We start from the raw sequence: 72,089 nt of genomic DNA on the forward strand, positions 1-72,089 counted from the left end.
TTAGATCTTTGCCTTTCCCTGTTTCTGGTAGACTGTTTGCAGCTGTGCTGCTCCCTCAGCTTTATAGTGGTGCTGGGATCACATGTCTCATCACTGGGTGATGTCAAATCCAGTCGGGTTGCTAAGTGTCACCAGAAGAAACATTTCAACACAGCACTTGCATGTAAACCTGATCTTATACGTGTATTCCTCAGTGATATTATGTGGGGGTGGAAATCAGTGACTGGTATATTATTATTATTATTATTATTATTATTATTATTATTATTATTTGTTTACTTTGCAGACGCCTTTATCCAAGGCGACTTACAGACACTAGGGTGTGTGAACTATGCATCAGCTGCAGAGTGTTATTAAGTGGGTTTGACTGTATTCTCATCAGAGTTCACTCTAGGAGTTGGTCATGACGGGAAGCCCTGCAGAAGTGAATATGTATGAATGTAGTACAATAAACTTTGTCTCCTCTCTTTTTCTCTCATGCAGCTAAAGGAAATCTCAAAGGAGAGAAATCTCATCGCTGCACAGTGTGTAGGAAGATATTCAGTCGTTTATCACACCTTAAAAAACACCAGCACAGTCACAGAGGAGAGAAACCTCATCAGTGTTCTGAGTGTGGGAAGAGTTTCAGTCGTTTATCACACCTTAAAAAACACCAGCACAGTCACAGAGGAGAGAAACCTCATCAGTGTTCTGAGTGTGGGAAGAGTTTCACAAAGTTAGGAAATCTTCAGTCACACCAGCGCATTCACACAGGAGAGAAACCTTATCAGTGTACTGAGTGTGGGAGGAGATTCACGCAGTTACAAAATCTTAAAAGACACCAGCGCATTCACACAGGAGAGAAACCTCATCACTGCACTGAGTGTGGGAAGAGATTCACAAATTTAGGAAATCTTCAGTCACACCAGCGCATTCACACAGGAGAGAAACCTTATCACTGTACTGAGTGTGGGAAGAGCTTCAGACGGATAGATAGCTTGAAAGAGCACCAGCGAACTCCCAGTCACTTATCACACCTTAAGACACCATAAAATGCACAATAGAGTGAAGCCCTATCCCAGCATTGAATGTGGGAAGTTGAGTCAGTTGCTGGGTCTTGAAGGATACAAGAGAATCCACAGAATTTCAGCCACTTGAGGACACCTAAACACCAGGAGTAAATGTGAATAAAATATAGAAATATTTACTGCAAACAAAAGAATAAACTTACTTGATAAATAGGTTTATTCCTAATCACTTCAGATCAAAAACCTACACTCACGGATGGGACATGAGAACTACAACGTCTTGGACGGACCATTCATCATGTTGTTGACCATTCTGATTTTGTTACGTCAGATTAGTAATCTATGAAATAGATTGTAATTGCATCTGCTTTGTAAATTGCATTTTACAAAGAAGAATGGGCAAAAATTGCAGTGTCCTGATGTGCAAAGCAGGTAGAGACTTATCCAAATAGACTCATGGCTGTAATTGCTGCCAAAGGTGCCTCTACCAAATATTGACTCAAGGGGGTGAATACTTATGCAATCAATTATTTTCTGTTTTATATTTGTAATTAATTTAGAACAATTTGTAGATTTTATTTTTCACTTTGACATTATGGACTTTTTTGTGTTGATCAGTGGCAAAAACTCCTACTTAAATCCATTTTGATTCCATGTTGTAACACAATAAAATGTGGAAAAGTCCAAGGGGGGGGGGGTGAATACTTTTGAGAGCCACTGTACACCAAGCCCTGTCTGCACATTTTGCAATGGTCAACTAGTAGGCGGGAATATTTTATAATAAAATTGTTATTGTTGTCAATGTGATGTTAACTACATTACCAACATTGTGTGGAGGTGTATTGTTTTGTATACAGTAGTGGACTGTAGTGGAATTTAAATAGAAACAAGTACAAATAGCCAGAACAAAACACTTTTATTACAAGTAACTTTAAAATTGGCAATGTTGCATTTAACAAACAATCAAGCTAACTATTTAAATATAGTGCCACGTTGTGTTTGTAGTTAGAGGGATTTTAGTTCTTAGCCAGGTTTTGCCCCAGTGATGTTGCCAGACTGGACAAAACCCCTCTCAACAATGTGGCGTTGTGCCGCTTCGCTTCTCTGTCTTTGTGTTTCTCTTGCATTCCTGCGCCGATCCCTTGCTAATTCCAAATCTTCCTCTTGCAATTTGAAATATCTCTCATGTGTCTCTCGGAGGTAGCTGGTCAACTCGCTTTCCACAACAGCCTTCCTTTTCCTTCCTGTTTTAATAAAATAAGTTTTTACATATTTCCCTATTGACTTCAGAACCAAAGAGCCATTGCAAGTTAAAATCTCTATGGTTCATAAATGTAGAGTTATAGGGATTGAGAAGCAGCCTTCTTTGCAATGTGCTGCAAGAAAAGGACTGGGTTTATTAATCTCATACACTGTATATCAGTGGACAGTAGATATCTAACAAAGGGAGAACATCCACATGACATGTAGTGTGGTGATGCATTGTAATGACTCTACCTCTGTGGGATGCCGTTGGTCTTCCACACAGCCATGAGGAGGAGCTGCCAACACCCTCGTGCGGACCCTGGCACCGGGGAGAGCTGGCACACATCTGTGGGTGTTCTGGAGAGGGGGAGTGTCTGCAGTTATCCAGCTCTGTCCATTGCAGGTCTTCTAAAGAATTAAAACACATTTCTGAAGATCACTGAACACATTGAGTGTAAAAAAAAAAACCATAACTAGTACTAAAATAAAATAAATGCACAGCTTCCAAACCTGCTACTGAAGCTTTATGAAAAAGAACTGGCCATGTTCTTTAAGTGTGGAGTAGTGGTGAGGGCTCTGGACTCTTGACCTGGGGTTGTGGGTTCAATCACAGCTGCTGTACCCTTGAGCAAGGTAGTTTACCTAGATTGCTCCAGTAAAAACCCAACTGTGTAAATGGGTAATTGTATGTAAAAATAATGTGTAAAAAATAATGTAATTGTATGGAAAAATAAAGTGATATCTTGTAACATTTGTAAGTCGCCCTGTATAAGGGCGTCTGCTAAGAAATAAATAATACAATAATAATGTTAAAAACAATAGATAAATCTAGCACCACGAGCATGGAACGCATCTTTAAGCATGCAGGATTTCTCAGCAGGTAATATTCGTGCTTTTATCTATGCCAGAAACAAACATGTTTAACATCGGATCAATGCAAATAAAATATTTCAGAAGGGGGCAGACAGCAGCTAAAGCAAACAGATGAGGTTTATCAACATGTTCAGCACAGACGCATTCCTCTAACAGGAATCAAGTCTTCTGGAAACCCAAGGTGAAAGAATGGTAAATAAAAAATGATAGTAAGGTTTTAAAAACGTAATCTGGACATGTGTGATCGTTCAAATTACAACATTTATATTATGAAAATTCCAGAAACCTGTCAGACCCTGTCAATACTTGGTGGGCAAACTGGCTGCACATGTTCCAAAATCCAGAACAAGTGAAGTATATAAAATAAGTTTACATTAGGGGGGTGCTGTAATTCTTTCTGTATCCCTTTGCCAACTTCCCATCTTTTAAGAAAAATGATTAATAGAAAATGAATGTCGCTGCCCAGCCTGTTGTTAAACAATACAGCATCTCTAAGAAAAGTAAGTCTTTAAATGTGTTATTTGATGTTTGTTTAGGTACGATTCTGCAAGGTCTGGTAAAGTGTCCAACTAAACCAGACTGGTGGATGTAAGCAGAAAATAGCCCATCGATTTCAATAGTTTAATCTCAAAAAATGCTGTTAAACTCAGAGACTTTCACTTTAACTAAGTAAGATAAAAAGAAATAAATAAATAAAGAAAACAAACATTCCAATCCGTTAATAAATCAAACCAAATAGAAAAGATTACACACAGACACATACACACACACACACACACACACACACACACACACACACACACACACACACACGCAGCATTTGGACTGCAAAGCTCACTGAGCAAACGCAACACGAAACAACTGGCGCCATTTGGGATCCCCATTAAAAACATTGCATAGGAAAACATAACGCAGTAGGAAGCATGTGGTGATCTCTGGGATCCAGTTTCAGGTCTTCTCCTCGCGATCCCGCCCCTCCTTGGACAGGGAGATCAGCCAATCAGTCTCGCAACATGGATTAGAGCGATTCTGCGGCCAATAGTACGCGACGGTTCCAATCAGACACGCCTACTACTAGTGACGCGTTCATTCTGTTGCAGGAAATTGAAACGTTGTTTTGTTTTGTGAGGTTGAGAGAGAGAGAGAGGAGAGCAGCAGCTGTTGGTTTTACAGTATTTTATTACCTGCTGTTTAAAGTATTAGGTTGGGTGAAATGTTTCTTAGTGATTTATATTATATTTGTTCGTTTATTACCTGCATTGAGTTGTGAAACAAAGAGTTCCCTTTCTGTTTTATTTCTATAACTCAGACACAGTGGAGCGTGTCAGCTGAACACAAACGCGCTTGAAGTTCAAGCTGTACATGATGCTGAAAGACCAAAGTTACTCCTTGCAAAGTAAGACGAGTCTATTTGTTTTCTTTCTTGTGGCAGAAGATGTGCTGATTTTATATGAATGTTAATTCTCCATTTTAAAAAATAAATAAATAGAAATCAAAGAGGATTCTGCTACTCGAGTCTCAAGCTAACAGTCAGTGAAGATGGACGTCAGCGTCTCCGTGTCGTTCTTTCAAGACGAGCTCGCCTCTACCATCGAGCACGCAGTGAAAGCGGCTGTAGACACCGTCTTGTGCCAAATCACAAAAGTTGTCGGCGGCAAATTCACTGAATTCCAAATGGAAATGGCTGGAAAGGAGAAAGAGAATGAAAGTCTGAAGCTGAGATTGGAAATATCAGAGAGCGAGTTGAAAGCAGTGCGGGAATGCATGAACGCTGCAGATGCAGACATTAAACAACCTCTCAGAAACATGAACCCCGACTGCAATGAACAAGACTTTCAGAGGAACCAGAACCAGGGATTATTTCAAGGTAAGGATAGAATGCAAATACTTGTTTCCGACAAGATTCCCAAATTCTCAAATGCTGTCAAAATAAAAGTAAGGAATTACTGTTTGATATTCTATCATTAACTAGCAGTTTGTCAGTCCCAAACCGTTGTGACATGTATATTAAATAAATGGGGAAAATGATCATCTGTTAATCAGATTATTCTGCCTTTAGTTTTATTGGAACTGTGGTACCATTCAGTAGAGCGAAAATTATAAAGGGGTGCTTGAGCTGAAACCTCCAGACAGAAGGGGTACAGTTAAAAAAAAAAAAACACGTTTGAAAACTGCTAATTTAAACTATCAGCATTTTACCTATTTGTTGAGGCATTCTGGGAAATGAAGTCTTTTCACAGACCTTTAAAATGGTAGGACTACATTTCCCAATTGTGTTATCACAGTATTTAAGCCATGGGGCCCAATGTATTTCCCCTCTATAACCTTTCCATATACTTTACCACAGCGGTTACGTGGCTACTGGATTAGGTTTTGTTTTAGATACATACCCTAAACATGTGTTATCCATTTAGCCATGGATATTTTAGAATATATATTTTTTTCTAATGAAAAGTAGAAGGGTCATTTGTATAGAAAATGCTTTTAAAATTCCAGTCTAACGCATACAAATAATTTTAGAGGTATTTATAATCCCCAACAAGGCGAATGACACAGAGGTTGATAGGAGTTGTAATAAATGTTTTATTTGATAACACAAAAAACGTGGAAATGTGGATGGGTTGAAATCTTGTTTTTTTTTAATTTCAAAAATTAATTTCAGCTTCAATTTGAGGCATTGATCACCCCTCTACCACAGATACTTTAGAAGCAATGTTGGATCCAGCCTCATTCCCAGCTCCCCATCCTGTAGTGTCTGGAGGCTGTGTAGTCCAGTGGTTAAAGAAAAGGGCTTGTAACCAGGAGGTCCCCGGTTCACATCCCACCTCAGCCACTGACTCGTCTGCTAAATAAACAAATAATAAAAACTAGAAGTCTCTAGAGGATATCATTCAAGATGTTTCTCAATTGTCCAGGTGCCCAGTGAGCTCAAGCAGACACCTGCAGGGCTGGCCTTTGTCTTCCTGGTAGCTCGCTGTCCACTTCCACTGTCAAGCACTACATTTTATAAGACTGGTTTTTCGACGGTCTCAAATAATAAACAATAATGTCGGACGGCTTTCGTCCTTCCGCACACAAACATCAACATCATCATCATCATCATCATCATACTACAATACAAATAGAAATACACACATGAATAAATTAATATCCACAAGGGGTGTGCACCCCATCACAGTGCATTATATCCATTTAAAAGAAATACAATTAAAATGAAAAAAAAAACACCCTCATAAATTGTTCCACCAGAATGATCCAATCACATCTCTCAGTAGAATTCTGTCAAGGGGCTGGCTTTGTAGAAGAACCTGGGTGGTAAGTAAGAGTTATAATTTTGTATAATTCTTTCACACAGATCCCAAAGAGAGCCATGCTATACTTAAATCTGAAGCACAGGAGGGGCCAAGGATAGAAGCAGTTTATACACTAGAGGCGTCCTTTGACCAGGAGTGCTGTTCAAGTCTAAAGCAGGTTACAGAGCTGACATGTGTTAAAGATGAAGAGGTCCCTCGACTGGAATGTGTTCCTATTAAAGAGGAATTCATAGAACAGGAATGTGTCCCCATCGCAGAGGAAGTTCCTACTGAAAATAATGTCTGTACACTTGAGGAGAACAACCAGCTGGGATCCAGCCTGTGTGATGATTGTCCACCTGAATGTGAACTGGGATTTAGAGGTAATTGTACAAAACAAGAAACATTGAGCTGCCTGTTAACCGTGCAGAAATTAGTTACTAAGCTGTAGGAGTGTGCTGAAGATTTACATTGTTTGTAATTCCAGCTCAATTTAACCTGACCACTATGTCAATGGCTTGCAAGTTGCAACATAACTTTCCTTGCTACTGTTGCATCTGCTAGATGTGCACCCACTGTCATGTCTGTTTTGAGTGCTGTTGGATCTTTGCCTTTCCCTGTTTCTGGTAGACTGTTTGCAGTTGTGCTGCTCCCACAGCTTTATAGTGGTGCTGGGATCACATGTCTCATCATTGGGTGATGCCAAATCCAGTCGGGTTGCTAAGTGTCACCAGAACAAACATTTCAATACAGCACTTGCATATAAACCTGATCTTATACGTGTATTCCTCAGTGATATTATGTGGGGGTGGAAATTTGTGACTGGTGTATTATTATTATTATTATTTGTTTGTGTAGCATTCGCCTTTATCCAAGGCGACTTACAGAGACTAGGGTGTGTGAACTATGCATCAGCTGCAGAGTCACTTACAACTACGTCTCACCCTAAAGACGGAGCACAAGGAGGTAAAGTGACTTGCTCAGGGTCACACAATGACTGAGTGGGTGAGGTGGGATTTGAACCGGGGACCTCCTGGTTACAAGGCCTTTTCTTTAACCACTGAACCACACAGCCTCCTTGTGTGGTAATAATAATCAGTGTGTAAATAATCAAACTGATTATTCTGAAGCATTTGTACTTATTGACACCCACTGTATTCACCCTGGCTGGTATTAACAGGAGTGATATTAAGTGGGTTTGACTGTATTCTCATCAGAGTTCACTCTAGGAGTTGGTCATGAGGGGAAGCCCTGCAGAAGTGAATGTGTATGAATGTAGTACAATAAACTTTGTCTCCTCTCTTTTTCTCTCATGCAGCTAAAGGAAATCTCAAAGGAGAGAAATCTCATCGCTGCACAGTGTGTAGGAAGATATTCAGTCGTTTATCACACCTTAAAAAACACCAGCACAGTCACAGAGGAGAGAAACCTCATCAGTGTTCTGAGTGTGGGAAGAGTTTCAGTCGTTTATCACACCTTAAAAAACACCAGCACAGTCACAGAGGAGAGAAACCTCATCAGTGTTCTGAGTGTGGGAAGAGTTTCAGTCGTTTATCACACCTTAAAATCCACCAGCGCATTCACACAGGAGAGAAACCTTATCACTGCTCTGAGTGTGGGAAGAGATTCACAAAGTTAGGAAATCTTCAATCACACCAGCGCATTCACACAGGAGAGAAACCTCATCACTGCACTGAGTGTGGGAAGAGATTCACAAAGTTAGGAAATCTTAAAGTCCACCAGCGCATTCACACAGGAGAGAAACCTTATCACTGTACTGAGTGTGGGAGGAGCTTCAGACGGATAGATAGCTTGAAATCGCACCAGCGAACTCGCAGTCACTTATCACACCTTAAGACACCATAAAATGCACAATAGAGTGAAGCCCTATCCCAGCATTGAATGTGGGAAGTTGAGTCAGTTGCTGGGTCTTGAAGGATACAAGAGAATCCACAGAATTTCAGCCACTTGAGGACACCTAAACACCAGGAGTAAATGTGAATAAAATATAGAAATATTTACTGCAAACAAAAGAATAAACTTACTTGATAAATAGGTTTATTCCTAATCACTTCAGATCAAAAACCTACACTCACGGATGGGACATGAGAACTACATGGGGGTGAATACTTAAGCAATCAATTATTTTCTGTTTTATATTTGTAATTAATTTAGAACAATTTGTAGATTTTATTTTTCACTTTGACATTATGGACTTTTTTGTGTTGATCAGTGGCAAAAACTCCTAATTAAATCCATTTTGATTCCATGATGTAACACAATAAAATGTGGAAAAGTCCAAGGGGGGTGAATACTTTTGAGAGCCACTGTACACCAAGCCCTGTCTGCACATTTTGCAATGGTCAACTAGTAGGCAGGAATATTTTATAATAAAATTGTTATTGTTGTCAATGTGATGTTAACTACATTACCAACACTGTGTGGAGGTGTATTGTTTTGTATACAGTAGTGGACTGTAGTGGAATTTAAATAGAAACAAGTACAAATAGCCAGAACAAAACACTTTTATTACAAGTAACTTTAAAATTGGCAATGTTGCATTTAACAAACAATCAAGCTAACTATTTAAATATAGTGCCACGTTGTGTTTGTAGTTAGAGGGATTTTAGTTCTTAGCCAGGTTTTGCCCCAGTGATGTTGCCAGACTGGACAAAACCCCTCTCAACAATGTGGCGTTGTGCCGATTCACTTCTCTGTCTTTGTGTTTCTCTTGCATTCCTGCGCCGATCCCTTGCTAATTCCAAATCTTCCTCTTGCAATTTGAAATATCTCTCATCTGTCTCTCGGAGGTAGCTGGTCAACTCGCTTTCCACAACAGCCTTCCTTTTCCTTCCTGTTTTAATAAAATAAGTTTTACATATTTCCCTATTGACTTCAGAACCAAAGAGCCATTGCAAGTTAAAATCTCTATGGTTCATAAATGTAGAGTTATAGGGATTGAGAAGCAGCCTTCTTTGCAATGTGCTGCAAGAAAAGGACTGGGTTTATTAATCTCATACACTGTATGGCAGTGGACAGTAGATATCTAACAAAGGGAGAACATCCACATGACATGTAGTGTGGTGATGCACTGTAATGACTCTACCTCTGTGGGATGCCGTTGGTCTTCCACACAGCCATGAGGAGGAGCTGCCAGCACCCTCGTGCGGACCCTGGCGCCGGGGAGAGCTGGCACACATCTGTGGGTGTTCTGGAGAGGGGGAGTGTCTGCAGTTATCCAGCTCTGTCCATTGCAGGTCTTCTAAAGAATTAAAACACATTTCTTAAGATCACTGAACACATTGAGTGTAAAAAAAAAAAAAACATAACTATTACTAAAATAAAATAAATGCACAGCTTCCAAACCTGCTACTGAAGCTTTATGAAAAAGAACTGGCCATGTTCTTTAAGTGTGGAGTAGTGGTTAGGGCTCTGGACTCTTGACCGGGGGGTTGTGGGTTCAATCCCAGGTGGGGGACACTGCTGCTGTACGCTTGAGCAAGGTACTTTACCTAGATTGCTCCAGTAAAAACACAACTGTGTAAATGGGTAATTGTATGGAAAAATAATGTGATATCTTGTAACAATTGTAAGTCGCCCTGCATAAGGGCGTCTGCTAAGAAATAAATAAATAATAAAAAAATAATGTTAAAAACAATAGATAAATCTAGCACCACGAGCAAGGAACGCATCTTTAAGCATGCAGGATTTCTCAGCAGGTAATATTCGTGTTTTTATCTATGCCAGAAACAAACATTCTTAACTTTGGCTCAATACAAATAAAATATTTCAGAAGAGGGCAGACAGCAGCTAAAACAAACAGATGAGGCTTATCAACATGTTCAGCACAGACGCATTCCTCTAACAGGAATCAAGTCTTCTGGAAACCCAAGGTGAAAGAATGGAAAATAAAAAATGATGGTAAGGTTTTAAAAACGTGATCTGGACATGTGCTGATCGTTCAAATTACAACATTTATATTATGAAAATTCCAGAAACCTGTCAGACCCTGTCAATACTTGGTGGGCAAACTGGCTGCACATGTTCCAAAATCCAGAATAAGTGAAGTATATAAAATGAGTTTACATTAGGGGGGTGCTGTAATTCTTTCTGTATCCCTTTGCCAACTTCCCATCTTTTAAGAAAAATGATTAATAGAAAATGAATGTCGCTGCCCAGCCTGTTGTTAAACAATACAGCATCTCTAAGAAAAGTAAGTCTTTAAATGTGTTATTTGATGTTTGTTTAGGTACGATTCTGCAAGGTCTGGTAAAGTGTCCAACTAAACCAGACTGGTGGATGTAAGCAGAAAATAGCCCATCGATTTCAGTAGTTTAATCTCAAAAAATGCTGTTAAACTCAGAGACTTTCACTTTAACTAAGTAAGATAAAGAAAAAATAAAGAAAACAAACATTCCAATCCTTTAATAAATCAAACCAAATACAAAAGATTACACACACACACACACACACACAGACACACACAGACACACACACACACACACACACACACACTTGCAGCATTTGGACTACAAAGCTCGCTGAGCAAAAGCAACACGAAACAACTGGCGCCATTTGGGATCCACATTAAAAACATTGCATAGGAAAACATAACGCAGTAGGAAGCACGTGGTGATCTCTGGGATCCAGTTTCAGGTCTTCTCCTCGCGATCCCGCCCCTCCTTGGACAGGGAGATCAGCCAATCAGTCTCGCAACATGGATTAGAGCGATTCTGCGGCCAATAGTACGCGACGGTTCCAATCAGGCACGCCTACTACTAGTGACGCGTTCATTCTGTTGCAGGAAATTGAAACGTTGTTTTGTTTTGTGAGGTTGAGAGAGAGAGAGAGAGGAGAGCAGCAGCTGTTGGTTTTACAGTATTTTATTACCTGCTGTTTAAAGTATTAGGTTGGGTGAAATGTTTCTTAGTGATTTATATTATTTTTGTTCGTTTATTACCTGCATTGAGTTGTGAAACAAAGAGTTCCCTTTCTGTTTTATTTCTATAACTCAGACACAGTGGAGCGTGTCAGCTGAACACAAACGCGCTTGAAGTTCAAGCTGTACATGATGCTGAAAGACCAAAGTTACTCCTTGCAAAGTAAGACGAGTCTATTTGTTTTCTTTCTTGTGGCAGAAGATGTGCTGATTTTATATGAATGTTAATTCTCCATTTTAAAAATAAATAAATAGAAAGCAAAGAGGATTCTGCTACTCGAGTCTCAAGCTAACAGTCAGTGAAGATGGACGTCAGCGTCTCCGTGTCGTTCTTTCAAGACGAGCTCGCCTCTACCATCGAGCACGCAGTGAAAGCGGCTGTAGACACCGTCTTGTGCCAAATCACAAAAGTTGTCGGCGGCAAATTCACTGAATTCCGAATGGAAATGGCTGGAAAGGAGAAAGAGAATGAAAGTCTGAAGCTGAGATTGGAAATATCAGAGAGCGAGTTGAAAGCAGTGCGGGAATGCATGAACGCTGCAGATGCAGACATTAAACAAGCTCTCAGAAACATGAACCCCGACTGCAATGAACAAGACTTTCAGAGGAATCAGAACCAGGGGTTATTTCAAGGTAAGGATAGAAAATAAATACTTGTTTCCGACAAGATTACCAAATTCTCAAATGCTGTCAAAATAAAAGTAAGGAATTACTGTTTGATATTCTATCATTAACTAGCAGTTTGTCAGTCCCAAACCGTTGTGACATGTATATTAAATAAATGGGAAAAATGATCATTTGTTAATCTGATTAATCTGCCTTTAGTTTTATTGGAACTGTGGTACCATTCAGTAGATCGAAAATTATAAAGGGGTGCTTGAGCTGAAACCTCCAGACAGAAGGGGTACAGTTTAAAAAAAACACGTTTGAAAACTGCTAACTTAAACTATCAGCATTTTACCTGTTTGTTGAGGCATTCTGGGAAATGAAGTCTTTTCACAGACCTTTAAAATGGTAGGACTACATTTCGTCCTACTATGTTATCACAGTATTTAAGCCATGGGGCCCAATGCACTTCCCCTCTATAACCTTTCCATATACTTTACCACACCGGTTACGTGGCTACTGGATTAGGTTTTGTTTTAGATACATACCCTAAACATGTGTTATCCATTTAGCCATGGATATTTTAGAATATGTATTTTTTTCTAATGAAAAGTAGAAGGGTCATTTGTACAGAAAAATGCTTTTAAAATTCCAGTCTAACGCATAATTTTAGAGGTATTTATAATCCCCAACAAGGCGAATGACACAGAGGTTGATAGGAGTTGTAATAAATGTTTTATTTGATAACACAAAAAACGTGGAAATGTGGGTGGGGTTGAAATCTTGTTTTTTTTTAATTTCAAAAATTAATTTCAGCTTTAATTTGAGGCATTGATCACCCCTCTACCACAGATACTTCAGAAGCAATGTTGGATCCAGCCTCATTCCCAGCTCCCCATACTGTAGTGTCTGGCGGCTGTGTAGTCCAGTGGTTAAAGAAAAGGGCTTGTAACCAGGAGGTCCCCTGTTCAAATCCCACCTCAGCCACTGACTCGTCTGCTAAATAAACAAATAATAAAAACTAGAAGTCTCTAGAGGGTATCATTCCTGATGTTTCTCAATTGTCCAGGAGCCCAGTGAGCTCAAGCAGACACCTGCAGGGCTGGCCTCTGTCTTCCTGGTAGCTCGCTGTCCACTTCCACTGTCAAGCACTACATTTTATAAGACTGGCTTTTCGACGGTCTCAAATAATAAATAATAATGTCGGACGGCTTTCGTCCGTCCGCACACAAACATCAACATCATCATCATCATCATCATCATCATACAATACAAATAGAAATACACACATGAATAAATTAATATCCACAAGGGGTGCGCACCCCATCACAGTGCATTATATCCTTTTAAAAGAAATACAATTAAAATGAAAAAAAAAACACCCTCATAAATTGTTCCACCAGAATGATCCAATCACATCTCTCAGTAGAATTCTGACAAGGGGCTGGCTTTGTAGAGGAACCTGGGTGGTAAGTAAGAGTTATAATTTTGTACAATTTTCTTTCACACAGATACCAAAGAGAGCCATGCTATACTTAAATCTGAAGCACAGGAGGGTCCAAATATAGAATCAGTTCACACACAAGAGGAGTCCTTTGATCAGGAGTGGTGTTCAAGTTTAAAGCAGGTTAAAGAGCTGACATGTGTTAAAGATGAAGAGGTCCCTCAACAAGAATGTGTTCTCTTTGAAGAGGAGTTCTTAGAACAGGAACGTGTCCCCATCACAAAGGATACTCCAACAGAAAATAATGTCTGTACACTTGAGGAGAACAACCAGCTGGGATCCAGCCTGTGTGATGATTGTCCACCTGAATGTGAACTGGGATTTGGAGGTAATTATACAAAACAAGAAACATTGAGCTGCCTGTTAACCGTGCAGAAATGAGTTATTAAACTGTAGGAGTGTGCTGAAGATTTTTGGTAATTCCAGCTCAATTTAACCTGACCACTATGTCAATGGCTTGAAAGTTGCAACATAACTATCCTTGCTGCTGTGACCCTGCTAGATGTGCACCCACTATCATGTCTGTTTTGAATGCAGTTAAATCTTTGCCTTTCCCTGTTTCTGGTAGACTGTTTGCAGTTGTGCTGCTCCCACAGCTTTATAGTGGTGCTGGGATCACATGACTCATCACTGGGTGATGCCAAATCCAGTCGGGTTGCTAAGTGTCACCAGAAGAAACATTTCAATACAGCACTTGCATGTAAACCTGATCTTATACTTGTATTCCTCAGTGATATTAAGTGGAGGTGTAAATTAGTGACTGGTATATGTGGTAATAATAATCAGTGTGTTAATAATCAAACTGATTATTCTGAAGCATTTGTACTTATTGACACCCACTATATTCAGCCTGGCTGGTATTAACAGGAGTGATATTAAGCGGGTTTGACTGTATTCTCATCAGAGTTCACTCTAGGAGTTGGTCACGGTTATGAGGGGAAGCCCTGCAGAAGAGTGAATGTGTAAGAATGCTGTACAATAAACTGTCTCCTCTTTTTTATTTCTCATGTAGCTAAAGAAAATCTCAAAGGAGAGAAATCTCATCGCTGTACAGAGTGCAGGAAGATATTCAGTCGTATATTGTTCCTTAAAAGACACCAACGCATTCACACAGGAGAGAAACCTTATCACTGCACCGAGTGTGGGAAGAGATTCACGCAGTTAGGAAATCTTCAATCACACCAGCGCATTCACACAGGAGAGAAACCTTATCACTGTACTGAGTGTGGGAGGAGCTTCAGACGGATAGATAGCTTGAAAGTCCACCAGCGAACTCACCAGAAAGAAATCTTATCAATGTACTGAATGTCTGAAGAGTTTAAGTCACTTATCAAACCTTAAGACACCATAAAATGCACAATAGAGTGAAGCCCTATAACTGCAAATTGAGTCAGTTGCTGGGTTTGAAGGACACAAGAGAATCCACAGGATTTCAGCCACTTGAGGACACCTAAACACCAGGAGTAAAAGTGGATAAAATATAGAAATATTCACTGCAAACAAAAGAATAAACTTGCTTGATAAATAGTGTTACTCCTAATCACTTCAGATCAAAAACTTACAGTCACGGATGACACATGAGAACTACTCCATCCTGTTTGGACCGTTCATCATCTTGAATCATTCTGATTTTGTTACGTCACATTAGTAATCTATGAAATAGATTGTATTTGCATCTGCAAGAGTCCACTTTTCTCTCAGTTTGAACATTAGGATTAATATATGTAACTCCCCACTCACTAGTGACCAAGTATCCAGCTCTTTCAAGACAATGTTAAGGTTTGGTCAATTTGCAAACTGCACACCTCAAACATACTTTTGTTGTTGATAGGCTCTGACTGCAATATAATGCCTCTCAATATACAGTTTCACAATGGAAATGGAAAAACTGATTTTTATCAGTAACCTGAGAATGAATGCCAAAGATGCATACCTTGAAAATGTCCCCTCTTTGAATTGTAGGTGTTTTTCAGGTCACATCTAGGGGACACACAGGGACACTGTCTTAAATTGTAGTGTACAACTCGCTGAACAAATCATCCCCATATTCTGCTTTAGGACAATTCCATGATAAAGTGACTATGGCCATGAAAAAAAAAACTTGCATATATCAAATATATTTTCTTCTATTTTTACTAAAGGGTGTATATTTATCCATGCTGTATTATTTCAATGTGTGTCTTTACTTTAGAGCCATTTGAAGTTCCTGTTAAAAAGCTATATTTTCAAAAGTCCAACTTCCATACATTGTCGGTGTCAATGCTTGGATAAATGTTTTAGTTGCACGTTTGTAAATATGTCACATTTTGAGTATGTAATACCAAGTTATAATATTACATTACATCTTGGGATAAAGGAAAAGATTTTACAGTGATACAAAATGGTATTTCTATAACCAAAATCACATCCATAACATTTTCTTTGGTAAAGTTTTTAAAAACACTACATTATATTTTTTCAAACTTTCTCTGCAAAGCTAACTTTTTAAAATGCATGTTATGGAATACAAATGTTGACCCTTTCTTAATAGTAAGTGCCCTGATTAGCTTTATGGATGTGACAGTGGTAAGCTTGATGAGCAGTCATGTATTTAGTCATGCACAAGCAACATATGAATTGTAATCATTAAAGGGCATCATAGCACATAGTCATGAGACCATGTAACAGATCACAATACCACAACATCATGCCAGTCATTTTAATAGGGTTTAAAGTGTTTTCTTTCAGCTGTTGACCTTTCTCTGTTCATGTTATGGCTCCTCCTTAAGTAAAATGTCTGGCACCGTGCCGTGCCGCTAGTTCAAGTGACAAAGTTAGTGAGAATGTGCTAAAAACACGTGTACAATACACCTTTAAACTGAAGTATCAGGGTGTTAGTTCTGCCACTTCATTCAGTACACTTAGATCTGACTTTTCATTTTGCGTCGCGTTATTATAACAATTCAGGATGCACTTTGGGATGTTTTTTTTTTGTTGTACCAGTACAAGTTTTTATTGAATAATTCCATTTTGAATCACATTTAAAAAATCATCATTGTATTAGTATTTTGTGATATATATATTTATAAGAACATAAGAAGGTTTACAAACGAGAGGAGGCCATTCAGCCCATCTTGCTCGTTTGGTTGTTAGTAGCTTATTGATCCCAGAATCTCATCAAGCAGCTTCTTGAAGGATCCCAGGGTGTCAGCTTCAACAACATTACTGGGGAGTTGGTTCCAGACCCTCACAATTCTCTGTGTAAAAAAGTGCCTCATATTTTCTGTACTGAATGCCTCTTTCTCTAATCTCCATTTGTGACCCCTGGTCCTCGTTTTTCAGGTTGAAAAAGTCCCCTGGTTCGACACTGTCAATACCTTTTAGAATTTTGAATGCTTGAATCAGGTCTCCGCGTAGTCTTCTTTGTTCAAGACTGAATAGATTCAATTATTTTAGCCAGAATAAACACTGTACTGTAATAAACAGTTTACACCAATACTAAATTATAATAACTAATTAATAGCTAATAAAGAAACAAGCTTGTTTACGCCTCGCCCCATAGTAATTGCCTGTTGTGTATTCCATTCATTTCCTGGCCTGATGGCACCATAAAGCCAACTTGCCACAGATGACCATCTGAGGACTCAGAAGTGTCAAGAGACAGTACATTCAACAAGGTATGTTTCTGTATTAACTAGACAGCACAGACAGGTAAACTATGGAAGAAAGTAACAGCCAGTCTCCAATGAATCATGTTGTAGAAAAAAATGAAGCATGATTGTGGGATACTGCAGCTTTAAAGACTACAAAAAGTAAACCATCAATTTGTATATGAAAATGAAGTTATACCAAGATGTAACAACATGTGTTTCAATATATAACAACATATGTGTCCCAGTACCTGACTTAAGTGCTGCATTGATTTCCTCACAAGTTAGTCTGTAATTTGATTGTCGAATTGCAGGGTTCAACTGTAATGTTTTGAAATAAGGGTTATGAAGGTTTACAATAAGAAATCACTGGTCTGGCTAAAACTGCTCTTATCTTTATTGTATACGTGGCTGAGTGGACAGGCCAGAGATTGTGTATGTGGCTGAGTGGACAGGACAGAGATTGTGTACGTGGCTGAGTGGACAGGACAGAGATTGTGTATGTGGCTGAGTGGACAGAACAAAAGGTGGAAGTACAGAGATGACTGGGCATGATACCTGTGATATGATAATGGGGTGATTGTGACTGAACATAGCAACTGTTTTGTAACCAATTAGCTTTCTACACAAGGGAAATAATACCTCCAGTTCAGGTCAATATTGCACACCTGTCTTCTAACTGTATTTAAGCTAGATGACCATTGTGCCATGCGTAGAGGTATAATTGCACTAACCATGTATTTCTGTATTACTAATAATCTTTGAGTGCTGATCTTTTACAATGCAAGTACAGTAAATAAGGTTGAATTTAATTTAGTCATTGTTGTCAAGTATCATCAATACTATGGTTTAGGATAAATCATGAGATGATTATAGTTGCTTCCACAATCCTTACAGAATCTTCTGCAGTTCTGATATGATCAAGTAAAGCTTTACACCCAAATCATCGACGACTTCTCCAGCGTTTTGTGATCTGAGAGAACTACGGTAACACATGATTATCATTATAAATGAAGCCCTCTTGAAGTGGATATAATCAATAATATTACTTTGCTGTTTCACCCAGCCTCTAAGGTTGGGTCAGGTTACTGGGACGGGGAAGGTAGAAGCAGAAAGCTAATCCACATCAGTCAGCAAGGGAAAGATAAACAGTCCCCAGTATGTTGCTGGTTTTTATTCAATTTTTTTTTTTACAAAGCTTTTTAAAATAAAAAAGCTGATCATATCCCCATTTGTAAGCAAATAGTAGTAAAAACCCCAAGGTCTGCATCACAGCATTGAAAATGGATTCAGCTGTAGAGCGTGTTTTATCATGACGAGCTCCAGCACTGTGCAATTCACATGTTTTATCATGATGAGCCCCAGCACTGTGCAATTCACATGTTTTATCATGATGAGCCCCAGCACTGTGCAATTCATGTTTTATTATGATGAGTTCCAGCACTGTGCAAACAAGGATTCAAACTTCCCACTGAAGCTTTCAAACATGGACATTTATGAAAGCCAGATTTAAAATCGGGTACAAAATCGAGGATTACCCCCCCACCCCCAACAGTAATTACAATTCTCAAACCGTTATTTAATGATGTGAATGAAAACCCATGGGTGGCAATAAGAAAACAAGGCAAGCGGACAATAAACAAGGAATTCTAACAGCCGACGTATATAAAAGCAGCATTTATTTTTCTCTAAATGAAAAATGTTAAACCCCATTTCATGGCCCTTCCATATATGAAGTTCTTAACTAAAGTTTGGGAGGAGGGTTAGACACCAATCTCCCCATCACCAAATTGAATCATTCAATTTACACATTAGCTAATTAAGATTGTTAGCACTATGAATACCCTCTTCACTTACCTCTCAGTTGCGTTTTGATTTCATCGTAAATGCACGCATCATGGATTATTCCGTTTTGGCGGATACTGATCTGTTTGCTGTTTCCCCAGAGCCGAGATCCACTCAACCAATTCAACCAGCCCTTCCCGGGCCAACTCCACCACAACTTCGGTCGGCGGTATTACCACTCCAAACTTCTCTGCCCAGATGTCTGCTTCTCCTGTCTGCTGTGGCTCCTGCCTGGCCACTCGTTCCTCCGCAACTCTTGACATCAGAGACTGGACGATCTCCCGGCTCCAGCATTATCTTCGTAGCAACAACATCCCATTCAAATCTCCAGCACGTAAGGAGAATTTGTTTACTTTATTTCTCTCCACTCTGCAGCATCCTTCCTGACGCAGGCGCTATGACGTTAGCACAGATCGTTGCTATACAGCTCGCCCCCAGTGTTGCCAAGTCTCAAGACAAAACAAGCCCAACCCATGTCCGTATGGGTGTTTCTACAAATTCCAACCCACGACTCTCAAAAAACAAGCCCAATTCCGCTTATTATAAGCGGACTTGAAACACCTCGCCCCGCACCCACTGCATCTCCATGAAGCGCGTCTACTCCAAAGGCGGGACCACATCTGTCAATCAAAGGCTCATTCAGCAGTTCCTGAGCATTCTGGCTCCAACTATGACCTTTGACCTCCCCTCACTGCAGGCGTCCAGCAGGCCCCTGCAGTGACCTCCCTGGCCACTATGAGCGTCCAACAGGCCCCATAGTGGTCCCTTCTCTGTCAAATGCTTTTCTTCTTTCGGCTCATCAGCAGTTTTGAGCGTTTGTATCCAGACCGTCCCCTCATGTCCCTTCCTCGCAATACTTCTCATCTTTTCATCCCCTCCAGATCAAAAGATGGTCAGGGCTGCAATACTACATACTCTGGAGGCAGCCAGATGGGTCCTCTCACTTCCATTGAGTTTCTAGGCTTCACCCTGGATTCCCAATCTTTTTCAGTCTCACTTCCCTGGGGGAAAAAAATAAATACAAATAAAAATAAATAAATAAAATTGTATCTATTATTTCCACTTTTCTGTCCGGTCCCCCTCCTACCAAACGCAATCTTCTGTTCCTCCTAGGCCATTTAAACTACGCAATGAGGATAATTCCTCAAGGAAGGGCTTTCACCTCCTATCTTCTTCTCTTGATCCCTTCTGTTGATTCCCTCAATGATGTCATACTTATGGATCCTTTTTTCCGTGAGGAACTCCGCCTGTGGGAGCTCCTACTAAAAGAATGGAACGGCATTACTTTCTTTTGCGACGACTGTCTCCTGCCACATGAAGAAATTCAACTGTTCACAGATGCAGCTCCCTCTCTTGGCTTTGGAGGATACTACAAGGGAACAAGGTTTTCTGCTCCATAGCCCAAAGAATTCAGCGCCATTCCTATACCCGATCAGTCCTCGTCATTGTATGAAATGCATCCAGTTGCTGTAGCCGCATTCCTTTTTGGGGGTCTTCCTGGGACCAAAAATCCTTTCTTCTCCACTCAGATAATTCAGATACAGTTGTTGATCCCCCCACCATATAATTCAGAAGGATTACCTGGTTATGTTACTCATCAGTTCATTCTCAGAGCTCAACACATTCTCGACCACCTGAATGTAATTGCTCATTATCTTTCTCATTTCCAAATGCAGAGATTCAGAGATGTGGCTCCTGAAGCCGACCTACTGCCAACTCAGGTTCCTCCCTTTTCAGACCTGACATTCATGTGAGCCACCTGCTGCATTCCCTGATTCTGCAGGCTCAAGAAACAACTCTTCTCAGCATCGCTCCCCGCTCACTGCAAATGTACGGGTCATCCTGGAATTGCTTTGAAAATGTTCACATTGCAATCAACATTCCCATCATTTTCAATGCCGGTAGTATCATCCTATATTATGTCCCTTTAAGAATAGAGCAATAAGAGTTTCCTCCAGCAAAATTTCAATTTCCGGCATCCAGTTTTTCCACAATCTCATTTTCGGCGCCCCCAGCTCTACACTCGGCAACTCACAAATTTCACTAATTCTGAAAGGGCTTCAACGATCAGAATCTCCGTCTCCCCGTTTGCCTACCTATCACCATCAACATACTCTCCCAGTGCATCTCATTCATTCGCTCCGGCTACTCCCCAGTTTTTAGATAAAACCTTAGAAATCCCTTTTTCTCTTAGCCTTTTTGGGTTCCTTTGGTGCTCAGAGTCTACATCGCACTCAAATAAATTCAACCCCCAAATTCACCCCTGTATCTCCGACCTAGCAATCACCTCATCTGATACATTTTCCTTCCTGCTCAAAAGAAGTAAAACTGACCAGGAGGATTGGGGAACACTTTCCTATTTTTTTTAAATTAAACTCCCATGTTGGCCCATATGACCCCTTTCTCTCTTATCCATCTCCATCTTTCTCAGGGCACATCACCCTCAGACCCACTGTTTTATTAACGAAATCGTCACCCGACATTGGTTCTTCTTTCACCTTCACCAGATTCTTTCCAGGTCTGGATTCGCAGCTGAGCAGTTCTCCGGTCACTCCTTCAGAATCGTAGCAGCTTCTCGCCACGGAGTTCCAGACTCAAACAGTTAGGTTGTTGGTCCTCCAGTGCATACCAAGTTTACATTAGAACAAATATTACAGATCCTAAAAATGCTTTTACAAAAATGTGCTCTTAAGCGTCAGTAGCCTGCCCGGAGGAAGGGCAATCGAATCAGCCATGGATTCCCAGAGGTTTATTTCCCAAAAATGGGTTTTGTTTTCCTCTCCTGTGAGCTGATGATCATTTGTTAAAGGTTGGCTAAACCTTCAAGTGGGCTATATTCAAAACTAATCGCGGCACTGAGACCAGCTTGTTCTTTTTGGGGGTCTCTGCCTCGTCCAGTCGGCCAGGCAGCGAGCCCTCAAACCAAGTTAGGTTTGATGCCAAATGAATGTGTATATACAACATACTTCTCTGTAAAATCGCATACTCCGCATTCTCCACAATAAATATTTGTACTAAAACATTTTGTGATTGGTGTTTGTCCCGAACTACTGAATAATAATAAACATTACCTCACACAATACCAATAATATCTATATTACAATATGTATCATTTATGTGTATTAGGCAGAGCAGATAATGAAGACATTCATTACCTTCAGATCACTACTCTTGCAAATTATATATATATATATATATATATATATATATATATATATATATATATATATATATATATATATATATATATATATATATTGGATCAGCTCAAATCTCAGAAATGACACTGGGAGACATTGAAAAGGCAGAATTTCAGGGGAACCCGTAAATTTCTCACGCCTGATAAAAACAGAAAATAATGAACTTGGATTAATCAGTTTTATTGAAGTTTTTATAAATCACATTGAAAACAATGTAAAACATTGTGCACAAATATATTGGGATGTACAAATCATAATTCTATAAAACCTTTAAAATGATGATGCCCTTTCTCATTGAGATGTAATATAAAAACAGCACTTCTCTGGGCAGTGTCACGATTGGGTTTATCAGATTATTTCCCTCAATCTTCATCAGAACACAATTAACACACATCTTACTAATCATGATAATAGAAACCCTTCTTACTGATTAAAACAGATTTTTTTATTTTCATTCCAATGCAGTTTATTATGTTAGGAAGAGTTAAACAGACATTAGTTGGAAAGACAACAGGCAAGGCTTTAAAGCTAGTTCAAAGGGACATTTTAAAAGAGAAATCAATGATATTACTACTATAAAACATATAGGAATATACTTTTTAATGTAAGAGATTCAGAACAGTGTGTTTAATATTGATGGATCTGTGTCATCTGTAGACATTCACCAGTTCTCACAGTTTTTATATTAAACTGCAGTTTAAAAAGACTGAGTGTGGGTGTACACATACTCACATTATGCCTAAACTTTCACAACTTGCATTTGTGTCTTTTAAGAGAACCGGAAGCAGTAAAAGACTTCCCACAGTGTGTGCAGTGATAAGGTTTCTCCCCTGTGTGGATTCGCTGGTGATCTTTAAGATCTCCTAATCTCCTGAAACTCTTCCCACAGCCAGCACAGACATGTGGTTTCTCTCCCGTGTGAATTCGCTGGTGGTCTTTAAGATCTCCTAATCTCCTGAAACTCTTCCCACAGCCAGCACAGACATACAGTTTCTCCTCTGTGTGGATTCGCTGGTGCATTTTCAAGTTGCTGGACTGAATGAAACTCTTCCCACAGTCAGCACAGACATGTCGTTTCTCTCCTGTGTGGATTCGCTGGTGTTTTTTCAAGTTGGCTGACAGACTGAAACTCTTCCCACAGTCAGCACAGACATATGGTTTCTCTCCCGTGTGAATTCGCTGGTGGTCTTTAAGATCTCCTAATCTCCTGAAACTCTTCCCACAGTCATCACAGACATATGGTTTCTCTCCTGTGTGGATTCGCTGGTGTATTTTCAAGTTGCTTGACTGAATGAAACTCTTCCCACAGTCAGCACAGATATGTGATTTCTCTCCAGTGTGGATTCGCTGGTGCATTTTCAAGCTTTCCATCAGCCTGAAACTCCTCCCACAGTCAGAACAGTGATGTGGCTTCTCTCCTGTGTGAATTCGCTGGTGTTGTTTCCAGTGGCCTGACTGACTGAAACTCTTCCCACAGTCAACACAGACGTATCGTTTCACTCCAGTGTGGTTTCGCTGGTGAAGTTTCAGGTTTTGTAACTTTCTGAAACTCTTCCCACATACACTACAGCTAAGTGGTTGCTCTCCAATGTGAATTTGCATGTGTATCTTCAAGTTTCCTAACTGACTGAAACTCTTCCCACAGTCAGCACAGACATATGGTTTCTCTCCTGTGTGAATTCGCTGGTGGACTTTAAGATCAGCTAATCTCCTGAAACTCTTCCCACAGTTAGTACAGACATATGGTTTCTCTTGCGTGTGAATCCGCTTGTGGATTTTAAGATCTCCCAGTCTCCTGAATCTTTTCCCACAGTCAGCACAGACGTATTGTTTCTCTCCAGTGTGGATTCGCTGGTGACGTTTCAGGTTTTGTAACTGACTGAAAGTCTTTCCACATTCTGTACAGGACAGAGAGCCCTGCAAGCTGCTTGTTTTAATGTGGTCACCCTTCTCTTTGACATGGACAGGTTCTAGTTCAGGAAACTCCTCTTGAATGTGGACAGGCTCCATCATTGAATCCTGCTGTACCTTCAGAACTGGCTGGTGGTGTTCCACAGTGCTGTGGTGTCTGAAATCTGCCCCGAAATCGTCATGACAGTTATATGCTGTCTTTCCAGTGCCTGTTTGCTGCTGTCCGTTCGGGATTCCTGACTCCCTGAAAGTCTTCACAAATCCAGCACAGTGATGCAGAGGAGATGTTTCAAGGTTTCCTTCAGGATTTAAACTCTCCCCACACCCAGGACAGGGGAGAGAGCCCTGCAAACTGCTTAAGGGTTTAGAATTAAGACTAACCCTTTTAAAATTGACTGATTCCAGTACAGGACTCTCCTCTTTTATTTGGACTGATTCTAGTACAGGACTCTCCTCTTTAATGTGGACTGATTCTAGTGCAGGACTCTCCTCTTTAATATGGACTGGCTCCATTATTGAATCTTCTCTTTCACAAGGATAATCCAGTATTATCTTCTGAACAAATTTCCTAAAAAAACATATAACACAACCTGTTACAATCCCTTAAATTCTATGAACGTGCCTTACAAACTCCAGACTCCATTAATTACCATTTTCACAAATGTGCTGTACTGAGTGAGATGAAGGAGATTTTCTATAACAAGGAAGGAAGGAAGGAGAGATGGACCAGAACCATGGAAACTTCTAAACAGATAAATATTAAAATATGTAGAAAAAGCACACTGTAGATCTATTGACTTTGTCATCGCAAATATATTGCAGATGTCATGAGTATTCCTATATTTGAACAGAAATCTAAATCAAATTAAATCTAATACATCTGGCTTTGCCTGGTGATAACGATCTATCTAACACTTTGAATATGCCAGGAGTCCATGAAACAAAAGGCTAATTAAATCTCAAAGAGATCTAAATATAGCGGACGCACGACCACACCTAGTGGAGGAAGGGGGTTTAGTCCACTAAATCAGCTTAAAGGAAACGAGATCTGAAACAATTTCACATCCTCTTGATTTAAAACCACTACAAGTACAATATGCAAGCGTTTTAAAGAACATAAGAAAGTTTACAAACGAAATTCGGCCCATCTTGCTCGTTTGGTTGTTAGTAGCTTATTGATCCCAGAATCTCATCAAGCAGCTTCTTGAAGGATCCCAGGGTGTCCGCTTCAACAACATTAAAATTTTTCATAAATCACCTAACAAGCGCAGAAGAAAATGAACTGTTTGCGATGTCTAACCAAAGTCGCATTCCCGACATATTAAAAATAACAGTAATTCAAAATAAAATCAGAATGATTTAGCAAAAGTGATGTATGTTTTATAGTTTCCCTTTCCTAAATTATGATAATGAGCTAGTCAGACGGGGGGGGGGGGGGGGGGGGGCAACAACAAATCATGATTGCGAGCCCAACTCCGGCAAGAACAAGCCAATCAGAGCTTTAAAACGGGAGATTTAAACAACCTCTGTCTGGGAAGTATAAAAGCAGACTGTAGATATTTCAAGCGCTCCATCCACATCAGACGCCCCGACACTTGGAGATAACACAAGGTACTGTGACTGCACGCCGAAACTCGACTGCTTCCAGGCTAGGTGTAACAATTCTCTCAAATATCTATTTAGCTTTTGTGTGTGCCTCGTTGTAGTGTCAGTAAGTACTACTATTTCATTGGAAAATTGTTGTTTAAAACCTTAGTTCTTATTGTAATGCTTTTAACATATTAATGTGTAACTGTTTTGTATAATTCCCAAACGTATTTTGATTACATGCTTAATAAATACCATCTTTCTAAGAAGAGATTCCCAGTACTGAGTCATCCACTCACGTTGAACAAACTAGATTTATTGAACTTGAATTTGAGTAATTACTGGTAGTTCATGGCAACGTGTAAATCTCTATTGTTTTCTGAGAACGATGTTGAAAACGGGTTTATACATTATAATAAAACACGGTTATTGCTTTTAAGAATATTAATGGTCAACAATAGTGCCCACAACCCACATATTTAACCACTGCTTATGAAATGACATCATTTCTTTCACACAAGACAAAGTTTTGTGTTTAGTACAACCGGCCCCTGCTGTTCATATGCCAAGCGCTTTCTGTTCTGCTCCGGAAGAGCCATTAGCACTCTTCTGTAACTGCAGACCCCTGGACAGTATTATCTGTGAGAGGACAGAGAAACCCCACAGCACTAGATCAGTGTGACTTACGGGCTTCACAAGAAAGTGGTGAGTTAGTGTGTGTGAAATCCAAATACTAGAGAAGAATTGGCATCTTGTATCAGAGTTGCAAACCATAAAAAACTCTACATGTCCAGCATGTTTTTTTTTATTTTTATAGTGTATAAAGATAGATTTATACCCTGGTAGAAATCAAACAATATGAACAATATCACTAAACTGAGATTTTAATAGAGATAAACCACGTATGATCCTTCTCTCAGTTATTTTAAAATATACACATCAATATTTAAATTAATCTTTTTATACCTAATGTATATTATTTTGGCAGGAACCAAAGAAACAGAACCACAGAAATGTGTCAAATAGAAGTGAAGTAAAGCCAGATACTGCACTGGAAGTTTACAAAACTGTATACAAGTCACCTGTTCTGTGGTGCGGAAGAATACTTTGCAATTATCATTGTTATTTTTTTTAATTAAAATTGTTCAATCAATTCTACTCTAGTATGGTTGATGTCATGAATAGGGTTTCTCTGTGATATGGAATACAGCAGATGAAACATGAGCTCCGATTGGCTGAAAGACCCTCAGTCTATCATTGCATTTACGAGGTGTCACTGTATTGTAATCCTTAGCAATCTATTGCAGGTTTACCAAGCTATGTTAAAGGTAGCAGTGTGTAGTAGTGGTTAGGGCTCTGGACTCCTGACCGGAGAGTTGTGGGTTCAATCCCCAGTGGGGGACACTGCTGCTGTACCCTTGAGCAAGGTACTTTACCTAGATTGCTCCAGTAAAAACCCAACTGTATAAATGGGTAATTGTTTGTAAAATAATGTGATATCTGTATAATGTGAAATAATGTAAAATGTGATATCTTGTAACAATTGTAAGTTACCCTGGATAAGGGCGTCTGCTAAGAAATAAATAATAATAATAATAAAGATACAACACCATTTGTGAAAAGAATGAATAGAATAAAGCATACACTTCCAAAGAATGCTATTTTATCTTACATGGATGTAAGTTTACAAACGAGAGGAGGCCCCATTCGGCCCATCTTGCTCGTTTGGTTGTTAGTAACTTATTGATCCCAGAATCTCATCAAGCAGCTTCTTGAAGGATCCCAGTGTGGAGTAGTGGTGAGGGCTCTGGACTCTTGACCGGAGAGTTGTGGGTTCAATCCCAGGTGGAGGACACTGCTGCTGTACCCTTGAGCAAGGTACTTTACCTAGATTGCTCCAGTAAAAACCCAACTGTATAAATGGGTAATTGTATGTAAAAATAATGTGATATCTGAATAATGTATAATGTGATATCTTGTAACAATTGAAAGTCGCCCTGAATAAGGGCGTCTGCTAATAAATAATAATAATATTAATTTCGCATTGTAACCCTGTACTGCCCTGTAACACCTGTAAATCGCCTGGAATAAAAGCGTCTGACAAATACATTAATAATAATAATAATAATAATAATAATAATAATAATAATAATAATAATAATAATAATAATAATAAGTTAAACCTGTGTTAGCGAGTACAGTTCTAAATTGCTATATTTAAGTGGATTATAACATTATACCCTGCTTTTCGATCTGTTTGCTCTAAACGTTGTATGGTAAGCGTATGTTGATGCTGGCTTCGTTTTAACATGTTTAACATAAATATTAATATTAACCGAGTGCATGGCTGCCATCAGGGTTATGTGTTCAGTGGCTCCCAGCGCCTGTACCTCTGCTAGATATACGTGTAATTAAAATTAAAACTTGACCCAGTTCCGTTTCCAAATTCCACTCTGAACTTGCTGTGTACTGTACTGTGGTATTATTATCACGACATCAATGTGAATTAAATGTGTAAAGTTGTGTTTACCTCTCGCTGTCTGTATCTCTCTCTCTCTCTGCGGTCGGCGCGTACGTTGTTGTTGTTGTTGTCTTTCTTTATCTCAACACTTCCGTTTCAAATCTAAACCGTCACTTTAAGTAAAACCATTCGGATAAATGTTTGTTTTCTTTTTAATCCGTTAATAAATCAAATCAAATGACTCGCAGCACTCGCAGCAGCTTCGGCATTCAAAGCTCATTGAGCAGGCGCAGTACAAAGCAGACAGAGGAAACTGGCGCCGTTGCGGATCCTCCGCAGGAGATTACAAATGAAAACACAACGCCAGTAAGAGCCAAAATGGCGAACCCTGTCATCCAGTTTCATAACCGCCTCTTCTCAACGCGATCCCGCCCTTGGGTTCGACAGGGAGGCCAGCAGCCAATCAGTCTCGCAAGATGGAATTGGAGTGTTTTTTACAGCCAATAATACGCAAGAGTTCCAACCAGCCACGCCCACCGCCCGTGACGCTATATTTCATTGCAGAAAATAGAAACGTTTGCTTTGTTTATTCTGCCGCAGATAGATTGCCCCCAACCGCTGAGCCAGGACCATAAATAAGCATTGAAACTCCCAGACGAGCGGGAACCAACGGAGACATACTGGGAGGCAGAGAGAGAGGGAGATTTTTATTTGCACTTAAAATTATCAGTTACAATGATCTGATTACAGAAAAAAAGCTCCTGTAACTAGGTTGCTGACGTCACGTTGACATCTGCACGTTTGATTAATTACTGTGGTATATTAACTTTGCATTTAATGCTGTCTTTTTGATTGTATCACCTTGTATAAAGCACGTTTGTTTTGGCGCATTGCTTTCTGTAGATTTGCACTGATCACACGAACACGTTAATGTTGCTCTCCTGTTCGCAGCTCCCATGCGTGTAAATTGATTGGTTTGGAGGAGCTGAGCACCTGGTATAAATGTTTCCGATGTCATCCATTCGAGAGAGTGATTTTTTTTTCCCACTGCGATGTGAACCCGAGTTTGTTTGGAGTGGAGGCTGAACCTCCAGCAAGGAACAGTGTCCTCCTTAGGCGGCTGAAGCCGCCGAACCCCCTTTTAAAAATTACCCCACTAGAAAGTGAGCTCCTGGGGTGACAGTCAATTCTGACGTGGCAAGCTGAACAGATTCCAGAAAGATCTGCTCAGAATGCTTGAGATGGCGATTTCTGAAATGTTCGGTTTTTTTTAAAAACGGGAAATAAAACAAAAACCGTGAAAGTATGAGTATTGTGATTTGAATTTATATTTACCGGAGTATTCATACTTCTAAATAATGCAGAAAGAGCGAGCTCTGGACGAATGATACGTGCATTTTTAGAAAGGGAAATCAGAGAATCAGCTGCAAGACAGATGCAAATATGCTTATGTTTGCATAAAAGTCATGTCGTATGCAGACAGGCTAATAGAATTGAATCTATTCAGTCTTGAACAAAGAAGACTACACGGTGATCTGATTCAAACATTCAAAATCCTTAAAGAATAGACAATGTCGACCCCAGGGGACTTTTTCGACCTGAAAAAAGAAATAAGGACCAGGGGTCACAAATGGAGATTAGATAAAGGGGCATTCAGAACAGAAAATAGGAGCCACTTTTTTACACAGAGAATTGTGAGGGTGTGGAACCAACTCCCCAGTAATGCTGTTGAAGCTGACACTCTGGGATCCTTCAAGAAGCTGCTTAATGAGATTTTGGGATCAATAAGCTACTAACAACCAAACGAGCAAGATGGGCCGAATGGCTTCCTCTCGTTTGTAAACTTTCTTATGTGAATGCTTTGCAAGAATGCTCTCAAAATGATTTACCAAGATGTCAGAGTCTCGATTTAAGGTTGATATTTAGAATAAACTGAGTGCGAAGGTTGTTGCCAGTTATTGTGAAAAATGTGCGCATTTTAGCCTCAGAGGGAATGCTGGTAAACAATGTACAGGTGCTGCCTCAGTCTGCTTAAATACAGCAATGAGGCTGGTCAAGAACCGAACAAGACCGGCTTAGTACAGGACCGGGTATGTAAGCACCGGTCAGTAGCGGGTTGGAACTGGGTCTTCAGTACCAGTTTGGTGATTTTAGCACCGGGTCAGAACCGGGATGGTACTGCGTCCATACAGTCCCGGGTCAGTGACTGTAACACCAGGTTGGTATGGTACAGTACCTGGTAGGAAACGGGATGGTCAGTTCTTGAAAGGAAAAATGCTGCGGAGGTCCGTTAGCGCTGTCTTTTTGTGCCCTTGGGGCGGGCCATAACTGTGCCACAGGCTCGTCAAGCAGCTTTGATACGTTTTCTGGTTTCGGGTCTTTAGGAGGTAAATACCCATATGGTAATGGTTACATTTCATACTTGAAAGGGAATCGGAACGGTCTACAAGATGATGAATGGTCCAAACAAGATGTAGCAACACGTATTTTCAATCTGCGAGTGTAAGTTTTTGATCCTGTGATTAGGAATAACCCTACTTATCAAACAAATCCTCCCCCATCCTAACAATACTTAATTCAGCTCCTTGTTATATTTATTAACTGGTTATTCTGAGTTTCTCTTGCAGCATTTTAATGAGAATGCATGAAGGAAACAGGAAACACAGCCTTTCCAACATTTAAACATGTGGTGCGTAAGGTTTTTCAAGAATTTGTTTCTATTTATTTTGGATTCATTTCATAGTTTGCTTGAACAAAAGTTATTGTATTTCTTGCTCTTATTGTATTACTTGTATTGTAACACTTGAAATGTATTTGCTTACGATTGTAAGTCTGCTAAGAAATAAATAATAATAATAATAATAATAATAATAATAATACAAGGAAAACACAACATATTTATTTATTACATTTATATAGTGCTTTTCATTCAAAGTATCACAAAGCACTGCTCAGTACATTTAAAAGAAATTGCATTTACACAATACAATACCTTTGTATAAAGATCCCCAGGCATGTCACACACACAACTGCTCCATATTAAATAGCATATTTTAAAAAACAGCATATGAAAAAAAAATTAAAAAACAGAAATTTAAGTTACATTAAAACCCACCAAGATGAGAGAGTAGTTTTATAAAAGTATGGTTTTCAGTCTTGACAAAGACTGTAACAGTCCCAGCTTCCCTGATGAATGAAGGGAGGGCATTCCATCATTTAGGGGCTCTGCATGAAAAAGCCCTTCCTCCCGTGTTCATTTTGTTGACGCTAGGAATAACCAGCAGCCCCGCATCCTGTGATCTAAGAGTGTGATTTAGATGATACGGGGTCAGTAACTCCAGCAAATAACTAGGTGCTAATCCATTCAGGGCTTTATAGGTTAACAGCAAAATCTTAATCTATTCTATACTGCACATGGAGCCAGTGTAAGGAGGCTAAAACTGGGGTAATATGTTTACTTGTCCTGGTTTTAGTCAGAATTCTAGCCGTGGTATTCTGAACGGATACCAGAGAGAAGTGCCTCCAGAGCCCGCACCTGCACCCTCGCCCCGCAGTGATGGAATGACCTTCCTACAGATGTCAGGACTGCCCAGTCCCTGACCACCTTCCGGCGCCTCCTCAAGACTCACCTCTTCAGACAGCACCTGTAGAACTCCTTTTCCTTCTGGACCCTTATCACCCTTCCTTAATGCGCTTTACTTGCACTTATCTGCTCCCTATTTTACTGCATTTAATCCTGTACTTGAGTACTGTAATCTGTCACAAGTGTTATTTAATCTGTAGTATTTTGTATTTAATTATATCCTGATGTAACTATCTACTCCATTACTGATTTGTATTTTGTCATATACTTGTACTTGCTAGAACCAAAGTCATTGTATTTATCTTGCTCTTAATTATATTAATACTTGTACTGTGATTCTTGAAATGTATTTTTGTTTACGATTGTAAGTCGCCCTGGATAAGAGGTCTGATAAGAAATAAATAATAATAATAATAATAATAATAATAATAATAATAATTACAGTAATCAATTCTAGATTAAACAAAGGCATGCATTAGTCTGTCGGCATCAGATACAGAAATAATTGGTCTAAGTTTGGCTATATTTCTCAAATGGTAACTTCCCTAAAATAAGTCTCAAATGATAGATCAGGATAGATGGCAGATATAAAGGGAATGTTTTTGGAGTAACTCTTTAAAATTGTTTTTGTAAAGCAGAATATGGGGATGATTTGTCCAGCGAGTTGTACACTACAATTTAAGACAGACAGTGTCCCTTTGTGTGTCCCCTAGATGCGATCTAAAATAAAACATTTAAAACCAAATTAATTATTTGAATTAAAATTCCAAAAAGGGGACATTTTCAAGATATTCACCATTTGCATTTATTCCCAGGCTACTGATTAAAATCAATTTTTCCATTTCCATCATGAAACTGTATATTATTATTATTATTATTTATTTCTTAGCAGACGCTCTTATCCAGGGCGACTTACAGTCGTAAGCAAAAATACATTTTCAAGAATCACTGTACAAGTATTAATACAATTAAGAGCAATATTGGGGGCATTATATCACAGTCAGAGCCTGTCAACAACTCAACTATGTTTGAGGTGTGAAGTTCAGAATTGACAAAGCTTATCACTCACTTGAAAGAGCTGGAGACTTGGTCACTAATGGGGAGTTACATATAAAAACCCTAATGCATGAGACGAAAGTGGAATCTTGCAGATGCAAATACAATCCATTTCATAGATTACTAATGTGATGTAACAAAATCAGAATGATTCAAGATGATGAATGGTCCAAACAAGATGTAGCAGTTTATATATTCCATCCAGGAGTATATGTTTTTTAATCTGAAGTAATTAGGAGCAACCCTATTTATCAATCAACTTTATTCATTTGTTTTTTGCAGATATATCTGTATTTTAATCAAATGTTATTCTCGGGTTTAGCTGTCCTCTAGTGTCTGAAATCCTGTGAATTCTCTTGTGTCCTTCAAGCGTCTGTAACTGACTGAACTTCTTTCCATATTCAGTGAAGGGATAGGGCTCCGCTCTTGCGTGAATCTGATGGTGTCTTTTAAGGTTTGATAAGTGACTGAAACTGTTCAGACATTCAGCGCATTGATAAGGTTTCTCTCCTGTGTGAATGCGCTGGTGTGATTGAAGACTTCCTGATCGCGTGAAACTCATCTCACACTCGGTGCAGTGATAAGGTTTTTCTCCTGTGTGAATGCGCTGGTGTCTTTTAAGATCTGTTAAACGACTGAATCTCCTCCTGCACTCGGTGCAGTGATAAGGTTTTTCTCCTGTGTGAACGCGGTGGTGGATTTTAAGCTGTGATAAACTACTGAAACTCTTCCCACAATCAGCACAGGGAAATGGAGCCACTCTTCTGTGATTCCCTGTAGCAGCTAGAGAAAAAGAGAAGAGAGACAAAGGTTATTGTACAGCATTCTTACACATTCGCTCTTCTGCAGGGCTTCCCCTCATAACCATGACCAACTCCTAGAGTGAACTCTGATGAGAATACAGTCAAACCCGCTTAATATCACTCCTGTTCATACCAGCCAGGCTGAATATAATGGGTGTCAATAAGTACAAATGCTTGAGAATTTCACTTTGATTATTAACACACTGCGGTTAATATCACTCACATGTACCAGTCACTGATTTCCACACCCCACCTAATATACATTTGAGGAACAAAAGCATAAGATCAGTTTTATATGCAAGTGCTGTATTGAAATGTTTCTTCTGGTGACACTTAGCAACCCGACTGGATTTGGCATCACCCAGTGATGAGACATGTGATCCCAGCACCACTATAAAGCTGTGGGAGCAGCACAACTGCAAACAGTCTACCAGAAACAGGGAAAGGCAAAGATCTAACAGCATTCAAAACAGACATGATAGTGGGTGCACATCTAGCAGGGTCACAGCAGCAAGGACAGTTATGTTGCAAGCCATTGACATAGTGGCTGGGCAGCCTCCCCTAGCTTAAATTGAGGTGGAATGGCCAAAAATATGAATCTTCAGTACACTTCTAGAGTTTAGTAACCAGTTTCTACAAAAATAATAGACAGCTCAATGTTTCTTGTTTTGTATAATTACCTCTAAATCCCAGTTCACATTCAGGTGGACAATCATCACACAGGCTGGATCCCAGCTGGTTGTTCTCCTCAAGTGTACAGACATTATTTTCAGTAGGAACTTCCTCTGCGATGGGGAAACATTCCTGTTCTATGAATTCCTCTTTAATAGGAACACATTCCAGTCGAGGGACCTCTTCATCTTTAACACATGTCAGCTCTGTAACCTGCTTTAGACTTGCACACCACCCCCGATCAAAGGACTCCTCTTGTGTGTAAACTGCTTCTATCCTTGGCCCCTCCTGTGCTTCAGATTTAGGCACAGCATGGCTCTCTGTGGGAACTGTATGAAAGAAAATTGTACAACATTATAACTTTTACTAGCTATGTTCGTCTACAAAGACACCATCTTATCAGAATTCTATTGAGAGATGTCATTGAGTCATTCTGGTGGAACAATTTGAGGAGGTGCTTTTTAAAGGAATACAGTGAGCGTCCTCTACTAACACAACCAAGTGAATAAACACCCAGGTGATTGACAGTGGAAGTGGACAGCGAGCTGCCAGGAAGACAAAGGCCAGCCCTGCAGGTGTCTGCTTGAGCTCACTGGGCACCTGGACAACAGATACAAATCATGAATGATGGCCTCTAGAGACTTCAACTTTTCCAGACACTACAGGATGGAGAGCTGGGGATGAGGCTGGATCCAACATTGCTTCTGAAGTATGTGGTAGAGGGGTGATCAATGCCTCAAATTACAGCTGAAATTAAATAAAGAACATTTCACCCCAACCACATTTCCATTTTTATAAATATTGTTGTGTTATCAAATAAAATATTTATTACAATTCCTATCAACCTTGTGAGTTATTTGCCTTGACTCAGGGATTGCATCAAAGTAAATTAGCTGTATGCGTTAGACTGGACTTTTAAAAGCATCCATTTTCTGTACAACTGACCCTTATACTTTTAAAATTACAAAAAGTCAAATATCCATGGCTAAGTGTATGACACCGGGGGAAAGTGGTAAGTGATAGCAGGTGTATAGCAGGTGCAGTGCGGATACAGTAATTCCAAGAACACACAGACAACAAAGTACAGGTGAAAATGATTGATTTAATGGTTTATAATCCAATGGTCTGATGACCCGCCAGTAAATAATAAAGAGCTGGCAATACACAACAATGTGTATTGCACAGTAATAAAATGAAGGGTTGCAGTCCCGCAAATAATAGACACGGTACAAAACACACACAATTAGACACACACGATCACTGTTCCAAAGTGAGTGCACTCAGTGCTTGTGGTGAAGTACAATATAATACGTGCTATTAGTGAAACAAGTGCTGATAACAATGTTTATTCATGACGGTAGTGCAGTGGTGATCCGGTTTCGTGCTGGCCCTTGGTGACAGCTCCGGATATGTGTTTAGCCGTCTAGTGATAACAAACACAGACAATTACTAAACAGACAAAGAAACAAAACGCTCACTAACTCCTTTGGTTAATTATTTTGGGCAATCTCCCGGTCCTTCCAGTTTCCTCGTAGCAAAACCCAAGCGAAGGAAAAGATTTACAATTCTCCAGCCCCTTTTATGCGATTATGCATGACCCCTTGGTAAACGATTACAGCTGACTCTATTGCCTGCAGCTGCTACCTCCTTTACCTTCCAGGTCAATACATTCTCGCACTGGAGTCTCGTCTTTTTCCAGGCTGACTGACTTCCCGACCCAGGGAATGAACTGTCAGGACAACCTGTCCAAAGCCTTTCCCTTTCGCTACTTCGTATCCTCACAGGTCGAGAGGGAGATTTACAACCAGAACCCATTATATTTCCGTCACAGACACATTTTCAGGGTATGTATCTAAAATGCAAATTAAAGTCTCCTTTAAAATACAGTAACAAAACCTAATCCAGCAGACGTATAACCGGTATGGTAATGTATATGGAAACGTTAGAGAGGAAGTATATTGGGGGCCCCACATTACCCAAAGTCTGTACCCCACGACTTAAATACTCTGATAAAATGGTGGGGAAAAATAGTCCTTCCATTTAAAAGTGTGTGAAAAGACTTCATCTCCCCAGAATGCCTTAAACAGGTAAAGAGCTGATAGTTTAAGTGATCAGCTAACCTGAGACAGCTGTGTGTAATTTACTGGGAGAAGGTCGGTATAAAAGTCCTGAGTAAACAAGCCTGTGTGGCTGAGCGAGGGTGAGGACCTGTTTAGAGCCGAGTCCTGACAAAGAGACTGTATTAGTACAGTGACCATATGGCTCAGTGTTCAGCGGGACAGTTTGGGACAGTTCAGGCTTTTCAAGTCGCAACCCAGTGCATTGTGGTACATTTTACCTGTCGCAGGTACCATTCTTTCCTTTTAGAGAAGCAGGACTACGCTTATCAGAATGCATTGGGTTGCGAGTTGAAAATCCTGAACTGTCCCAAACTGTCAATAATAAGGTAATATGGTTACCTTATTATTATTATTATTATTATTAGTTTATTTAGCAGACGCCTTTATCCAAGGCGACTTACAGAGACTAGGGTGTGTGAACTATGCATCAGCTGCATAGTCTCACTACGTCTCACCCAAAAGACGGAGCACAAGGAGGTGAAGTGACTTGCTCAGGGTCACACAATGAGTCAGTGGCTGAGGTGGGATTTGAACCGGGGACCTCCTGGTTACAAGCCCATTTCTTTAACCACTGGACCACACAGCCTCCTATACCTTATGTATTAGTGATGGAAAAAGTGAAGCCTCCTGAACCACTGAACCCTATGAATCATTTGGTTTGCAAAAAGATTCACTGAGCCAAAGCACAGGAAGTGCTTCATGCTCTTTAGTGCCATCTCTTGGTAGATCTGCACAACTCAACACAACAGAGTACAGACAGCCCCCTATCTCCAGAGAGAGGACATTTAGTAAAGAGGACAATCGCACTGATGCTCAGAGAAGGCAGTGTGTTACAGAGTGACATTTCACACACTCCTGACTTGCAATATCAAGCGATTTCATTTTAATTGGGCATCTATAATTTAAACAATCTTTTCAGTGTAAAGGAACATTTCAGTGTTTTTTTTTCTAAAGGCAGAGCTCTTTGAAATTGCCTGGAATATTATTATTATTTGTTTATTTAGCAGACGCCTTCATCCAAGGCGACTTACAGAGACTAGGGTGTGTGAACTATGCATCAGCTACAGAGTCACTTACAACTACGTCTCACCCGAAAGACGGAGCACAAGGAGGTGAAGTGACTTGCTCAGGGTCACACAATGAGTCAGTGGCTGAGGTGGGATTTGAACCGGGGACCTCCTGATTACAAGCCCTTTTCTTTAACCACTGGACCACACAGCCTCCTGTATTTTGCACATCATCCACACATGTGATTAACTGATAAAACCTTCTTAATAATCACATTGGAACTATAAACGTGCTGTCCGATTGAAAACAAGCTCTTGTTGCTTGAAGTAAGACAGTGTAATCTGATGAGGCTTCAGCAGCCGCAGTGTGTAAAATGGGGTGATATGCAGGATATTTTGATTCGTGCTTACAAGCAGATTCTTCGCTGGCACATGAAGTATAACTCTAGCTATAGAGAGGTAGAACATAGCGTGTTTGAATCCCTGCCATTAACACTGTTAAAGAAATTGTGTACCCTGTATCCTTTATACACTTATAATAGATCAGAGGATTATTTATTTTTGACTAATAATGTGCATAAAGAGCTCTGTTTGTTCATAATGCTTTTTTTGTTTTTTGAAAAAATATGCACATAAATATAAAACAAAAAGCAGCATCTTGATTAAATTATATTTTATATATATATATATATATATATATATATTATTTATTTCTTAGCAGACGCCTTTATCCAGGGCGACTTCCAATTGTTATCACATTATACATTATTTCACATTATTTCTACATACAATTGCCCATTTATACAGTTGGGTTTTTGCTGGAGCAATCTAGGTAAAGTACCTTGCTCAAGGATACAACATCAGTGTCCCCCACTGGGGATTGAACCCACGACCCTCCGGTCAAGAGTCCAGAGCCCTGACCACTACTCCACACTGCTGCCCTGTACAAAAAATAATTTATTTCCTTCCTATCATCTACTGCTAAACAACGTTCAAGGGTCACACAGCCTAGTGGTTCAAATGCTTCCATTGGTTCATGTGGGGTCGAATCAGCTGAGGCTCCGGTCCCATCACCAGACTGCATTACTGAATCAGTGAACTTGAATCTGTGTTCTTGAAACTTTATTATTAAGCATGTTTGGATTTTGTCAGTAAGCAAATTAGCCTGACAGTTAGAAGGAGACTCTCTATAGTTTAGTTAGCGCTCTCAGAAGGAGGTTGAGTTCTGTTTGTTTGCATTTCCTTAAGTATCAAATCTAAGGCACAAAGTGCAGCGTTTCACAAATAAAACTACACAAGTATTGTTGCAGGGTGTTGTGTCCACCAGCATCAGGAATCTAAAAAATATATGACAAAGTCTCCCAGACTGAAAAATCAAAAATGTATCTAAAAAATATTTGCCGGCAAACAATTAGACTGGTGTGCTATTATATTTGGTACAGTAGAGTTGAGTTATTAACGGGACTCATAATAAGCGCTTTAAAGGGATCTTAAGAGAACATTCTAACCAATACAAGGTTATTTAAAGAGTTGGAATGACCAAGCAACACCATCAAAAAGATCAATCTTACCTTGAAATAATCCCTGGTTCTCGTTCCTCTGAAAGTCTTGTTCATTGCAGTCGGGGTTCATGTTTCTGAGAGGTTGTTTAATGTCTGCATCTGCAGCGTTCATGCATTCCCGCACTGCTTTCAACTCGCTCTCTGATATTTCCAATCTCAGCTTCAGACTTTCATTCTCTTTCTCCTTTCCAGCCATTTCCATTCGGAATTCAGTGAATTTGCCGCCGACAACTTTTGTGATTTGGCACAAGACGGTGTCTACAGCCGCTTTCACTGCGTGCTCGATGGTAGAGGCGAGCTCGTCTTGAAAGAACGACACGGAGACGCTGACGTCCATCTTCACTGACTGTTAGCTTGAGACTCGAGTAGCGGAATCCTCTTTGATTTTAATTTATTTTATTCACTCATCTCTCTCTCCCCACCATAAACAAAGCAAACGTTTCAATATCCTGTAACGAAATTCATGCGTCACTAGCAATGGGCGTGCCTGGTGAAACCGTCGCGTATTATTGTCTGCAGAATAAACCCTAGCCCCAGCTTGCAAGACTGATTGGCTGTCCTCCCTGTCAAAATAAGTGTGGGATCAGGATGTAGAGGTTATGAAACTGGATACCGGGGTTCGCCATGTTGGCACATGTTGCGTTGTATTCTCCTATGCAATGTTCCCTTATAGAGCCGGAATGGCGGCAGTTTCGTCTCACTGCTTTGTACTGCGCATGCTTAGTTAGCTTTGCACCCCAGAGCCGCTGCAAATGCTACTAGTCTGTGGGTCAATATATTTTTGTTTAGAAACGGATTGTTTTCTTTTTAAAGTGGCGGTAGATATAAGAACATAAGAAAGTTTACAAACGAGAGGAGGCCATTCGGCCCATCTTGCTCGTTTGGTTGTTAGTAGCTTATTGATCCCAGAATCTCATCAAGCAGCTTCTTGAAGGATCCCAGGGTGTCAGCTTCAACAACATTACTGGGGAGTTGGTTCCAGACCCTCACAGTTCTCTGTGTAAAAAAGTGCCTCCTATTTTCTGTTCTGAATGCCCCTTTATCTAATCTCCATTTGTGACCCCTGGTCCTTGTTTCTTTTTTCAGGTCAAAGAAGTCTCCTGGGTCGACATTGTCTATACCTTTTAGGATTTTGAATGTTTGAATCAGATCACCGCGTAGTCTTCTTTGTTCAAGACTGAATAGATTCAATTCTTTTAGCCTGTCTGCATATGACATGCCTTTTAAACCCGGGATAATTCTGGTTGCTCTTCTGCACTCTTTCTAGAGCAGCAATATCCTTTTTGTAACGAGGTGACCAGAACTGAACACAATATTCTAGATGAGGTCTTACTAATGCATTGTAGAGTTTTAACATCACTTCCCTTGATTTAAATTCAACACTTCTCACAATATATCCGAGCATCTAGTTGGCCTTTTTTATAGCTTCCCCACATTGTCTAGATGAAGACATTTCTGAGTCAACATAAACTCCTAGGTCTTTTTCATAGTTCTCTACTTCAATTTCAGCATCTTCTGCATGCAATACTTTACACTTTTCTCTATTAAATGTCTTTTGCCATGTGTCTGCCCAGTTCTGAATGCTGTCTAGATCATTTTGAATGACCTTTGCTGCTGCAACAGTGTTTGACACTCCTCCTATTTTTGTGTCGTCTGCAAATTTAACGAGTTTGCTTACTATACCAGAATCTAAATCATTAATGTAGATTAGGAATAGCAGAGGAGCTAATACTGATCCCTGTGGTACACCACTGGTTATCTCGCTCCATTTTGAGTTATTCTGCTCTAATCAGTACTTTCTGTTTTCTACATGTTAACCACTCCCTAATCCATGTGCATGCATTTCCTTGAATCCCTACTGCGTTCAGTTTGAGAATTAATCTTTTATGCGGGACTTTGTCAAAAGCTTTCTGGAAATCTAAATAGACCATGTTGTATGCTTTGCAGTTATCCATTTTCAATGTTGCATCCTCAAAAAAGTCAAGTAGATTAGTTAGACACAATCTCCCTTTCCTAAAACCATGCTGGCTGTCTCCCAGGATATTGTTACCATATAGGTAATTTTCCATTTTGGATCTTATTATAGTTTCCATAAGTTTACATATAATAGAAGTCAGGCTTATTGGTCTGTAGTTACCTGGTTCGGTTTTGTCTCACTTTTTGTGGATCGGTATTACGTTTGCTATTTTCCAGTCTGTCGGTACAACCCCTGTGTCAAGAGACTGTTGCATGATCTTGGTTAGCGGTTTGTAAATAACTTCTTTCATTTCTTTGAGTACTATTGCCCCTGTTATGCTAAAGTTATTTAAAACTGGATAGGAACAGGTTGACATGTGGGGCATGTTGTCCGTGTCCTCTTTTGTAAAAACCTGTGAAAGGTAATCATTTAATATATTTGCTATTTTTTTTCTTCATCTATGATTTTGCCATTTGTGTCTCTTAGACATTTAACCTCCTCTTTGAATGTTCTCTTGCTGTTATAATAGTGGAAAAACATTTTGGAATTGGTTTTAGCCCCCTTAGCAATATTGATTTCTATCTCTCTCTTGGCCTTTTTGACTTGTGTTTGCAGTTCCAAGTATTCTTTCTGTGTACTTTGTTTTTGGTCCCTTTTAAATGCTCTGTAAAGTGCCTTTTTTGGCTGAATATATTTTTTAATTGATCTATTAAACCAAAACAATTACATGAAACGGAAGGCTTGAGATCGACTAAATTCTAAAAGAGACAACAACTGACGCGCCGACGCAGAGAGAGAGAGAGAGAGAGAGAGAGAGAGAGAGAGAGAGAGAGAGAGAGAGAGAGAGAGAGAGAGAGAGAGAGAGAGAGAGAGAGAGAGAGAGAGAGAGAGAGAGAGAGAGAGGTGAAATTCTCTTATTCCTTTCATATTCTGCGTTTCCATGGTAAACGGAATATTGTGTAGATGCTTGCGGGTCTTAATTCAGTGCAAGGTAGTTCACGCAGACCTGCACGCTTATGTAATATAACAAGGAGACAGACTGACGATGAAACTCACGGGTTTTCAATATTTTGAGAGCCTCGCGGCCGTGCAATGGATTCTCACGTTTGTCAGAATGAGAATTGAATTATTAAAGTCGAAAAATATAATGTTCTTTATGATGCCAGTATCAGTGGTTATACAATAAAATGAAAGACGTCATATTGTGAGAAATAGCAGAAGCAAATTGATGGTATTTCTCTCTCTCTTTATTTCACCTTCATTTTAGTCAAAGTGACGGGGAGCGACACACACTGGTTTCGTATTTCTGTAAAATGACGCTTCTTTGTTGTAATGTTGACAAATAATAATAATCACATTCACACACTAGATTTTATTAAAACTGAAAATAAAAAATAAAAAAGTATATTAAACTAAAAACCAGTATTTACAAAGAACTATGTGTAGATGTATTGTGTCTGAGTAATGTACATGTTAAACCAGACCACATATAAACATTCACTGTTAAATTTAGCGCGTGTGCACCCATTTCTTTGTTGTATTTATTTTATTTCGTCTCCACAAAAGGAGCAAAAGCAGACAGTATTTTCTTTTATTTTTTGTATGTCGTTTCGTGTGGTTTGCTTCGCTCCCGCTGTGCATAGCTCTTAAGTCAAGGTCAGTGGTGTAGCTGTCAGCCATATTGATCCATCACCAGCACCCCAATTTGTACTCAGATTGTAAAAGCATTTTATACTGTATCAATACAGAGTGGCACTTTAGAAATTTAAAACTAAATAAATAAATACATAGATCATATCTGCTGGCTAATATATGGTAATGTGACTCATTGTGTGACCCTGAGCAAGTCACCTCCTTGTGCTCCGTCTTTCGGGTGAGACGTTATTGTAAGTGACTCTGCAGCTGATGCATAGTTCACACACCCTAGTCTCTGTAAGTCGCCTTGGATAAAGGCGTCTGCTAAATAAACAAATAATAATTTTGTAGTACGGGATAAAAGTTGTGTGAATAAACACACCTACAGTAAAAGCACAGCTGTGGGAGAAGCTGGTAAGAGGGCGTGTATACAACGCGCTTGTTTCTTCTAGTTTAGAAATGTTAAACTCAAGTTTTTTTCCCATCGTCTCCCCTTACATCGCATGGCTATGGGGTGCCATGAGTTTATTTATTTATTTATTTATTTTAAAAGTGTTTATATTTTAACATTTTTTTTCCAGATTTAACTTAAGTCTTGTATTTTTTCCTCAGATTTATAAATGTTGTAAAAATAGTTTTTTTTTTTAGTTTTTTTTTAAATGTGTACATTCAGATGTAATTTATAAATCTAGTTACAAGATTTAACATTTAGCTAAATATTTAACTAAATCTCAAATCTCTTAACAAGGTTTAACATTTAGCTAAATATTTAACTGGCCAGCTAAATCTGGAGTTTGTTTGCAAATGAGCTCCGCCAGCTCTGTGATCTCAACACGATTTGATTGGCTCTTGTAATGCTGAAATTTGCATATTTCCTGATTAACAAGAGCCAATCAAATCGTGGGAAAGCACAAAACGGGCGGAGCTCATTTGCATACAAACTCCAGATTTAGCTGGCCAGTTAAATATTTAGCTAAATGTTAAATCTTGTAGCTAGATCTATAAATTATATCTGAATGTACACATTTAAAAACACATTTAGAGATTGAGAGAGAGCTGGGCGGTCAGAGCACAGAAGGGACTTATCAGGGCAGTAGTGTGGAGTAGCGGTTAGGGCTCTGGACTCTTGACCGGAGGGTCGAGGGTTCAATCCCTGGTCAGGGACACTGCTGTTGTACCCTTGAGCAAGGTACTTTACCTAGATTGCTCCAGTAAAAACCCAACTGTATAAATGGGTAATTGTATGTAAAAATAATGTGATATCTTCTAACAATTGTAAGTTGCCCTGGATAAGGGCGTCGGCTAAGAAATAAATAATAATATATTTATTATTGCAACATTTATAAATCTGGGGAAAAAATACACATGGCACCCATCGATGAAGACAAAGGACGATTACCCAGCATGTCATTCATAAGGTTGAAGGAAAAATGGAAAGATTCGCCCCACTTCTTTTTTCTTTTTGCTTTATAAAACTGTGCTTTTAAAACTTTACGTCGACGACGAACTTGATCCACAGTTCTCTGAAATCCCGCTTCGTGATTTTTTTCCCCCACCATCCTTTCAAACACTTCACACGTCTCTGTTTCTTGCCCTCAAGCTGTCTTACGACTTTAAAATCATCAGTAAACGTGACGTCTCCTCATCAGACCAAAAGTAGCTGCATTTTCTCGCACGTGTCGTCATGTCCAGGGGTCACAAATGGAGATTAGATAAAGGGGCATTCCGAACAGAAAATAGGAGGCACTTTTTTACACAGAGAATTGTGAGGGTCTGGAACCAACTCCCCAGTAATGTTGTTGAAGCTGACACCCTGGGTTCCTTCAAGAAGCTGTTTGATGAGATTCTGGGATCAATACGCTACTAAAAACCAAACGAGCAAGATGGGCTGAATGGCCTCCTCTCGTTTGTAAACTTTCTTATGTTCTTCTTATATATAAAGCGCCTTATTGTTGACACCTCTTTTTGTAAAAAGCTTTGCTGTGCATGAATGTTATATATTGTGGCAATGTCATAGAGGGCCGTTATATAAATTATAGTAAGTTGGGGCTGAAACTTCCGATCTAGAATAATTTATATAGGCATAGGCATGATAGCATAGGAGAAGCGAGGCAGAGAGAACACCAGGCGAGCAGCGGAGTTCTGGATGAGCTGGAGCGGACAGGTTGCGGAGGCAAGGAGACCAGCCAGGAGGGAGTTGCAGTAGTCTAGACGGGAGAGAACCAGGGCCTTGACCAGGAGCTGGGTGGAGTAGTTGGTAAGGAAGGGTCGGATTCTTCATATGTTGCTCAGGAAGAATCGTGCTAGAGTGGATATGTTCTGGGAGTAGGAGAGGCAGGGGTCCAGGGTTACTCTGAGGTTCTTGGCTGAGGAGGAGGGAGAGAGCGTGGTAGATTCCAGAGGAATGGAGATAGAGAGATCAGAGGAAGAGGAGGGAAAGAAAAGGAGGTCAGATTTAGAGAGGTTGAGTTTGAGGTGATTATTATTATTATTATTAATTTCTTAGCAGACGCCCTTATCCAGGGCGACTTACAATTGTTACAAGATATCACATTATTATGCGAGGTGATGCGAGTGCATCCAGGAGGAGATAGCAGACAAGACAGGTAGAGATACAAGAGGGGATGGTGGAGTCAGAGGTGGGGAAGGAGAGGAAGATCTGAGCATCATCAGCATAGAAATGGTATGAGAAACCATAGGTTGCGATGAGGGGGCCCAGGGAGCGGGTGTAGAGAGAGAACAGGAGAGGACCCAAGACTATAATAACCTCCTAAATAACCCATAAAATCAAATAAATATTTTTTATTATCAATCCTCATTGAACAGAAACAAAAGCTTCAAGTAGACTTTTAAATTCCCTGAGTGTATCAGAGCGCTAGCGGTCAAGCAGGTTATAAATCTGGTTAAAAACTGTGTCACATCACATCAAATAAATGTTATCCATGAAACATAATGAAATTGGAAGTGCCTTACTTGGTTTGGTGCAGAAATTCAGTACCGTGTAGCCTGTACATGAGAGCAAAAAACAACAAGGGGGGGGGGGATCTTTCACAAAAAAAAAATCCGGCTTTCCAGATCTCAGAAACAGCAACAAGGTGGCATTGTGAAACTCTCCACGCTTTCACAACATTGCAAGTCAATGAAACATACAAATCTGTGGACAATTACAAGCCATGCCAGAGTTATTGAAGTACAACGTTAAGGGTTTAACGTTGAGCACCCAACTCAACCCTAACTACCGCATCACTATATCATTATTATTATTAGTTTATTTAGCAGACGCCTTTATCCAAGGCGACTTACAGAGACTAGGGTGTGTGAACTATGCATCAGCTGCAGAGTCACTTACAACTACGTCTCACCTGAAAGACGGAGCACAAGGAGGTGAAGTGACTTGCTCAGGGTCACACAATGAGTCAGTGGCTGAGGTGGGATTTGAACCGGGGACCTCCTGGTTACAAGCCCTTTTCTTTAACCACTGGACCACACAGCCGCCTATATTATTATTATTATTTATTTCTTAGCAGACACCCTTATCCAATATATATAAAGGTTTGAACAAAGGTCCTGTTTAAAGTCGATTTTATAACCATCTCAAAAGGGGGTAAAACCCCACCAATATGCATTAATTTGTTTTGTGTGTGAACGGGGTGGCATTTGGTTGAATACTTTTTTTTTTCTTTTTAGAAATGACTCAGACACTTTTTATACACCTGCATCTTAAAGTATAACAAATTAAGGAACCCTGCTCGGCTTACACATAGTCCCGGGGGTGCAGATGTGCAACGGGGTATTTATATTTTTTGGGGGGGATCCTAGTTTTTGTGATGGAAGAATGATAGAATAATCGCACGAAGAGTTCTAATCTAATATGTTTGGGTGATCTCTGTGATTTGTATAACCTGAATAATGATATTATATGAAGTTTGATGTTAACAAAGTATTAGATTTACAATGTTGAACTAACACACTGGAATGTGGCCAAGGGTCAGCAGCCCTGTTTTCAGAGAAGTGCATGAGTCAGCGACATGAGAATAGGACACTGTCTCAAATGATAATATTTTGAGACAGCGATGGTTCCTCTATTCTCCCCAGTCACTTAGCTAATATTCTTGTATTGGGGAATCAACTTTGTGGGACCTGATAGACACTCTCTCCCTAGCAACTAGAAAAATCAGCCAATCAGAAAAGTCGGTAGACAACAGTGTCAAGAATACCACAAGGTTGGTTTGAGCTGACTAAGGGAGATAAGAATTACCACAAGTCATGAACTCTGTGCAAAAACTGATTATATAAGGAACTGTTTGACTTAGTGTATTTTGAGCTTTCTTTGCGGTTGCTTGCAGAGTCTGTGTTACTTTGTTGAATGCTCCAGTCTGCAGACTAATAAAATGTGAGTTGCTCCGACTTGTCTCTGTCTCAATCGTTCTCTCGGCATGGGACCGGTGCCTGCTCGGTTGTATGCAGAAAATTCCACCACATATATGGCGACGAGGATGGGATCCTAAACTCCGTCCGCTGATCATCCCGGGAAACGGAGTAAATCACCGGTGAGACCTAATCCTTAAACTTGGGTCAGGACGCCCGCAACTAAGAGGGTTGGCGGAGTCCGCTCCGAATCTGGCTGGGGGCGTCAGTGAGGCGGATAAAGGATCCCGAACAAAACAGCCCTGCTGAGGCAGTGAGTAGAGACAATCTGGACCAGCGATTTGATTAGGAAAATACCCCAGAGAACTACAAGGCTGACCCCGTGTGATACACGGGAGACCAAGTGGTCAGGAAAAGCCCCCAGAGAACCACAAGGCTGACCCTGTGAGTAGCATAGTTTATGGAAACTATTGCTCACACTACACAGGAGACCGAGTGGTCAGGGCAGACCCCAGAGAACTACAAGGCTGACCCTGTGAGTAGCATAGTTTATGGAAACTATTGCTCACACTACACAGGAGACCAAGTGGTCAGGGCAGGCCCCCAGAGAACTACAAGGCTGACCCTGTGCGATACACAGGAGACCGAGTGGTCAGGGCAGACCCCAGAGAACTACAAGGCTGACCCTGTGAGCAGAGCAGTTTAAGGAAGCTGTTGCTGGCACTACACAGGAGACCAAGTAGTCAGAGCACTGTGAGGCTGTGATCACTAACCCCCACGACGGTGAGGCAGATTATGAGAGAACTGTCATAGCACTGCACGGGATGCGCAGGTTGTGATCTAATGAAGAAAGCCACAGTGGCTTGTACTAGTACAGGGTAGGGAACCAAAATTAAATAGACGTCTTATTGTGGAGTGCTCGGGATGATGATGAGATCTTGAGTGTTTCGCGTGTTTGTCTGAAAAGTGTTAGTATTAAATGGACTAGAATGAATGGTAGATTCTTGTTTTAAAGGAAAATATTACAATAAATGGGCGATTTATATTGAGTTTGGAGGATCTGGTGCTACGTAAAATGCCAGGACAAGTTTCTCCTTGAGAGGAACATTAAGTGCAAGTAACGTAGCTCATTATAGAAACAGACGGGGAGTTCTGTGTAAGGTAAATGGTTATTGAAATCCCAGGAATGATTATCGTTCATGAACTGAATTGAAGTAATAACTTGTTCTTAGAAAAAGCTAACTGAACTACTAGTCCATCTTTTGTGTTTGTTTCTTTCTGTTTGTTTATCTGTTTATGTGCACATGTGGTTTATATTGAGTGCGAATGTCAGAATTGTATTTTGAATGCACTTGCTGAATTCCTTCGCGCTGCGTATTAAAAGTTTATAAGATTGGCGCTACGGGCTGTCACGTTGAGTCCTTCCAAAAGACCCCACTACAGATTTAACATAATAACCAATTTGCAATTAATTGTCGCGCTGACTTGTCTGTTACTGACTGTCCAAGGAGGATGAGTATGTTTTAATTACCATCCCCAATATTTAGTGGATCCAGTCGCTAACAGTTGAGTTTGTACTTCGACTAAGCATTTAAAGCACTCGTGGGTGTTTGCTGGACCAAGACTTGAGACTTGACAGAGGGTAAATTAAGTCCTGGTAGACGGACATGTAAGGTCTAGTGTTTTGCCGATTGCGGCATTGTTGTGTAACTGGAATTCCTTGTGAGATGTGATTGAGTGACCCGGGTCTGGTTGAGTGTGTGTGTGTGGATGTAAAAAGAAGCGGTATGGCTCAGAGGGAAAAAGTGCGATTGTAGAGACTAGGGTCCCTTAGCTAAAACGACCTGTAGTGTGAGAAGCCGAGTTTTCCTCTGAGCGACATATTAAGTATAAATAATTTGGAAACTGTTAGAGAAGAATAAATGGGGAACAGTCTGTGCAGTTTACCCAGATGCATGGGCATCACATAAACAAGACAGTGGTTTATTGCAGCAGGAACCGATTGAAATTATCCTGTAGAAAAAATAAAGTTGCAACATTAGTAAGAGTGCGTGAGAAGCACAATGGGGAAAAGGAAATGACGGTTTATGCATTAACGGTGTTAGAAAAGCAGTCATTAGGAGCATGCCTGCCAAAGATTAAATGCAAAAATGCAACTAAAGATTATCTGACTAAGGTAGAGCAACAGGAAGGAAGTGTTGACCAAATGAGTCAGATCAAGTGTTTGTACAGGTATTAATTAGTGGACTGGGTCCACATTTGCAGAAGGCAATTGAGCTGGGGGTAAACTAAACCCAGGGAACGCATACGAAAGAGTAATGAATTGGGCAGTAGCAGTTGTAAACAGACAAAAGGAATATAAAAATGAAAATAAGTGCTGTACGATTTGATGGAGCATGTCAGAGCTGTGGTAAAGTGGGACATAAAAGGTTCGATTGCAAACAGGGGCAGAAGCCTAAATGTGACAATTGTGGTAATCTCGGGCATAGGCGCGGTGATTGTTTCGTTATACGACCAAGTAAAAGAACTGGACAAACCACACAGTCAGCTAAAGTGAAAGCACACAGTCAAGGAACAGATCTTTTGTCTTTAGGCAACGAAAAAGTGAACAAGCCAGCTAAGGAAGCAATGCGGTTTCCTGTTAACCACAAAACAGCAGCTGTGTCAGTAGATATATTTTGTTATACTTGCACAGATAGAAACGGAATGCATTGATAAAAAAAAAAAAAAAAAAAAAGGACAGACGAAAAAACAGGTTGAGTGCCGACGGGTCTATTAAGGATCCGGGCAAGAAACAGCAGTCTATTATAGACACACAAAATAGACACAAGGAGGGAAAAGAGATGTCAATGGTTTGGTTAATACATAGTGCTGATGGTGACACAAACTAGTGTAGCAGTGACGCTCCTACATGGGGTTAAGTGAGTACATTGGACACAGACCAAACGGTACCATCGCGTGGATACATCTCAGTTTGAATTTGCTGACACTGAATGTCCTGAAATTAATGGTATATCTCTTTCCACAGACAGCGGGAGCAGCAACGGACAGTAACATGATTTGTGTTCCAGGTATTATGTCATTCCAGAGTCAGAGAGGATTCCACACCTCTGGGCGTGGAACGAGGCTGTACAGAGAGACAAGCTTTGGGGGCCCCCTGGAAGAATTGCACGTGAATCCTTAGACAACGACAGGGTAATGGATGGAAACAAAGACCACTTCCCTTCGAGAGTGACATAGAGGGAACGTGGCAACCTGTGCGTTTGATAAGCCAGAATAATGCAATGACTCCAGCACAGTTTGAACAATGTCCTACTTGTCCTACTTGTGATATAACAGTGGGAGGGGTCCAGTATGAGTCAATATGCAACTGAACTGTAAGCAGTAACGCGTCATTGGAGGTGGACTGTCTCTGGACGGAAAAAAAAAAAAAAAACCTATACCAAACAGTGACAACAGGAGCAAACTAATGCAACAAGCAATTGGACATGTGTTAATGTGCACACAGTGTGTGTGATGGTACTTGTGAAAATACATGGTGTATGGGAGGTATGAAGCCACAGTTCCACTCCACTCAATGTCCCCCGTTAACGCCCTCTCCCCCAGACAGGTTGCTAGCTGTGGGGAGGGCAAAACCATTTGTGATGGGAGTAACCTGGTTGTAAACGTTGGTAAAAATAAACATTGAAGATATCAAACGACAATACACCAAAAGGTGTGGTGAGTTTAGACTATTAACTAAAATATTGAATAAAACCTTTAATCGTGAATTGGACACTTGCCAACGTAACACAGGTGGCCGTCAAAGGAGGGGTCTGATTGACGACATTGCTGGGTGGTTCGGGGCTGTGAATTCAAGCCTCAATTCCATAGATAGTATACAGCAGGACAATGAAAACCATGGCCAGTTTCTGAAACAGGTGATGCCATTCAGAGATTGGCCATGGCTGAACAAATGACTGGTGAAAGACGGTTGACACAATAATTGAAGATGTAAATTTGACAGCTTGGAGAGAACAGGTGTTACGTGGGATAGCTAAGACCGGATACCCAGCATATCCAGAGTTTCAGTATAATATGGTGATATGTACTGAACGCTGTGACGGAGATATTTGTTTTATTTTAATGGTGCCACATGCCACCAGTCGGGTCCACCACAGTACCGGGATAAATGTCAGTAACCTAGGGGTAGTAATTGGAATATGGGTTATCGTCCCACAAATAGACATGGGTTGGTCAGTGTGCCCAAAATGCCACCCTGCACTTCAAGGCCACTGAGTGTATTGAATTTGGTGATGCTGTTCTGTGTGACCATGCTGGCAGCCTTAACCTGTCAATGTAAATGATGGAAGCAATGGTACACCCAAAGCTAGGGTACGAAAGATGCACTCAGATGAGGAATGGAACATGGTGTGTAATCACCTCAAGCATGGGGGTGGGAAGTAGCGGCCAGGTATGCCTCATGTCGCCGGCTGTGTGTTTTCACCCGCAGGGTGTTGTGACTGTGGGACACCTGAGCATGCACCCCACTCCACCTATTAATATCACAGGCATTATTGAAGATGCTGAAGAATGGATGAAGACAATTAATCATACAGGTATGCTGATGGCATTGGCACACATTAACGCAGCTTATGGACGTTCACTCAAGAGTAGTGATAGCTAGAGTGCACGCGTCGCTGGCGGGCAACACTGGTCAACTAATATAAGCAGATGCCCGATTATGCGGGTGGGGTATCCTATGTGGATTAGCTGGAGAAAGTGCTGGGGTGGACTGGGCTGACTAGTGGAATGTGGTGGGACATGCGTCCTCGCTTATTTCATTATTGGTACTGCTTATTGCTATGTTATTGTCTGTTATTTGAAATATGTGTTTAAAGAAACAAGAGATCACTTACAGGGCTAGCCAATGTTGTTTGTAATATGCATCAAGAAACTGTGCACCAAAGCATTGGACGCCATCTAACTATGCCACTGCTTACTACTGAGAACCTGTGCAATGAAGATAATAACCCTTTCAGTGATATGGCTGACGATGTTGTATAATTATTCTATCTAACAATAGTTGTAATAATATTTACAAAAGGAGGGAATGTGATGGAAGAATGATAGAATAATCGCACGAAGAGTTCTAATCTAATATGTTTGGGTGATCTCTGTGATTTGTATAACCTGAATAATGATATTATATGAAGTTTGATGTTAACAAAGTATTAGATTTACAATGTTGAACTAACACACTGGAATGTGGCCAAGGGTCAGCAGCCCTGTTTTCAGAGAAGTGCATGAGTCAGCGACATGAGAATAGGACACTGTCTCAAATGATAATATTTTGAGACAGCGATGGTTCCTCTATTCTCCCCAGTCACTTAGCTAATATTCTTGTATTGGGGAATCAACTTTGTGGGACCTGATAGACACTCTCTCCCTAGCAACTAGAAAAATCAGCCAATCAGAAAAGTCGGTAGACAACAGTGTCAAGAATACCACAAGGTTGGTTTGAGCTGACTAAGGGAGATAAGAATTACCACAAGTCATGAACTCTGTGCAAAAACTGATTATATAAGGAACTGTTTGACTTAGTGTATTTTGAGCTTTCTTTGCGGTTGCTTGCAGAGTCTGTGTTACTTTGTTGAATGCTCCAGTCTGCAGACTAATAAAATGTGAGTTGCTCCGACTTGTCTCTGTCTCAATCGTTCTCTCGGCATGGGACCGGTGCCTGCTCGGTTGTATGCAGAAAATTCCACCACATTTTACAGAAATTTAACCCCAAAGACAACACTCTGCCACTTTTGCTAGGCAGAGAGACTTGTGACTGTTCCATTGCAATGAATAGGGAGACATGGCATACATAGTTCAGCACACACGGGTCACATCTGTGGTTCTGTCTGGATTAAAACTGGTAATCAGTGATAATGTTTTTTGTGTTTGTGCCTTCAACACTGGGGAAACTAATAATAAATTTGTTAATTTGGGAAATTCAGATTGTTGTTACCACCCGGGAGGCAGCAATTACCTACCTTTAGATAGAGGTTGATCAACGGGCTGTAATGATAGTATTGCAAACCAGCTATTGCAAGACTGGAGATGTAAATTACCGTTGAATAACCAACACAGTCACAAAATAAGACGGATAAACAGAAAACACTTGTATAAAATAACAAACAAATCTCTGGCACAGTAATTCTCTACTGCTCCAGAGTGTCGTAAGCGCTCGCTGCATTCCAAAAGTCGTTTCCGAGCTGCTAAAATCATTTTAAACAATGCAACCAATCACTCCCCTAACACCTCCCCCAGATCTTGTGCTGTAACAGGTGTCCCTTCCGTGTGTGCCAAGCAAGCTGCAAAAACAGTGTCACAAAAATAATCCTGAAGAAAAACAAACAATAGCACAGAACAGTTTTGTAGCGTGCGACGCAACAATAGTTTTATAAGCATTTTCAAATAGTGGTTAAAAAGACAACTCCAGCAGTTCAAGGTATTTATGTATGTCCGGTAGTTCTAGTGTTAATTAATTAATCACTAAATCATTATGTCTTGCTCGTGCTCCCACTCATTTACAGTATCATGTCCATTTTCAATGTACGCAAGCCATTCCCCACCCATTAAGTAAAAACCCAAACCTATTTGGCCTGTAATTGTAAACTACGATGCATGAATAACCAATCACGAAATTCTACAATGGGTTAGTGTCACAAAGACGGCCAGAGTGGGTGGCGTCAGACCAGACAGGAATACACAGACAGAGACGGTGGTGATGATGAGCTGAGTGCAATGGCTGCACTCAGCGTTTATTAACAAAAATAAAAAGGTTTAACAGTACAAAAACAGGACACGGCACTTGACGCCAAAATAAACAGACAGACAAAACGACTAGACACTAACACACAGGTGAAACGGAGACGAACAAACACGGTGAGTACAAACAAAACACTTATTATATTTACGATTACGATTTTAACTCTCCTTCTCTCTCACCCGTTCTCCACTCTCTGAACACCTAACCCTGACTGAGTGCTACGTGTCTCTATATATACTGTTGTGCTGGGATTCAATTACTAATTAATTATTCACTTGAATCCCAGCACGTGAATTAATTCTGTGCAACCCCGTGCTCACATTACATTTTAAATGCACGTGCGTGATGTGCAATCCCGTGCCTAAATACAAATATACACTTTTTAAATACACGTGAAACACAGACCCGTTTATATCCCGTGTACCAATCTATACACCAACATTAACACACGCAACATACAACACAAAACACACAAATGCACACAGGGGCGGGGCGCATTGCCACAGTTAGGCTTTCAGATGACTGTACATATAATTGTTCTACTTTCTATATGTCTCACAGATTGTGATTCAGTCTGATTATTATTCTACAGTGTTGGTGAATGTCGTCCTTGTTCGATCATTACTCGTAAACATTAGATGCATCTTTAAATGGTCATTTATATTTTACCTGTCTACAGGTAACCAGGGACAGTGGCAGATAGATAAGTTCCTGCTTCAAGTAATTTTATCTAACTACATTGTAAGGTGGTGTTTGAATTGGCTGAGTTAGTGTGTGATTAGTACCAGGTGAGTGGCTAAATTGATTAGCAGTTGATTTTGCTATTTGATTGGTTTCCACACAGTTTAGTTGGTTCTTTTGCCAAGCAGGTGTAACATTTAATCAAGCAGCTTATCTCGGCGCCAGCAAACCAAAGAGCCTCAACAAAAGAGCCGGGAGTCTAGCTGTGGGAGTCTAGCTGTGGGAGTCCAGCGCTGAGACGCTGTTCGACTAGATCCGAACCTAACGGGCCTCTAGAAGAAGCTATCTACTAGTCAGGTCTGTACCCTCCACCCCACTGCTCCCACTGTGCCTTTTGTCCTGCCATGACTGTCTCTCACATCCCTGTTCTGTCCTCCCGTCCTCTGCCCTCCCTCCGCTGCTGCTCCTCCAACCCCTCTAACCTCATTTCTCTTCCTCTCACATACAAACACCACAACTGTAAAAAGTGCCTTACAAGATGAATCTGTGAAAAGCGATTGAAATGCTGCAGCCAGTCAGGTTAGATCTACACAGTCGGCGCTCACACAAAGAGAACTGGACCCCCGTCATAGTCCCCTCCACACAGACTGAGTAACTGCAGCAAGATGCACTTGGAAAGAGCTGCACACAATGCAAAGTGACACAGCGAGCTGCTTACCGGTATGATTGGATAGGTTTGTAAATGGTTTGGCTTCATTTAAATGGAAGGTAGTAGACAAAAATATATCTGCATTAAAAGCAGCGGATTTGAATTATTACATTGCATTGTGTAACAAAAATCACAAAGGCACTGAGAGAACTTAAATGTTATAAAATTCTGCACAGTGTAATTGCATTGCCCAATTTATTTTGGAGGTAATCTACAAGTAAACAGGTTATACTTGTGTAAATATATTCATATAAAGGAATCACAACATGCTTTTGTGGAAGCTTTCCTTATTGAGTTATTCTGGTCCCAATACCTGTCAGCATTACAAAACATTACACACTTACAAATCAATTGTTATAAACAAAATACAACATGGTACAGCAGCACCTGACAATGAAACTGTGACACCTGTAATTATTCACACAGATTTCCTCATAGGTTCAATATTGATAGTTATCCCTCACAAGGAAGAAAGTGGAGGCATTAGTCGCTATAAGTTATTGTGCATATGTCATTCTGTGGATAAATGTGTGTTTGTATGCAACAACTACATTTTACACATATCTGGAAAACCACTAAAGTATCAGATTGTGAGGATACATAGAGGCGTCTCTGGGTAACATAACATGTATGTATCTTGAAGAAGTAATTCCACATACTGTAAAACAATCACATTGATAGAATTTACCATGATACTAACACCTCATCTGCCTGTATAATTACATGCAGGTTTTTAAATACCACTTACCCACGTTTTCATTGCTATTTCTTATTACAGTATTCTGTATACTATGTGTTGATTTTTTTAGGCCGCCGAACAAAAATAATGTGTTCATTTGATCATTTTAGATCCCAATATTTGGGTGTAATCACAAAATGTATATCGTTCCCCTCCCCTGGATAGTTATTGGACAATAACCCCAAACTCAAGGGACTGTTGGCGTCACTTCAGTTGTGCTCATCAAGTTAAAACTCTTATTAAGAATGTAGTTTTATAACATCTACATGTTTATTCATACTTTCTTGTAAACAGCATTATCTAAATGAGGAAATGATCTACATTTTGCTACCAAATGTGATTGTACAATAGTTATTTACCTTTCCGAATATTCTAATACTTTTGTATTTATGACTCAAATCCCCACACCTACAAAATACATAGCTAAACCAATTAGAGGCTCCCATTATGAAGACAAAACGTCAGATCTGAATAACTGTATTCTTATATATCTCTGCGTTAGCAGACCCAAGCATTGTGTTCCACCACTGCAAAAACCAACCAACTGCTGGCAAACCAGCTTGAAACGCATGAAAAACAAAATCACTGTGCTTTCTCTTAAGTGAATTCAACTGAAGAATAAAAACACCTTACAAATAATAAAAAGATAGTTATTTTACATTCAGTCTGGTTAGAACAGGCCAATACCCACAGTGAGTGGGAGAAGTGGCAGGTACTCAAGGGCCTTGAGTTACAGGTGAGCTCAGTAAGAGCAATACAGTTTGCATCAGAGATATTAATAATAACATTCATCTCTGAGAACGAACACCTGCACACAATGTGATCTGCAGATACCCCATGATTTAATTGCATGTGTTGCTCTGCACAGAGCACGCTTTGGTGGATCATGGAATGATACACTATTAAAATTAAGAGTTCAAATCTGAGTGTGCAAGAAGCATTCAACAGAATAACACACGTGCACGCTGTCTCACACGGGTTATTAAGAAGAGCATTATTATCATGTTTTACCCTAATATTGTTCAAATCAGCTTGGAAAAGCTACTAAACAAAAATGGGCTTTGTACTGCCGGTACTCAAAGCCCAAACTGTATGGAAGGTATGAAAATGGAATTGTGTAATTGTGAATTTTAATTTGTGAATAACTTGCTAAATGACAGTTAAGAGCCATAGCGAAGGGAAAGGTTGACGTCTGCAAAACTGTCTACAGCAGCCAGTGCACTCTGCTGCAGTTTAACTCCATTCTAGCTGTGAATACCGTTGCAGATTGCGTTTCAGTCATAGTGCTCACATTGTATCTGCTAAATACTATCAGAGACACCTTCTGTACTTGATATGCTGTATGAAATTCACAGCGTTTCCAATGTGAATGTAAGTGAAAACATAGATTGGCATACACCTTGGCTGTCCAGTCAAAATGTAATGGCGGTCCGGATACTGCCCGTACCACTGGTATTTACAATAAAAATTCCTGTGTTGTTTCCATTAGAAAACATTTCCATTCCATAATCCAGTCTTTGACTTTTCATTATCGAATATGTGTGTCAAATCTCTCCTGGACTTATGTCTGGTGCCTCCTGCAGATGATAGCAGCTAATTCCACAGCTTCAGTACCAGTGACAAGAATGTGTATGAACCTGCAGGAATGCAGCAGCTCTTGTGTTAAGACAACAGAAAAAAGGAGGTTCTAAGCTTTATGGCTGGTACGATTTAACAAAAACAAGTGGACCACTTAAATGAACACCACATTTTCCTTTTGATACAATCATATTAATACAGGATATTTAAGTTTGTGATTTTAAACTTCATTTGCACTTTTAAAATCATAAAAATAACTTTGAAAATGAATATGGTTTCAAGCCATTTTCTCACATGTTTTAAAATGTAGTAAACAATACTGAATTACAGCACACCGTGTTTAAATAACTTTTTAAAGGTACTGGGTGTATAATGACGTATACAATTGATATGTTTTTTTTTACTAGTTTCCAATATACTTAAGTATTAAAGCACATGACATCTCAGAGTAATCTTGCAAGTTGATTTGTACAAGTTAATCTCTTCAGTTACAGGATTTCTGTCTTGCATGATATGTCCCACCAAATTAAATCTTTCCCTGCATCCAGTACAATGGATAGTGTTTCACTGCTGTGTGAAGCTTCCCACGACTTATACAGTGGTGTGGTTTCACTCCTATGTGAATTCGCTGTTTGTTTGTTTTTTAATTTCCTATTTCAGTGAAGCTCTTCCTACAATCATTACACTGGTGTTGTTTAAAGGTTTGTAATTGAGAGAAGCTCTTCCTATACTGAACAAAAATATAAACGCAGCATGCAACAATTTCAAAGATTTTACTGAGTTAGTTCATATAAGGAAATCAGTCAATTGAAATAAATTCATTAGGCCCTAATCTATGGATTTGACATGACTGGGTATACAGATATGCATCTGTTGGTCACAGATACCTTAAAAAAAAAAAAAGGTAGGGGCGTGGATCAGAAAACCAGTCAGTATCTGGTGTGACCACCATTTGCCTCATGCAGCGCGACACATCTCCTTCACATAGAGTTGATCAGGCTGTTGATTGTGGCCTGTGGAATGTTGTTCAATGTTCAATGGCTGTGTGAAGTTGCTGGATATTGGCGGGAACTGGAACACGCTGTCCTACACATCGATCCAGAGCATCCCAGACATGCTCAATGGGTGACATGTCTGGTGAGTATGCAGGCCATGGAAGAACTGGGACATTTTCAGCTTCCAGGAATTGTGTACAGATCCTTGCGACATGGGGCCGTGCATTATCATGCTGAAACATGAGGCGATGGTGGCGGATGAATGGCATGACAATGGGCCTCAGGATCTCGTCACGGTATCCGTGTGCATTCAAATTGCCATCGATAAAATGCAATTGTGTTCGTTGTCCGTAGCTTACGCCTGCCCATACCATAACCCCACCGCCACCATGGGGCACTCTGTTCACAACGTTGACATCAGCAAACCGCTCGCCCACACGACGCCATACACGCTGTCTGCCATCTGCCCGGTACAGTTGAAACCGGGATTCATCCGTGAAGAGCACACTTCTCCAGCGTGCCAGTGGCCATCGAAGGTGAGCATTTGCCCGCTGAAGGCAGTTACGACGCCGAACTGCAGTCAGGTCAAGACCCTGGTGAGGACGACGAGCACGCAGATGAGCTTCCCCAAGACGGTTTCTGACAGCTTGTGCAGAAATTCTTCGGTTGTGCAAACCCACAGTTTCATCAGCTGTCCGAGTGGCTGGTCTCAGACGATCCCGCAGGTGAAGAAGCCGGATGTGGAGGTCCTGGGCTGGCGTGGTTACACGTGGTCTGCAGTTGTGAGGCCGGTTTGACGTACTGCCAAATTCTCTAAAAGGACGTTGGAGGCAGCTTATGGTAGAGAAATGAACATTCAATTCTCTGGCAACAGCTCTGGTGGACATTCCTGCAGTCAGCATGCCAACTGCACGCTCCCTCAAAACTTGAGACATCTGTGGCATTGTGTTGTGTGACAAAACTGCACATTTTTTAGTGGCTTTTTATTGTCCCCAGCACAAGGCGCACCTGTGTAATGACCATGGGACCAACACCTTACATGTTGCGTTTATATTTTTGTTCAGTGTACATTCATTAAAGGTGTGGTTTCTCTCCTGTGTGAAGATGCTGGTGTCATCTTAGTGTTGTAACTTATTCTCACATACATTAGTGATATGGTTTCTCTCCTGTGTACATTTGCTGCATTGTTGTCAAACATGATATTAAACTCAATATTTTATATGTTTTTTGCCAAAAACACGAGTTTGTCAACAGTATCAGGTTTCAGTCTTGTCTGTTTGCATGTAACAATGTTACCACAGGTACTGAAAACTCTCTCACATGCAGCACTTGTTGCTGGTATGCACAAATACTTCTGTGCAAGTTTGCAGAGTCTAGGGAAGTTGGTCTGCTGAGCTTTCCACCAGATCAATGGATCCGATTCACTGTCAGCCAAAGGAGTAAGTAGATAATGATTTAGTTCTAGTACAATTTTGTCTTTTTCAGACACTAGCTTGGAGGCACGAGGTCCCGACGTGTTTGCCTTGAATAGGCTACCCAAGGTCTTCAGTTTCTTAGCAGGTGCTTCCTGAGATTCGGTTTCAGTGTTACTGGCTCCGGCAGCAAAGCTCTTGTCCTGCTGGAGAAGAGATTCCACCTCCGACACCACTCTAGCTTTGATTGCTGCAACCCTGTCCTCACTGATGTACTGCACTTTGAACCTAGGGTCGATAAAAGATGAAACATCAAGTAGATCTTGGGTGTCTGTACTGGAATACTTCAAGTTGAGGTAACTCAGAATCTTCTCTTTGATTGACTTGGTGAGTTCAGTGTCATCTTCCTCAACAGCAAGAATATTGTTGTTAAGCAGATGCAAAACAGGTTTGACATAGGAGACACTGACATAGTTTTCACATGACAGAACGTCTGTGAAGGCCACCAGTGGGCTCAAAGCCTTATTCAATGACCGAAGCACATCGGCGTCCTGCCATGTAGGCACCAAGTTCCTGGTTTTTCGGTCAGCAGTCAGGACTTGTGCGATTGCTTCTTCCTGTTCCAGCACCCTTTGGATCATTCGTTGACGTGATCCCCAGCGAGTGGGTGTTTCTGTTACCAGCTGGTGCTGAGGAAGACTGAGCTCAGCTTGTGCTACACTCAGTGCTTTTCTTTTCTTCCAGCTGCATGAGAAGGTGCTCACCAGCTTCTTACACACACCAATGGCATGGTCTATGCGCTTATCACCTTTCACGCTGTTTTCTAAAAAATAAACATAAATGTAAGGAATATATATATATATATATATATATATATATAGCGCCGTAATCCCATCAAGTTTCGCTGTCACCATAAAGATGCAATTACAGCTTTACACAGTCCTCATGTACATTAGGGTATTTGTTACATTTCCTTTTACAAATATTACATGAACAGTAAATCCAAAAGGACAACCAGTCAAGTATCATCTTATTAAATTGACACTCTGATATTTATTTTTCACCATTACATAAAAGTAATAGTTTAAAATTTGCCTTGAGACAATATTCAGCAGACAACCAATTACAATTTCCTCCTGTATTTAAATCAAGCTAATAGCACTATTTTAAAATATTATTATTATTATTATTATTATTATTATTAAATTTCTTACCAGACGTCCTTATCCAGGGTGACTTACAATCACATTATTTTTAAATACAATTACCCATTTATACAGCTGGGTTTTTACTGGAGCAATCTAGGTAAAGTACCTTGCTCAAGGGTACAGCAGCAGTGTCCCCCCCACCTGGGGTTGTGTTCCTTTTAGTAAGGGATCGTAAGTTAAGTCACTTGCACAAGTTAAATGTTTTATTTTCTTGCGCAGAATGTGTACACAAAAAAACGCACCTTTCCTCACTAATATACATTTGCTTTTAACCTGTTAATATGCAATCAAGGCGGATGCAGCATGAGATACGCTAAAACAAACTAGAAGTACTTTTAAAAGCTGCTTTTATATAATACTACAGGCCCAAAATGCTTTTAATACTGTACGTTTAAATAATTAGCAAAACACAACACACTTTCCTTTCTAAAGTTTTTCACATATTAAGGCCATGACAGTGGTGGGTGGGGCAGGGACACATTTTATCATACTAAACTTACTTACTCTTTTGCCATGGATTGTATGTACATATAGTTTATCAACATACAACAGAAACGTCAGGCAACTAAATATAGCTTAATAATCAATATTAGAAAGTAAGTGATTAATATAGCTAGTGTAACACAGCTCACCCTAGGGCAAGTGACAGCGAATCAACACAAGGCACTTGGTCTTAGGCTGCTACACTACAACAGAATAGTAACCCTAGTTAAACATACTCTAAATAACACAAAGACAGGTACATTCAAATTGTTACTAAAATAAATCACTCACCGATGGCAAGGTGAAGCCTGTGTCCAAAGCACTGGAGTCTCTTCCATGCATTTAGTTGTGCAGCTTTGACGACATCTGACCTGCTGTCTGTGGTGATGCAGATTTGCAGCTCTTCCCTCAGGCCCCAGGCAGACAGAGCATCTCGCAGACCCTGTGCGATTGCTTCACCAGTGTGATCCTCAGGGAAGTACGAGGTTTGTAGGCACTTTGTGCATAATTTCCAATCAGGATCAATGTAGTGTACAGTTAGGCTGATGTATGGCTCAGTGGTCTGGCTTGACCACAGGTCGGTGGTACTTGCAAAGAATTGTACGCGGGTCAGCGCTTCGGCTACTTGCTCACGACAGTCATCGTACAAAGCTGGCAAAGCCGTTTCTGAAAAATACTTGCGACTTGGCAGCTGATATTTCTTGTCGATCATTTTCAACAACTTTTTAAAGCCTTCTTTTTCTACAGTGTAGATAGGAACCATGTCTTTGGCAATGAAATAGGTTACTGCATCGGTAATCTGTTTCCATCGTTTACTGTCTGGCTCATAGGGCGCAACATTAGAAATGGATTCAGAGATCGGGGTTTGGTTTTCGATGACCGAGTGTTTAGTAGGCTTGTCAGAGGATCGTTTTTCAATGCATTTACTGTACTCCACTGGATGTCGGTGTCTCAGGTGATGAAATAGGTTTGATGTGTTGCCTCCTTTGGCTGGCACGACTTTCCAACATTTTTTACAAAGTATGGTACTTTGCTTAAAATCGGACGATTTGAATCCGAAAAAAGCCCAAACTGCTGAAGACGAGCATTTCTTTGGAACAAGCTCCTCTTTCTCCTTTGAATGAGACGAAGTTAACGCTCCACACTGTCGCTCTTTATCTCTGTGGTTACTCGCCGCCACCCTGAAGCGATTAGTCGAGGACGATGGCGGGGCGTGCATACGGGAAGCCCTGAAACCCCAAAGCATACACATACAAATTAAATTACATCGAACAATATATTATAACCCTTGTGCATAACATGAACATTAAGCTTTGGACGGATCCATTTGAACTTCATAGGTAGGTCAATAGGTAGTGCATATATTATAAAAAATTGCTATTTTTATTGTCATTTAAAAATACCGGCAAGAACAATAATACAGGCTGTGTGGTCCAGTGGTTAAAGAAAAGGGCTTGTAACCAGGAGGTCCCCAGTTCAAATCCCACCTCAGCCACTGACTCATTGTGTGACCCTGAGCAAGTCACTTAACCTCCTTGTGCTCCGTCTTTCGGGTGAGACGTAGTTGTAAGTGACTCTGCAGCTGATGCATAGTTCACACACCCTAGTCTCTGTAAGTCGCCTTGGATAAAGGTGTCTGCTAAATAAATAAAATAAACAATACTGGCATATGGCTCCAAACCTACCTTGGTTGCTGTTGTGATGAAGGATGTGTTTGGATAGTCTCCAGCTGGGAGATGCGCCGTTTCCTCTGAATGGAACCCAGCTCAGCCCCATCCTCTCCATTACTATACAAGTCATGAGATGTCTCTCCTTCATTTAATAAAGCCTCACGCTTGACTGCTTCTGGTTTAACAGGGACAGGTTCAAGTACAGGACTCTCCTCTTGAATGGGGACAGGTTCCAGTTCAGAAAGCTTTATACTGGTATCTGAAAAACAAAATAAGCTTATTTTTTATTTCACATATGATGCATTTTTTTCAATTTTCGTTCAGCATTCTAACCCGGTGTGCTCACTGCAACATCGCATCTAATGCAAAAGATACTGCTTGTTACCACGCACTCCTTAAATCAAAAAGTAAAAAACACAGTAATTAGAGTAAAGACTAATAAAGCTTTAAAATAGAGCGGACGCAAAACTCGGCAAAAAAGCTGCTGAAGTGGCCTAAAGACTCAAGGAAACAAACAGCCTGAAGAAATAGCATAGAATTATCAGTCTTCAGATAGAAGGGAGCCCCTGATAGAAGTGGCTATGCTGCTGAGACGTAGAGTCACATGACAGTACCTGTAGAGGAGTCACCTGTTGAGTTCCAGTGTGAAACTTCATCCCCAGCTGCTACATCACCAAATCATGGAGTACAAACAGCAGTTTTGTAAAGATTACTGCCAGGCAATTACACTTCTGTTTTACAGACTGATACACTCCCATGTGGATTACTTCAATTACCATCTCCATCTGCAGATGTGCAACATCTTTGATGTGACAAGTTAACAGAACAGGATCCTACTGTATGACAAGCGCACAGCTGGCAAAGCTGGGAATGCAGTTTGCTCACTGCGGTGGTTTTATCACTGCAATTTACTCAAGCAGTTACTTGCATAAAACATTTACTTTTCCAACAAAAGTTCAACAAAACAAAAGCCAGACCATAATAAACATATAAAGGGCTCTACACTGGCAAAAAAACAATGGCTTTCAGTTCAATACATTTGTAGAAGGCACCAAGGCCATTAAACTTATGCGAAGGTCAAAGTGTAGGATGTTGTGCCATTTTGCTTAGGATTCATATATAAAACAAATAACCCACAGAAATAAATAACATTAATTTAACTATTGTTCAGAAAATGCCCTTTTTATTTTGGCAAATTCCACCATCCTACTGTGCAAAGGTAGTAGAGACTGATCCAGCGATTGCTGCAAAAGGTGCTTCTACCAAGTACTGACGTAAGGGGGTGAACACTTATGCAACCAGTAAATTTCATTTCGTACATTTTCTTTACAAGTTTTGCCAACATTTAACCTCCTCCTCATATAACCGTATTTAGTTTAACCACTACAGCTTTGAATAAAAAAAGCTGTTTGAAGAACTGTGCATAAATTATTTGTAATTCCACAAAATGTGACATTGTGTGTGTGTGTGTGTAATTATATTATATATATATATATATATATATATATATATATATATATAAACATTTTGATAAAGCACATGTTGCACTAGTTAAACAGATGTATGTAAGGTAGTGATGATCTATTATAAAAAGAAAACAGATAAATCAATGCACCTCAAGATTGTATTTCATTAGTACTGATAAAACAAGGAAGATGTTACTTGGATCATGGCAGCGTTATAGCTTAGCATAGTAATAAGTATCTACCTATTAGTGTTCATTTTTCAGTAGGTGAACCCAGGGTTAACATTTAACAAAATAATCTGTGTCAGATTAAATTAGCATTTTATATTCACTGAATAAACTTAATATCCTGTTAGTTCATTGCATGTTATCTTATAAAATCGTAATGTTTAACAGTTATTTAATTTTACATTTGGTCTATAAAATAAACTTCATACCTTAACTTCAAGCCTTGATAATCTATACAAATCAATATGAAAATCACTACACAACATTTTCATGAAGTTGGGTACAGTTTAGCAGCCATTTCAGAATGACAAGCTTGCCTTTTTTCTGTCCCATGAGATTCTGGCTCGCGCAGCACAGCACGTTTTTTCCCCCCAGATGGCTTTCCATAGAGATCAGTAGGAGTGCACGCCCGTAATCTGGTTTGTTTACTTTTTGCTGTCAAATTTATAGGGGCTCAAGAGCTGCTGTGTTGATCCTGTGTTTGTTTTTTTTTTTGTTTGTTTTTTTAAAATATTAATCTCGCAGATCTCTTTTTTCATTTGCCTTTTTTTTTTTTTTTTTTTTTTTTTTTTAAATTGGTAGCGCAAATTCTGGTGAGGCGGTAAATAACTGCTAGGCATTTTTGTCATTTGTAGCGAAGACGAACATCTGATTTTTGTATCTGAATTCATGTTAAAAAAAATATTAATTCCAGTATTTGGTTATTTGTCCCAGCACTAGAAAATAATGTCCTTTTTAATATCAATCTACAAATTTACAGTGAAGCAAATGTGATAAAAAATAAATAAAAGGGGCATTTAAATGTCAGTAGCTATCGAAAGTGTTCTGCTTAACAAACTGCTACTTGGTAGTAATGAGGTGATCACTCTGCTACATGGTGAAGTCTACATCTTGTGGAAAACCAATTATTTTTATTTAAGAACAATGATAAACAAAAAGCTAATTGAACCAAATATCAAACAATTTGAAGAAAGTGGAAAACAAAAATAACTATTTATAGTCACCTAATCACAGATACTGACTTCAATAACTGAGTCCAACCATAGAGCTGCAAAACTGCTCTCTGATCTACACAAAAGGAAGATCCTGACTGAACCAACTGACAGCCTTTATACCTTTCCAGGCCTACCCCTCCCCCCAGAATAAACCATTATGCAGGTGGTTATATAAGAACAAAACAGCAAACAGTTATCAATAATAAATAAAGTATTCAAAAAGAAACAAATCAATGAATATGTATATATACTAAACATTAATCTAAACACATGCATTAATACTATGCTTTAAAACAAGCAGAGGGAAACTTAATTCAAATCAGCTATCCCCCCTTTCAATATCTTCTACAGGTACTGCCCTGACTACAGGAAGTCAGTACCCAGGGAAGTCAATAAAAGCTTCCCTCACCAACATGGCTGGTTCCCCACTTCCTGTCAAGATGGAGGACCATACCACCACACCCAACTCAGGTTACCTAAACCATTGCATATCAAAAAACATGCACATTAAAATACCTGTTGTTCATTTTATCTTAACAATAGTACCGCAATACATTGTTCTGGAAGTGTGCACCCTTCCAAACCAACTGTCTAAACAGTACTCTTGATTAACCTTTCTTTTGTTTTTCAGGACACTCCCAACCACAGGCCTCCAGTCCTGATACACCAGGTAAGTGAATTTTGTTTTTATTATTTTCCTTACTAGACCCAAGGTTCAGCAACACAATACACAAACAGTTAAAAAACAATTTGCAGAAAATGTCCAGATACATACCGAGACAAATGTGAGGGTCTCCTCCCTCACAGGCTGTAAAACTATACTACAGGCAAGCAGGCAGTAATGTTGTTGAAGCTGACACCCTGGGATCCTTCAAGAAGCTGCTTGATGAGATTCTGGGATCAATAAGCTACTAACAACCAAACGAGCAAGATGGGCTGAATGGCCTCCTCTCGTTTGGAAACGTTCTTACGAGTTACTGCAGGGTCTTGTTAGAACACTGCAGAAACTGTGTCACAGCAACATCACTGTGTTAAACTGCACAGATTTTATTAACACACACTTTAAACTCTGCATTCAAATTTGTTACATTTAGAAGTGTTGTATTACTAAACACATTTTCGGTTTCTCCCAAGTTTACTTTTCTGTAATGCATTTAAAGTTCCCAACTTTCATTTCAAATATTATTTGTTTAAAGCTGGATGATGAGGAGCCAACATTTAAGTAAATCAATGATTAATTGCTAGTGGTGCAATCGGCAAACCTAATTTCTTCATCAATCATCATATATGCATTTATTGACAATAATCTATGCATTACAATATTTTATTTTTCAAAATTTTTCAAATACATGTACATTTAACGCTTCAATAACAATAATTTTAAAAAAATCAATACTATTTTAGCAGAACTCATTTGGATCTGAAATGCTCTTGTTAATTAACATTACTCTTAACATTGTTAAAAGCAAAGCATTATTCTCAGAAAGCTAGATTGGCTAACTTAACTACTAAACAGTTTATTTTTCTAGAATACTGTAATGTATTCTAAACGCAACCTGCTTTGAAACACATACTTAAAGAAACTAATCATTTAAAATCATTACACAAAACACAACAGGTATGCTGTGTTCTGGTCACCTACACAAAATTCAATACATTACCAAACATCGCTTTTCCGTCCTCCTTTTCCTTTACCCCAGAAAATACCAAACTGTGCCTGATTCTTCCCTTTAAATTAACTGCGTAGCTCCAATTTTTAAACCAGGAAAATGTAAAAAAAAAAATTGTAACAGATGTGACTTGTCCAAAGCAAATCCAAAGGCTGAAAGGCTTGTATCCTAGCAACACGTGGACGTTGGCTATCTATCTTACTTGGCACTTATCAGCATATAACTACATAATCAACGTTTTAATACAAACTGGCAATGGGAGACTTCAAACTGGGCTCTAATTTGATGCAGATTTACCAATATGTAAGATGGAAGTTTAAGGATCGATTATCAATAATCAATGCATTGATTAATTGTTGAATCTCTATTAAATCGCCTAATGAAAGGAAAGAAAATCCTAATTGTGGTAATAAAAGTATGTGTTGTAAGATCTGGATTTTTATAAGGACACAGGCAAAGTATGCAGAACCTACACCAGACACTCGCGAGAGAGCCAGGGCACTGCCACAGGATACAAGACTCAGCACAGTCAGGACAGCACAGGACAGCACAGGACAGCACAGGACACAAGACTCAGCATAGCCAGGACAGCACAGGCCAAGACTCAGCACAGCCAGGACAGCACAGGACACAAGACTCAGCATAGCCAGGACAGCACAGGACAAGACTCAGCACAGCCAGGACAGCACAGGACACAAGACTCAGCACAGCCAGGACAGCACAGGACACAAGACTCAGCACAGCCAGGACAGCACAGGACACAAGACTCAGCACAGCCAGGACAGCACAGGACACAAGACTCAGCACAGCCAGGACAGCACAGGATACAAGACTCAGCACAGTCAGGACAGCACAGGACAGCACAGGACACAAGACTCAGCACAGCCAGGACAGCACAGGACAAGACTCAGCACAGCCAGGACAGCACAGGACACAAGACTCAGCACAGCCAGGACAGCACAGGACACAAGACTCAGCACAGCCAGGACAGCACAGCACATGACTCAGCACAGCCAGGACAGCACAGCACAGAAGACTCAGCACAGTCAGGACAGCACAGGACACAAGACTCAGCACAGCCAGCACAGCACAGGACACAAAACTCAGCACAGCCAGCACAGCACAGCACAGCACAGCACAGCAGGGGACACAAGACTCACTGTCCTGTACTGTCCTCTGGACAGAGCTCTGCATGCCTCAGGTTACAGGACACAGCAAACCCTAAGCATGGAAGTATATTTCAAGATATGTACATTTGGTCCCACAAGCATTAAACCCAATGTCAGCCTGACCATAAACAATCCTGTTTGTTGTGTAGAATAGTTCCAGTTTAAACAATTTTAAATTGTAAATAGTGACATGGTGTTGTGACAAGCAGATTTCAAAGAAGGGTGCACTAAAATTAGTGTTGGGGATTGTAAACAAACTGGACTGTAAATAGCTTTCTACTGAAGTACAGTGAAGAAGCCAAACAGACATAAATGACCCCCTAACGCAGTGTATTTCACCGGCTTTCTCCCCCTCTTTCAATAAAGCCCCCCTCTATAGATCTGCATTCCAGTTTCACTCACCTCTCTCAGTGACGCTAGAAGGTGGTGTTTCCTCCTGCAGGATCCGCTCATTGGCCTGGTCACACCCCAGCTCAGTCACTTCCTCCTTGATCTCAACAGTCCTGTCTGCAGAAACAACCCATCGAACAGGAAGCTCTGGGCTGATGTGAGCTGCTTCCATCTCAGAAACTTCCTTTGAGTGAGGCTGATCCATTCTCACTGAAGAAAAACAGACACGACTTTTAGGTTTGTCATTTCAGACTACATAGTGCTTTTATTTGAATTTCCACAGAACTCACTCTTTAGTACACTACGGGTGTGTTGGTAAACTCAATCTCAGAGTGTCAGAGCGCACTCTGACCGTTGGTAAACTCCTGGAGTGCTCTGGTGTCTTTCGAAAACTCAGAGCAGATGAATTTGGGAGCGCTCGAGCACACTCTGGCCGCTTCTGCTTCAGAGCTGGATTCTCAGATTAATAGAGATTCAACAATTAATCAATGCATTGATTATTGATAATCTATCCTTAAACTTCCATCTTACATATTGGTAAATCTGCATCAAATTAGAGCCCAGTTTGAAGTCTCCCATTGCCAGTTTGTATTAACGTTGATTATGTAGTTATATGCTGATAAGTGCTAAGTAAGAGATAGCCAACGTCCACGTGTTGCTAGGATACAAGCCTTTCAGCCTTTGGATTTGCTAACGGCTCACTGTGGTGGATGCAGGTATATTCTAAACTTATTTATTTCTATATTTGTCATTTTAATGTTTTTTGAGAAGAAAAAAAAAAAGATATTCCAAATATTTTAAGTTCGGGTTTTACATTTTGAAGCGACTGAAAGGGGAGGAGTCGTCTACATGCTAGCCTTGTTCAACATCAATTAGCACTGGCCAGTTTTATTTATTTATTTATTGATATATCTATATCTATCTATAGATAGATAGATAGATAGATAGATAGATAGATAGATAGAGAGGTCTGACTTAGTATCTCGTTATTTCGACTTATACTAAGTCGATATAACGAGATAGTAGGTCAACCTTTTAATGGAAATTTAAAATGCATTTCGTTTTGTTTTTTTTGGTGGAGGAAATATAAAACTGAAGAGCAGCAGTAATAATTGCATTAGTATTAGACTTAAAATATAAAATAAAAAAAAAATCTGTTATATCGGTCTAAGAAAAAGCCATTAAATGGCGCAACTGCATAATGATCATATCAGTATTAAACCGTTTTAGGTCGTTTGAATAGATGTAATACACGCTCTGAAGCACTCCGAAGAGATTTCTCGGACGCCCTTTCACAGCGTCAGATTGAGTTTACGAACGCACCCTAGATTATGTATTAATCCATATTATTGAAATTCACACATCAAGGCAGCCTTATTTGAAATGTTCTTGGTATCTACTGCACCTTTGTAATATGAATTCCTCTGTGTCCTGCAACAGACTGAAGAAACTTGCAAAAGGCATGCAAGGCTATTCCACCCCTAAAACACAGGGATTCTTCTATTACATAACATTAGGGAAACCTTTATTATCATAATTAGGGCAGCAGTGTGGAGTAGTGGTTATGGCTCTGGACTCTTGACCGGAGGGTTGTGGGTTCAATCCCCAGTGGGGGACACTGCTGCTGTACCCTTGAGCAAGGTACTTTACCTATATTGCTTCAGTAAAAACCCAACTGTATAAATGGGGAATTGTATGTATAAATAATTTGATATCTTGTAACAATTGTAAATCGCCCTTGATAAGGGTGTCTGCTAAGAAATAAATAATAATAATAATAATAATAATATCTACATGCATTAGAAGTTATTATGGAACATATCAACAGGGTCGAATAGTCCCACCTAACCCACAGTTTGGGCCAAACGTTTTGCTTCACCCTACAGAATTAACTAATTTTGCTTCACATATTGAATTGCATACCACTTTGTAGTTGACCAAAACTGACAAATAATGAAGGTGACATTTCAAAGTCTAAAATTAACTAATATTTGTACTATAATATTTTGGCTTCCGGTAGACTTTTGCGATATAATGCTGTAGTTTCTTGGGAGTTACATGATGTTATATAAAAGATCTAAATTATTATGTTCACATAGTTGTTGTCTTTTCGACCCTAAAATTCTAGGTGATATAAAACTGTAACTAAAAAACCACAAAACCCCCGCAATAATTAATTTGGATGTTGTTTGTTGAACTAAAATTAAGTTTGAACACCGTCCTACAGAACACATTGTATTACTACTACAACCGCATAAACAGCTCTCCTGTTGTGTGTGTGTGTGTGTGTGTGTGTGTGTGTGTGTGTGTGTGTATATATATATATATATATATATATATAAACAAAAGATCAATGTGAATTAAATTACGTTACGTTGTGTTTACCTCTCACCTGAATCTCTCTCTCTCTCTCTCTGCAGTTGGTGTAAGTTGTTGTTTTCTCTTTCTTTAGTCCAGTTCAAGACTCCCGTTTCACATCTAAACCGCCACTTTAACTAAAACCATTAAGATAAAGAAAACAACCAGTCCAATCTGTAAATAAATCAAACAAAACACAAACACTGCGCACACACGAGCAGCTCCTTTGCAATACAAAGCAGGGAGACGCAACTGGAGCCACATGAGGACATTGCGAAATAAAACTCAAAACAGCACAGGAAGCAACGTGACGAGACCCGGTGTCCCCCCCCGAGTCATGTGACATAGTAGCGCACGAGTCACGTGACGAGCAGGTTTCGTGATGCGGAGAGGCGTTTTATTGACATTTATTTGTATTATATTTATTTATATTTATATATATATATATATATATATAAGAATGTTTTTTGTATCATAAATGGTTGTATTTTACTTGATTGCTCTTGTTTTAATTACAGAAAATTACGTTTGCGTGTTTTTTTTTTTCGTATTATGATTATATTTATTTAATATTTAACAATGTTTTTTTGTATCATAAATGGTTGTATTTTATTTGATTGCTCTTCACGTGATTACAAAAGAGCTTTCGCAGTAAATATAAAATACATTAAATATTG

At 39.9% G+C, this 72,089-nt stretch overlaps 5 protein-coding genes across 7 annotated transcripts in view; 2 read left to right on the top strand and 3 right to left on the bottom strand.

The window, feature by feature from the left end:
* Positions 1-2,246, top strand: part of LOC131724776 (zinc finger protein 436-like) — a 6,077-nt gene extending 3,831 nt beyond the window's left edge. Inside the window, exon 4 of the mRNA XM_059017526.1 lies at positions 484-2,246. Coding sequence (XP_058873509.1) covers positions 484-1,031 — 548 coding nt within the window. The 3' untranslated portion in view covers positions 1,032-2,246. The remainder of the gene's footprint in view (positions 1-483) is intronic.
* An 867-nt stretch (positions 2,247-3,113) lies between these two features.
* On the top strand, positions 3,114-9,157 carry LOC131724777 (zinc finger protein 391-like). Its single transcript, XM_059017527.1, has 3 exons — positions 3,114-3,132; positions 6,481-6,801; positions 7,737-9,157. Exons 1-3 carry the CDS (start codon positions 3,114-3,116, stop codon positions 8,282-8,284), a joined length of 888 nt encoding a protein of 295 aa, XP_058873510.1. The 3' UTR covers positions 8,285-9,157.
* A 13,148-nt stretch (positions 9,158-22,305) lies between these two features.
* LOC117407566 (zinc finger protein 660-like) lies at positions 22,306-28,409 on the bottom strand. Its single transcript, XM_034012685.3, has 2 exons — positions 28,170-28,409; positions 22,306-24,620 (listed from the first exon to the last, which is right to left on the bottom strand). The coding sequence occupies exon 2, from the start codon at positions 24,563-24,565 to the stop codon at positions 22,889-22,891; it is 1,677 nt and encodes a 558-aa protein (XP_033868576.3). The 5' UTR covers positions 24,566-24,620; positions 28,170-28,409; the 3' UTR covers positions 22,306-22,888.
* A 2,587-nt stretch (positions 28,410-30,996) lies between these two features.
* Positions 30,997-39,454, bottom strand: LOC131724808 (zinc finger protein 300-like). The gene is made up of 3 exons (XM_059017632.1): positions 38,913-39,454; positions 34,223-34,543; positions 30,997-33,522 (listed from the first exon to the last, which is right to left on the bottom strand). The coding sequence occupies exons 1-3, from the start codon at positions 39,238-39,240 to the stop codon at positions 33,035-33,037; spliced, it is 1,137 nt and encodes a 378-aa protein (XP_058873615.1). The 5' UTR covers positions 39,241-39,454; the 3' UTR covers positions 30,997-33,034.
* A 20,104-nt stretch (positions 39,455-59,558) lies between these two features.
* On the bottom strand, positions 59,559-71,756 carry LOC117407605 (E3 SUMO-protein ligase ZBED1-like). Of its 3 annotated transcripts, XM_059017612.1 has the most exons (6): positions 71,447-71,756; positions 70,460-70,535; positions 69,067-69,264; positions 63,153-63,396; positions 61,759-62,696; positions 59,559-60,599 (listed from the first exon to the last, which is right to left on the bottom strand). In XM_059017612.1, the coding sequence occupies exons 3-6, from the start codon at positions 69,257-69,259 to the stop codon at positions 59,581-59,583; spliced, it is 2,394 nt and encodes a 797-aa protein (XP_058873595.1). In that variant the 5' UTR covers positions 69,260-69,264; positions 70,460-70,535; positions 71,447-71,756; the 3' UTR covers positions 59,559-59,580. The 3 variants fall into 3 exon arrangements, with proteins under 3 accessions (XP_058873595.1, XP_058873593.1, XP_058873594.1); XM_059017610.1 differs by lacking the exon at positions 70,460-70,535; XM_059017611.1 differs by lacking the exon at positions 70,460-70,535 and having other exon boundaries at positions 71,440-71,756.
* Between the last annotated feature and the right edge of the window lie 333 nt (positions 71,757-72,089).

The sequence above is a fragment of the Acipenser ruthenus genome, chromosome 57 (genome assembly GCF_902713425.1).
Source record: "Acipenser ruthenus chromosome 57, fAciRut3.2 maternal haplotype, whole genome shotgun sequence".
Classification (NCBI taxonomy): domain Eukaryota; kingdom Metazoa; phylum Chordata; class Actinopteri; order Acipenseriformes; family Acipenseridae; genus Acipenser; species Acipenser ruthenus.

Bases quoted from the DNA above. Each gene is read 5' to 3' on its own strand.
- LOC117407605 (XM_059017610.1), bottom strand. From the start codon at position 69,259: ATGGATCAGCCTCACTCAAAGGAAGTTTCTGAGATGGAAGCAGCTCAC. The intron at 62,697-63,152 runs GTAGGTTTGGAG...TTGGGGTTTCAG, and splicing joins TCATCACAACAGCAACCAAG to GGCTTCCCGTATGCACGCCC. The intron at 60,600-61,758 runs GTGAGTGATTTA...TTTATTTTTTAG, and splicing joins CAGGCTTCACCTTGCCATCG to AAAACAGCGTGAAAGGTGAT.
- LOC117407566 (XM_034012685.3), bottom strand. From the start codon at position 24,565: ATGGAGCCAGTCCATATTAAAGAGGAGAGTCCTGCACTAGAATCAGTC.
- LOC131724777 (XM_059017527.1), top strand. The intron at 6,802-7,736 runs GTAATTGTACAA...TCTCTCATGCAG, and splicing joins ATGTGAACTGGGATTTAGAG to CTAAAGGAAATCTCAAAGGA.
- LOC131724808 (XM_059017632.1), bottom strand. From the start codon at position 39,240: ATGGACGTCAGCGTCTCCGTGTCGTTCTTTCAAGACGAGCTCGCCTCT. The intron at 34,544-38,912 runs GTAAGATTGATC...TCTTTCATACAG, and splicing joins GAACCAGGGATTATTTCAAG to TTCCCACAGAGAGCCATGCT. The intron at 33,523-34,222 runs GTAATTATACAA...CTTTTTCTCTAG, and splicing joins ATGTGAACTGGGATTTAGAG to CTGCTACAGGGAATCACAGA.